This window comes from Pyrus communis, chromosome 17, assembly GCF_041283825.1.
Source record: "Pyrus communis isolate YQ-2024b chromosome 17, ASM4128382v1, whole genome shotgun sequence".
In the NCBI taxonomy this organism is placed as follows: Eukaryota; Viridiplantae; Streptophyta; class Magnoliopsida; order Rosales; family Rosaceae; genus Pyrus; species Pyrus communis.
In genome coordinates this window covers 3,526,375-3,598,463 of record NC_142581.1, presented here as the reverse complement: position 1 = coordinate 3,598,463, position 72,089 = coordinate 3,526,375, and the positions used below count along the sequence as shown (strand labels likewise).

General features: G+C 36.0%; 1 protein-coding gene, 1 long non-coding RNA gene and 2 pseudogenes across 2 annotated transcripts; 2 read left to right on the top strand and 2 right to left on the bottom strand.

Moving 5' to 3' along the window:
- The first annotated feature begins 17,420 nt into the window (after nucleotides 1-17,420).
- On the top strand, nucleotides 17,421-18,814 carry LOC148689271 (uncharacterized; annotated as a pseudogene).
- A 3,303-nt stretch (nucleotides 18,815-22,117) lies between these two features.
- Nucleotides 22,118-70,055, bottom strand: LOC148689269 (uncharacterized; annotated as a pseudogene).
- On the bottom strand, nucleotides 24,023-26,096 carry LOC137749213 (uncharacterized). Its single transcript, XR_015958612.1, has 3 exons — nucleotides 25,242-26,096; nucleotides 24,332-24,615; nucleotides 24,023-24,241 (listed from the first exon to the last, which is right to left on the bottom strand). It is a non-coding gene; the product is annotated as an uncharacterized LOC137749213 (long non-coding RNA).
- On the top strand, nucleotides 61,069-62,204 carry LOC148689270 (casein kinase 1-like protein 3). The gene is made up of 4 exons (XM_088689691.1): nucleotides 61,069-61,184; nucleotides 61,290-61,405; nucleotides 61,548-61,732; nucleotides 61,855-62,204. The coding sequence occupies exons 1-3, from the start codon at nucleotides 61,157-61,159 to the stop codon at nucleotides 61,722-61,724; spliced, it is 321 nt and encodes a 106-aa protein (XP_088545817.1). The 5' UTR covers nucleotides 61,069-61,156; the 3' UTR covers nucleotides 61,725-61,732; nucleotides 61,855-62,204.
- Nucleotides 70,056-72,089: the final 2,034 nt, after the last annotated feature.

Genomic DNA, 72,089 nt, shown 5'->3' with positions numbered 1-72,089 from the left:
GGCTCAGGAGAGGATCCAATTCCAATTGGATCAATACTAACTTTTTTTATTGCCTTGCTACATATACGTAATCTCAAAAGTCAAAAGATAGATAAACTGATAAGTGATACTTTGTAAACTCCATATGTAACATGATAGATGTCTGGCATAGTACGTAAGCGTAATTAGAGTTTTCATTCATGCATCGAGCTTAGGATTTTGTTTGAGAAGGGTTAGAAAAGTGAGATTACAATATATTTCGAACAAAAGAAAATGTTTAATTACAAAAGATATGTACAACTTTTCTTCTTTCACAAAAAATAAGTAGAAAGTTCCAAATTTTGAGGATTTTGCTTTATTCAGTTCATGTTCTTTAGAGATACAATGGAAGGAGCTCCGTGGAGAATGGAAGGAGGCTCTGTCGACTTTACGCGTCTTGAAATGCAAATTACTGAACCAGAAATATGATATTCTGAGCACCCAATATTACCAACAGTCCACGGACTGTGGGCCTACCATTTACAACACCGCTGACTAATATACAAAATCTTAAAATACAAAGTTAAAAAACGAGGGTATAGAATCGTTGTGGGAGAGAATAAATTTTTTATTGTGATCGGAGTACGAGTATATTTCGTATTTTTATATAAGTAATGGTAAATTTTATTTTTTAAGTTATTAATTTTTAACACATATATACTATTATTTGTATAATAACATATGATGTACCACTTTACGTACACATTGAAAATCTCGTGTGGGATAGAATAGTAGAAAATACGAGGATTTGGATCCCATCTGGATCCAAATTGTAAGGATATTAGGAATCCTCATATCCTAAGCGTTCATCATACATTATGCGGTTAAAAATTATTTTGAATTTTAAATATAAAATTAAACACAAATAGTACCTAATAAAAACTAGTCACACGATATATGATGAACAGTTAGAATGTAAGGATTCCTATAATCCTCACAAAAATGATCCAGAGAGGATCCTCATCCAAAATAATATATAACACTTGTCTTTAGACGATAATAAAAAAAACTTTCAAAGAGCATATGTGGTTTTGAAAAATGTAATTTAAGCGCCCATAGCGCCAATGATACATAAAGGTCTTTCGCACACACTCGGCTAGTCATAATAAAAATCATTCCTTGCAATTTCTCTAATCTTTCATCTCCTCCTCATTTTCTTTCACTCGTCTAGTGTCTACCCTCCTCATCCTTCTTCTTCCGTTCGTTTATCAGTTTTTTTTTCTTCTTTTTTGGGGTAAATCTCAGTTTACTACTCTCAAGTTTTGTGATTTTCAATATTTAGTACATGAAGTTTTTTTTTTGTCCTAAAGTCATACCTAAAGTGTTAATTTTGGGACAGTCTCATACATCTGTTAATCAGGCTGTTAACTTTCCCGTTAACTGATGACGTAGTGCCCATATGGACAATAACTGGGCACCACGTGTATGGACAATAATTGGGCACCACGTGTCATTAAGGAATCCACGTAGAAATTAAAAATTCTAAATAAAATTCTCGCCCAAATTTAAAATATTAAAATAATTTTTTTTTTAATAAATAAAATAATTAATTAAATAAAAGTATTAACAAAAAAAATAAAACCCGAAACCCCCTTCGTCTTCCCCACCGGACACCCCTCCACGGCTCCACCCCTCACCCACCGACACCCTTCCCCTTCCCTTGCCCCAAAACCCCAAAATTCCCCCCCCCCCCCCCCCCCCCCCCCCTTCTTTTCTCCCTCAAGTTTCGTGGGTTCGAGGGGGACCATTTGGTGGTGACAGAGGGCACCAGTTTCTTTCGGCTACTCTTCCCGGCTGACTAAGTCGTGAACCTTGCCGTGGACTCCGACCAGACCTTTAACTACACCCGCTCGTCCACTTATCCCACCCACATTAAGCCACCCAAAATGCTCTGCTTCGGAAACTACGACCAAACCCACGGAAACAGCGTGGAATTTGGGTTTTCGGAAACCGCCAAGAAATCAGCCGCCGCATGCAGCGAGTCCACATCCGTTTCTTCCACCAGCACCGCCAGCATCAACGCCTTGCTCAAGTCCAACAATGTCAGTCATTAATCCTCTTTTTTTTTTTTAATTTAATTCGAATTTTTTTTCCAAATTTTCTGATTTTCTGTTTTTTTTTTTTTTTTCGTTTATTGGCAGAAAAGGCAAAATGGTTCGGCTCTCAGCAGCACAACTACTCCTAAAACCCAGAGAGCCGCTAAAAAGACGAAATCCGAGAATCCCGCATCGGCCGGCAACGGAAAGGTCCGACCTTTCAACAAAAACAGAACTCCAAAAAGTCATCTGCGTCACTGCATGCCACACTCTCTCTCTCTCTCCCCCCCCCCCCTCCCTAAAACCCACTCTCTGCATGCTCTGCTCTCTCTCTCTCTCTCTCTTCCGTTTTTGCAAAGCAGAACAACTCCCTTTGTGATTTTACACATGGGTTATGATTTTCTACGACTTTGACGCAGAGGAGAGAAGGGAGGGAGGGAATTTTGGGGTTTTGGGGGAAGGGAAGGGGCTGGGTTTTTGGGGAAGGAGAAAAGGCTTGGTGGTAGGGGTGGGTATCAGGGAAGGGGAAAGGTGTCCGTGGGTGAAGGATGAAGGGGTGTCGGGTGGGGAAGACGAAGGGGATTCTAGAAGTTTTTTTTTGTTTTTTTAGGGTTAATTACAAAAAACTACTTCAACTATGGGTCAAATAACACTTTCATACCTCATCTTTTAAAATTGACAATGTTATACCTCATCTTACGAATTTGTGTCAATGTTATACCTTCCATTAGCTTGGCCGTTTATTTCTCAATTAAATGTTGACGTGGCTTGATCCGGGACCCATTTTTATTAAAAAATTATTAAAAACAAAAAAAATCATTTAATATTATTTAAATATTAAAATAATAATAATAAAGTACATAAAAAAAATAAAAAACATTAGCCATCATCTTCCTTCTCCTTTCGTGCATCTCCCCACTCTCTCTTCCCCATCATCTTCCTGCAACCCAGCAACCCAGAAAAGAAGAAGGAGAAAGAAGAAGAAGAAGAAGAAGAAGAGGAAAAAAAAAAATACCCAAACCAAACCAAACCTAGTTCATCCCCCCTCCCCCCACCACAAACCCAGCCCCCTGCAACCTAGAAAGGAGGAGGAAGAGGGAAGAAGAGGGAAGAAGAAGAAGAGAGAAGAAAAAAAAAAAAAAAAATAGCGCAACAAACACGTCCCCTCCCCACCCCAACCCCCCCCTAACCTAACCCGCAGAAGAAGAAGAAGAAGAAGAGGGAAGCAGAAGAAGAGAGAAGAAGAACAAGAAGAAGAGAAAAAAAAAAAAAAAAAAAAAGAAGAAGGAAAAAAAAAAAAAAAAAAAACAATGGGAAACCCAGTTCATCCCCCTGCAGAAGAAGAAGAAGAAGAAACCTAACCCGCAGAAGAAGAAGAAGAAGAAGAGGGAAGCAGAAGAAGAGAGAAGAAGAACAAGAAGAAGAGAAAAAAAAAAAAAAAAAAAAAGAAGAAGGAAAAAAAAAAAAAAAAAAAAAACAATGGGAAACCCAGTTCATCCCCCTGCAGAAGAAGAAGAAGAAGAAGAAGAGGGAAGAAGACGAAGACAGAAGGGAAAAAAAAAAAAAAACAACAGCAACCCAGTTCGCCCCCTCGCACCCACCCTCTCCCCTCCACACCCATTCCCCCACCACCACCCCCCCTGGGCGCCCCCGCCGCCCATTTTCTCCTCGCCCAGGAGAATGGGTTTTTTTTCTGGGTTTTTTTTTTTTCAGGGTTGTAGGTAATGGGTGCGAGGTTGGGTGCAGAGGGTGGGGTGCGAAGGTGGGGAGGTTGGGTGCGTGGGTGTGGGGAGAAGAGGGGGTGAGGAGCAGGGAAAACAAATTGGTTTTTTTTTTTTTTTTTCTCTTCTGTTTTTCTGGGTTGTAGTTGCAGAAAAGGGAAGAAGATGAAGATGGGGAGAAGGGAGAGAGGGGGGGGAAGAGACGAATTGACGTTGGTTTTTTTTTATTTTTTTTTTTTTTTAAATAACTTTTCTTTATTATTTTAATATTTAAATATTATTAAATGATTTTTTTTGTTTTTATTAATTTTTTATTAATTTTTTTTAATAAAAATGGGTGCTGGATCAAGCCACGTCAGCATTTAACTGAGAAATAAACGGCCAAGCTAACAGAAGGTATAACATTGACACAAATTCGTAAGATGAGGTATGACATTGTCAATTTTAAAAGATGAGGTATGAAAGTGTCATTTGACCCATAGTTGAGGTAGTTTTTTGTAATTAACTCTTTCACAAACGATATTATTATTCTATACTAGATTAATGAGAAGAATATAGTGAGAATTTAAAATGCAATGGATTGAAGAGAAATGTTCTAACCATCAGGGCAATCCTCAACTTGCTTTCTTATTTGTTATTAGTTAGAGGCTATTTTGATCCAGTCCAAAAATTTGAGCTGTTGTTGAATTTAATCCATTTTTTTCAATTTTAATTAAATTTTTTTATTTATGCATCTTTACTCAAAATTTTAATTTGAATATAAAAATCTAACCACTTTCATGGAAAATAGCTTAAAGAAAATTTATATGATAAATAAAATTAATCCACCTATCATCCATGAAAATAATTCAAAGAAATTTCATCTTCCACACATTTATAAATCCATACTAGTATTATATTGATATATATATATATATATATACATATATATATATATATGTAGTATCTACAACATAGATTAATTAACACAGTTAATTTGTGAGATAAAAGAAAAAATTGAGATACGAATTAGGAGCATGAAAAAGGAGAAACAATATTTAATTATTATATTTAATTCTAAAATTGAGTAAAAGATAAAATACAATAAGAAAAGCTAATGTGTATAATGGACCTAATCCAACAAATAGGACTAAATCCAACAAGGGAGTCTTAATAAAATGCTCTCGTTATTGTTCACTTTTAACGTTCAAAATATTTTTTGCCTAAAAAGTAACTCCTTGTACTATTCATTTAGTTTGACCCTTGATCTTCTTTTCACTTGGATAGCTGTTTTCTAGCTCAGCTTAGAAAAGCCGGAACAGTCAAAGGCTAAAAGTGTCCTCCCATAAAAGTCCATCAAATGGCTCGCTATTGAAATGACTGGAAGTGACGGTCCCGCACTTAAAGGTGACAGTCCAGGCCTTGAAGGTCACAGTCGCCCGTTGCTTTGCTATAGAAATGGTAGTGTGGACGGTCCTTCATTTGCCTTGCTATATACAAACGCTTCTAAGTAAATCTATTTGTCGGAAGAAAGGGTTTTGGCTTGAACATCACTATGAATATGATTCGTCAAGCAGCTAGAGCTGGCAAAATCACACAATAGCTTTGCAAAATAGAGGATTAGAAGAAGAAACGAATGCTGTTAATCGAGATGCGGAAGCGCCAGATCACGTCTTGGCGATGATACCATGTAAACATTAAGAAAGCTTCAATGAATATGTTCTTGAGAATTACACAGATTGTAGAGGAAGAAGAGAGAGAGAGAGATCGAAAGAGAGAGAAAAATGTATTGATTTCTTGATGATCTTGTTATGATTACAATTTCAGTATATATTCCCATTTTCCTTAGCTACTAATCTTCCACCTCCTTATCTCAACTATAATTCTACCAGCTTTTAACTACTTCTAATAGCTCACCTCTTTAATCTATTGACAAGTGTCATTTAGTTTGACCCTTGATCTTCTCTTCACTTGGATATAGCTGTTTTCTCAGCTCAGCTTAGAAAAGCCGGAACAGTCAAAGGCTAAAAGTGTCCTCCCATAAAAGTCCATCAAATGGCTCGCTATTGAAATGACTGGAAGTGACGGTCCCGCACTTGAAGGTGACAGTCAGGCCTTGAAGGTCACAGTCGCCCTTTGCTTTGCTATAGAAATGGTAGTGTGGACGGTCCTCCATTTGCCTTGCTATATACAAATGCTTCTAAGTAAATCTATTTGTCGGAAGAAAGGGTTTTGGCTTGAACATCACTATGAATATGATTCATCAAGCAGCTGGAGCTGGCAACAACCTTCCTGTGACAGGAAGCAGTAGTACCCCTTTATCTCCAACTCATCATCCGTAAGTACTTCCTATCTAGCTAGCTTCTTAGCTGCTCTTATATACTTTAAACTACTAATTTTGCTCATGAACAAGTATTTTTGCCCAAGATCACCCTTGTAGTAGTTGTTGTCGAAGAACGTAGCCACAAATCTATCTAGCTTCTTAGATGCTCTTATATACTTGAAACAACTGTTACTTTTGTTCATGAACAAGTATTTTTTTCCCAAGATCTTGTAGTTGTTGTTGTTGCAGAAAGTAGCCTTTGTGGCCATGAACTTTTCAGTAACATTAATTGGATCTGCGATTATTTTTATTACAAAAATACTTGTCCATTAGAAAAACACTTTAACATGTTTATTATTGTATATATTTCAAAATGAGTCAATTCATTTTTTTAATCATCATATAATGGTCATTTTTACAAAAAAATCAATCAAATTGGAAATCTTGAAATGATACATGTAAATGATAAAATTAGTTATTTATTTATTTTTGTATAGATGATCCTTAAATGATAATTAAAAAATAAACGATTTTAATTATAAAATTCTTGGTAAAAATATGTTAATCTCAAAAGATAGATAAGATGATGCATCACTCATACTTTGTAAACCCCACACATTAGATGTGTGGTAGAGTACATAGGCGTAACCAAGCTTTCACTCACACTTTATCACCGCATCGAGCTTAGATTTTTGTCTGAAAGGAGCTCGAAAAGTGGAATTACAAAATATTTTCAACAAAAGAAAATGTTTAATTATAAAGAATACATACAACTTTTTTTCTTTCTCGAAAATAAGTAGAAAGTTCCAAACTTTGAGCCATTTACTTTCTTCAGTCAATGTTGTTTTAACATAAAATGTTAACGCACAACTTAAGTACGTTCCCACGAATAATAATAGTATGACTTTACCTCTATTTTTGTACAAGGAAGGCTATCACTATATCTAAAGCTGCAGGCATGCTTTAATTATTAGTTGTTTCTATTATTTAAATTATTTGTGAAAGTCTCAAATTGGAAAAGATTTCATTTCTAATATCCCCAATGCCTATTATGATAAAACATAATACTTAATAATATGTGCTTAAGTTAGAATCATGTCGATGACATTAGTGGTGAACTATGTTGCGCCTAAAATGTACCTTGAAGGAAAATGCTTATAACACAATATAATTTTCTAACCATATATTTATAATATAGCACAAGCGAGGCTGGGGAAGATTATCGTCAAAGTTCTTCAAGGGCATTGCACAAGCGTATTATCTTTGCCATCCCTACGCTAGCCGGGTTTATCCAGCTTACGTACGGGGCTGGAGCTGCAGTATACCTGTTGTCCACGGAATACGACACGTTAGTGGCTTTGATTGTTGCTATTGTGGTTTACATCAGTTCATGGGCACTGGCAGTCAAGATATTCCCAGCTCGTGAAAATCCAGACTTGTCTGAGTTCATGGATAAGATTAGCCTCTCGTCGGGAACACTTGACATAACCTTAGAATTGTTGATCATCGTTCTAGCTTTGGGGTGGTTTGCCATCGCAGCATGGAGCATTTGCCTTGTGATTGCCATAACAAAGTAATTGCAGATGTTTTGAAAAGTTTGTATCAGACAGCACTTGAACAGCTTCTTCAGGTGTTTGACAAACTGAAAGGGTTGTTTATGAATATTGGTGCAAATGCAGGAATTGTTGCATCCGGAATGGTTGACAAACTGAAAGAGTTCTTCATGAATATTGGTGCAAGTGCAGAAGTTATTGCGTCCGGAATGTTTGACAAATTGAAAGAGTTGGTTATGGGATCCGATCAGCCGAATGGTGCAAGTGCAAGTGCAGGAGATGTTGAAATAACATCCGCAGCAGTCTAGGAGAAGATAAGTAGCTACCTTCGAAAATTGTCCACGTAGGGACCCACTTCTTAATAAAAATAAAAATAATAAATAGAAAATATTAGTGAAACCAATGTGGAAGACAAAATACTTTTCCTGTATTATCTCGTCAGACTTTTCTTTCTCATTTCATGTCAAATTTCAGTTTTCTTTACCAATTGAGGCCCTGATCTACTTTTGTAATATATGTACATGGAGTATCTACAACATAAATTAGTTAACATAGTTAATCTGTGATGACAGTAAAAGAAAAAATTGAAATACAAATTAGGAGCAGGAAAAAAGAGAAGTAATATTTAATTCTAAAATTGAGTAAAAGATACAAATATAATATAAAAGCTGATGTGGATAATGGACCTAGTCCAACAAACAGGTCTAAACCCAATAGTGACTCACAAAATGGAACTTATATCTAGTTTACTTTATTAAATGTTTTAGTGATTTTTTTTTTACTAAAATGAAAACTCAAACAATTATTTTGTAATTACGTTTCTACATGTTAGAATAGAGGGTCTATATTAACGTTTGAATCCATTAGGCAAAGGGGAAGAGGCGCTTTTTTCTTATACTACAAGTAATAATAAAGAGAGACAATTTTGGAATTCGATTATCTTCTAAAGAATTCTTTAGGGTGAAATAGGCATAAAAAGTTGTAACTGGACAACAAAACATAATCGGACTCACTTAAAAAGTAGCCACGATTTTGGACCTCTATCTAACACTCATTATTAATAAAAATGCTTCTCAGTTTTCCAAACAGGGTACAGAGGAAGGGGAGACTAGTGGGGGCAACCGCAATATGGTTTTTTTTTTTTTTTTTTTTTTTTTTAATAAACAGTGTGTTGGTGTCAAGTCATGGTTGGTGGAATTTTTCTCCTAAAAGTGGACGGATTCATTTCTGTTGTTTTTTTTTTTTTGAGTAAATTGTAGCAATGATACATCAACTTTAATTAAATTAGAGTAATGGTCTCTCAACTAAAAATCTATTATCATTGGTCACTCAACTCATCAAAATGTGTAGCTATTGTCATTTTTGTCAACTTCGTCGTAATTTTGTCAAAATAAGTTATGTTGGAAAGACTATTGCTATAATTTGAGTCCATCAACTCATCAAAACATGTAGCTACGGTCCTTTTCGTCAACTTCGTCAGAATTTTGTCAAATAAGCTATGTTGGAAGGACCATTGCTACAATTGGATTAAAGTTGAGGGATCATTGCTCCAATTGGGTTAAAGTTGAGGGATCATTTCTCTTGTTGGATTAAAGTTAAGGGACCAATGTTAATGTATTTTTAGTTGAGGGACTATAGCTGCACGTTTTGATGAGTTGAATGACCAATGGTAATTGATTGTTAATTGAGGGACTATTACTCGAATTAAGTTAAAGTTCAAAGACCATTGCTCAATTACTCTTTCTTTTTTGGTTTAATGTAAACGCTTGTTAATAGAATCTTGTTTGTCTAGAAAGGCTTTGTACCTTGTACAACACGATATATGAATATGATGATTCAACCAGTTGATAATCTTCCTGTAGCCATGAGCAGTACTACCCCTTCTTCTCCATCTCATCTCATGCGTAAATACATCCATATCTAGCTTCCTAGCTGTTCTTCTATTCTCGAAACTACTCTTGATTACAAGGGAAGAAACATAAAAGAATATCTACCATAATCACATCCTAATTACAAGCCCCTAAACGGGTAACTGAACTAATTACAAAAAGTCAACTATCTCCAACAACATGCTTCACCTGGAGGATGACTCCTAGCATGGAAAGGAGAAAGGATATACGTACATGTGTGTACTGCCAGTAGAGAATTGTATTGGCCACCCTCCTCCTTCCCGAGTGGTGCTATATTATAAACAACATATGGGATTAGGATGTGAAAATTACATGGAAATAAGTGGCATTGTGCTAATATTAATGAATAACAGCAATTCCTAAATTTTAAATTTCTTCCATATTTAGTTAATGACGTGTCATCAACCGTTAGAATATATGACCACAACCTGCTTGCTAATTAGGAATATAAGCTTATTCAAGACCCTTTCTTCACTCTTCTTCATTCATCAATTCTTATATTTTATCTATTTATTGCAAACAGATAATAAAAGAAATTGTTATTAGCACTCAAAAAATTTCATTTGGCACTCCAAACTTTCTATAATTAGAAAGAAAAATACACTTGTGAGGAGTGTAGAATGAGATTTTTTTTAGTGCTAATAACAATTTCCATAATAAAAACATAACTGTAATCATATAGGTACTAATTCAATTCCACAAAAACCTTTCTAGTCATGTTAAGATGTCAAAACAAGCCCACAATCCAAGATTTTAGGCTTATTTCGCCTATAGTTTTCTTGGACTCGCTCCAAAATTAACAACGGGTTCTAAGCATAACGCATAAACTTCTTTCCCAGCTGATTTTGAAAGAACAAAAATGAAAAGGAAAAAAGAGCTTTCCACAAAACTATCAAGAAATGTGAGAACAAAATCACAATATACATACATACATACATTCATACATACAAACATGGCGAAGTATATGAAACAGGAGTGAACGGCCGGGCAAAAGGAAAGAAAAGGAAAATGTACAAACAATTGTCACTCTGCCGCCTTTTTGTATGTCTAATTTGGTAACTTGAATTTTGATTTAAACTCTAATCTATTGCCACATGTATGGCAGAGATGAATTGTAATGTTGCCGTGCTATGGCAGAGAAGAAAGGAAACAGAGCAGCTGAAAATTTTCAACACGGTACATGTTGATAAGATAAACATGGAAGATGTTCTAATACCAACACGGTATTTCTTTTATGAAATGTTTCTTAAAGACTATCTTCAAACCTTAAAGTAAAACTTAAAATTTTTAGCTAAGAAAATTTAAGTTTGAACCCTGAAATATCTTTTCTACTCCAACTCTTCTGACCTAAAACGTAACTTACTTGGAAACAAGCGAAGGCGGGAATTGAAGAGTAGCACTTTCTGCCATAGAACAAATGTCTTGCTGCGAATCATCTTGTCATGGAATGCCTTTGACTTCTTTTTGTAAATCAACGCGTTCTCGTATGCTTCATGCCTTATCTCCTCAAGCTCGTTTAGTTGAAGCTTCCTATGGATTCCAGCGGCATCAATGTCCATGTTGAACGTTTTGACGACCCAATGTGCTTTGTGCTCCAATTCAACGGGAAGATGACATGGTTTCTCATAGATGAGCCGAAATGGGGACATTCCAATTGGTGTTTTGTAGGTTGTACGATATGCCCACAATGCATCATTCAAACGCACGCTCCAATCCTTCCGGTTTGGCCCAACGGTCTTCTCCAAAATTTGCTTGATTTCCCGATTAGAAACCTCGGCTTGCCCACTTGTTTGAGGATGATAAGGTGTTGCCACCTTATGTGTGACGTTATATCTCTTGAGCAAAGTTTCAATGGTTCGATTGCAAAAATGGGACCCTCCATCACTTATAAGCACTCTTGGCATTCCAAATCTAGCAAATATGTTAGTTTTGACAAAATCTGCAACCACTTTGGAATCATTAGTACGGATGGCTTTTGCTTCCACCCATTTTGATACATAATCAACCGCAAGTAAAATTTATTAAATAATGAATTAGGTTATTTTCTTTAAATTAACATTTTTTAAAAAACAAATTATGTACACTATTCTAAATTAATTTTAGGAACATTTTAACCTAAAAATATTTAAATTTCGATAACTATTGAAAAATCATTAAACCAACATCATGAAAATCATGAAACACAGTGGAAGAATATGAAACACATGGTAGATATGTACAAATAAATTTTAATTATTATTTTAGCCGTTGGAAAATTTGGATCGTTAGATCTTTTTTTTCTACGGTTGGATTTGGTCATATTAGATTTCAACAATTAGATTCCATGAATTTATAAATATAAAATTTAAAAATAAAATAAAAAGATGTTTGAATGTGGACGGTTGGATAAACCAACGGATTTGATCATGGTTCCAGCTTTGGCGTGGTTCGCCTTTGCAGCATGGAGCATTTGCCTTGTGATTGCACTAACTAAGTCGTACCATGAAATTGCAGTTGCTTTGAAATGGTTGTATCAAAGAGCATTCGAACAGCTTTTTCAGGTCTTTGACAAATTGAAAGAGTTCTTCATGAATATTGGTGAGAGCATCACTTTCTAATGCCTTTAACAGATTGAAAGAGTTCTTTGTTGATCAGGAATGTTGAAGAACCATTTGGCCACAGCAGAAGGGGCTTCCTTTATTAGTTATATGACTCCAACTACACACACTTGCCTCTTGACCTATAATTAATAGTTAATAATACGTACTATACCATACGTTTCGCGTTTTGCTAGCTCTGTGTGATGGTTTGCTCTTTTAGGGGCTTCCCTGTATGTCTACTTATAACTACTTATAATGTACGTGTGAGTGTAATGAACAAGTACTCTTGTAATCCTTTGAGATTGAATGCATGAAATTGTTTCGGAATGGAATTGTAGAATAAAGTCAACCCTCAAACTATATGGCCTTTCACCGGGGCCTAGCACCCCATATTAGTAACATTATGCAAGGTTCCAGCTCAGAAAGGGAGTTGTCGGCTCCGGCGAGAGGTGGATAGGTTGCCGCTGTGATGTGCTGTGCGCTGGTATAGTATATTAGTATGCCTGTGTTTGCTGGGTTAAAGAGATGAAAAACTTGGAACTTTTGAAATGTGAAGGCATAATGGGCGAATGAATTGTATGATTCCGCATCTAGAATCAGATTGCCTTGTCCTTCGAAGTATTAACCAAATAAACAGTTAGGATTGGTTGTAAGAAAGCTTATGAGTGTTGGGGTAGTTAGAAGATAAGAATTAGTTTAGAAGGGCAATATTGTAATTCAGCTCAATCTAGTCTCTATGTAACCATTGTTTTGGAGACCTGGATTTTTATTATGAAATCATTTTTCTGTTAGAACAACATACTTGAAAAGCTCCTCTCTCTCTCTCTCTCTCTCTCTCTCGTCACTCTCTCTTCAATTTCTTCAGTTTCTTCATTCATTAGAATTCATTGATCTTGTACTGTTAATACGAAGGAGTTCAATTCCTCCAAAACATTGAATTCTTTTTTTAACACGCCATATTCCACAGTAGTTTTCTTTATGAAGAGAAAGTCAGTACTATAGTTGTAATTACATTTTTACTATTTTACTTTTTTTCTCTGGTTGAAATTAGTCCATACTAGTATAGAGCAATCTCCATATCAGCAAACTAACAAGAAGTCTCGGAGTTTTGTTAATACCAAACAGATTGCTGTATAAATAAACGGATTTGAAAATTAGATTAGATTTATCCTTTTTTGGCAAACGAAAAGAGTTGACTTGCCCTGATTAAAAAGAAGTTTAATTAGGTCTTTTTTTTAAGAAGAAGATTACGATATTTCATTCATAGATAATAGAGCATTACAAATACATATCATGCAGAAATCGGCCCCAATATAGTCCAATTCATAAAAAAAAGGAAAAAAATAACAAGTAAAAGTATTACCCTAAACCTAAACCTGAACCATGGTAGAATTTACTTCAAGAAGCTCATCAGTTTGTTCTTCAGGTTCTGTTGCGAATCGTCGGATGATCATGTTCATATGCTCTTTCAATTTGCCAAATGTATGAACAACTGATGCAACTATACTTGTATACAACGCTTCAAGGTATTTGCAGGCATACTCAGCTACAACACTTGCAAACCAAACAACCCAAAAGAATAGTGCGGCTAGCCCTAAACCTGGCACAAGGATCACCACTTCTAAAATCAAAGTAAGAGTTCCAAAAAGGAGACTAATCTTATTGATGATTGATTTTGCCAAATCCGAATTAGGGCGAGCTTGGATGTGGAATATTTTAGAGCCAATTAATGATCCGCTATAAGCGATTAGCACAACGATTAGGGACACCATAGTCGGGTAGTCTGTGTCGAACAGAGACACATTGCCGGCTCCCTGCTTCAGTTGGATGAAGACGCCTAGCATGGTGATGAGGGAACACATATATTTATGCAAAACCTTCGTAGAACTTTCTTCGCTTGTGCTGTTATACATATATAGTTAGCAAGAAAATTAAATGGAATTGCACTAATGAATTATCTAGAATATATTTTGTACTCGTAACTAATAAGAAAATGTAAGAAAGACCACATTTTTGTACCTGTGATTTGAGAAATGATGTGTATATATCACGTGTGGTATAAGTATGTGGTCTCGCTAATATTAATCAAACTAATAAGAAGAATGGGAACGTATGTATGATATAATACAAAAATTAATCAAGCCAATATATCATCTTAAGTACGTAAGCAAGTTGTAAAAATAGCAGCTCCCTGTTACAACTAGCTGCTATTCTTTCGATGTTTGTTAAAAACGAATCGATCTTGACATTCGACGCTCGTAATTTATAAAAAAAAATTCCTAGACTTATCAAGAGCTGAGTTCAATAGATTAATCGCTAATTAATCAGTTCTTTCTAGTCTCCCTATCATTGTCCGAAAGAAAAAGAAAAGAAGGCAAGCAAAGCAAACACTTACCCTTCCAGTTCCGGATGTAGAGGAACGCTAATAGCAATGTCTGAGGCACGATCCATCTGCATAGACATGAAAATTCTGTACAGAGGAATACAAAAACGAAATTCAGATCAAAGACTCGTCACACCTTCATACACACACAGAGACACGCAAGAGCTCTGTTTTTTGTTTTTGAAATTCCGGCAAAAGAGAACACTCCAAAACAGAAATTCACGACGAAGAACAAGGCCAATAGCATCCGTGAAGCTTAAGACAGAACTTAAGTTGGGAAGCATATATTCAAACGGTACCGAGTGAAATGCGAGCTAAAAAACGCTGCCCTGTTACTTTGGAACTAGACTCACAAAATGAAGGCACAAAGAATTAAAGGGCACTTACTCTTGTGAGGAGACGAGGGTAGAAGATTGGAAGGAGCTCCGTAGAGTGTACGTCGGCTGCAAATGCAAATTACTGAACCAGAAATATGATCTTCTGAAAAAATGCAAGTGGTCGGTGCGGGGATATTGGGCAAGAAGAGAAGGCCTCTCTGATTATCTTTATATAGTGTAGGAATGAGAAGCAGCGTTTTATCAAAATGCCAACGCCCTTGATACGACACGCAGTATTACCGGATTGCCATTGCCAAAGTCCTAGATATGCAACTGCGGGACCCACGCCCTATGTACAGTACTTGAGCCTCGAATATCGAATCTGCAATTGCGGACAAAACTGTGCAGAAGTGCAATTGCGGACAAAACTGTATATCGAATCTGCAATTGCTGCCCGCATGCCGACGCCCTATATACAATTGCGGGATCCTCTGCCATGGGAACAAAATGCCAAACTTCCTAAGTTACCCTGGATACAGTCATAGGCTAAGGCGACACACTGGCCTACCATCTACAACACCTCTAGACTAGAGAACTTGACCAGTATTTAAAGAGAATTGTTACTTACACTATAAACATTTTAGAGTAAATCTTAGTTTACTACTTCCAAGTTTCGTGGTTTTCAACATTTGGTACATGAAATTTTTTTCGTCCCAGAGTCATACCTAAAGTGTTAATTTTGGAACAGTCTCATACATCCGTTAGTCTGCCTGTTAAGTCTCTCGTTAACTGATGATGTGGCGCTCATGTAGACAATGATTGAGCGCCACATGTCATTAAAGGGGTCCACATGGAAATTAAAAATTCAAAAAAAAAAAAAAAAAAAAAAAAACACCCGTCTTCTATCTTCCCCCAAATCCCCTCCCTCCCTTCTTTCCTATGCAACCCATACCCTCCATTCTCTCCTCTGCAACCCCCAACCAACAAGTTTTTGAAAACGAGGAAATGACCGACCAAGAACCCAATGAGCCGACTCCAACGGCGACGGGGATGATCATCAACGATACGTATGAGTTCTCGGCTCCACGCTTCTTCGACTTCATAAAAGACGAGAGCGAAGATGACAGGTGCAAGGTCGAGCTCTGGTTCGACTGCACTCTCGTCTATGCTCATTCACGTACGTACGTTTACTTCCCTAATGCTTATTTCTATCTTACTTTTCTTCTATTCCAGTTGTGCTTTATAGCTTTACACCTGTGTGTTTATCTCGTCTTCTTTGTTAGGGTTTCTCTCAGATCTGTCGATTCGGATTTTAGGGCTTTTTGCTTTTCTTCTCTCAATTGTTTAAAATTTCTATAAAATTATTGGATTTTGAGGGTTTTAATTTTGGTTCGTGGCCAATATTGTCACAATTCCAAACGTTTCTTGCAATTGAAATAGATTAGGAAGCGATACCGCAATCTGGATGCTTGCTCTGCTTTTTGAAGTTTGATTATCAAAAATTTTTACTACGTTGTGTTTGCTCGCAGAAGATTAAGGGTTGATATCTTTTTACTTTGTTTGTTGAGATAAAGAGAGAAGATTCTGAGAGAGACCAAGAAAGTTCTCAATTGGGAAACAATCTTAGGCATTTAAGGGAGGGTACGGGCAGAGGAAATAAGGGAGGGAGGGGGTTGTGGGAGGTAAAAGACGGGTGGGTTTTTTTTTTTTTTTTTTTTTTTGAATTTTTAATTTCCACGTGGACCCCCTTAATGACACGTGGCGTCTAGTCATTGTCCACATGAGTGCCACGTCATTAGTTAACGGAAGACTTAACAGCCACATTAACGAATGTATGAGACTGTCCCAAAATTAATATTTAGGTATGATTCTGAGACGAAAAAACCTTCATGTATTAAATGTTGAAAACCACGAAACTTGAAGGTAGTAAACTGATATTTACCCAAAATTTTATTTTGTATTTCAAATTTTCTATAATTAAAAGATTAATCATACAAGTTCATTCAGAATACCGGAAACAAAGTTAAGGATTGTGTACAATTACAACTCCACAGTTTAAAAAATCTGAGGGGAAGATCCATGCATGTTAGCTTTACTCCGATGCACTTCTGTTTCTATTGAAATTGACCGGGTATGAGCATGCAAATGTCTACTTAGGTCTATGTTGGAAGGTTGCTCAAGGCACATCACAACTCATCAATGTTCAAGTTGCAACTGTAACTCTAGCCCTCATTCTTAGGTAGAGTTACAGCTGCTACTAAACCGTCATTTTTTGTTACCAGCTATCCCTTAATTCTGGGGTTTATGTCTTCTAGTATCTCAGCTCTAGCTTTCTTGTAACTTGCAACTAGGGCTAGCCTTTTTATCTCTTGGTCTCTTTCTTCTTGCTATTTTTTTGTAATTGTTCAATGGATTTTTTACCCTGCTCGGTCTCTCTATAAGAGCCCTATCTTGTAATACCAATATACAATGAAAAATACAAACAGTTTTGTTAAACTGAATTTCAATATGATATCAGAGCAGGAACCATAGGGTCCTGTCTCTGCAATTCGATTCATTCAAAAAAAAAAACTTTGTTTCTTCTGTTCTTCATTCACCGTAATGGTAGAAGATCAAGCTTCAAGCCAAGAAGCTACAAGCTCTTCAAACACTCCACTTCCCAGTATAATTCATGGTGAGATCAATCCAAATCAGCGTCTGTGCTCTGTGTTTCTAAACAAGTTCAATTACCTACCTTGGTCATATGCCATTTCTCTTGCTCCAGGTGGAAGATCGAAGCTAGGGTATGTCAATGGAAACATTGAAACACCTCAACCATCCTCTGCATCATATGGTGCATGGCATGCAAATGATCAGCTTGTTATGTCCTGGATACTTAATTCAATGGAACCTAAGCTATCTGAGTTCTTTAACTACTCATAGTCCTCTCGTATTTTGTGGGAATCAATCAAAGAGATGTATGGTAGCCAAAACAATGCTGCTTGTATATTTCAACTCAAGAAGGACCTTGTTGGGCTAAGGCAAGGTGACCAATCCTTCGTGCAACACCTTGGAAGCATAAAGTCCATGTGGAATGAACTCGACATGTACCGACCACATACAACCGATTTCTCTACACTCCTTAAAAGAGCTAATGAAGACAAAGTGTTTCAACTCTTGGCAAGTCTAAGAGCTGAATATGAAGATCTACGAAGTCATTTGTTGATGGCGCCCGATATGCCCTCATTTAATAGTGTTTTTCAAGTTGTTCAAAGGGAGGAAACTCGAAGAAAAGTCATGCACATTGAGCCTAAGTCTAACTCTGAGGCTAGGGCTTTCACTAGCAATCATAAACACACTGGTGCAAAAAAATTTACTGGAAAGAAGGCAGATTGGAAATGTACTTACTGCAACATGAAAGGGCATCAAAGAGAAAAATGCACCCAGAGTTAAAACCAAGGTTTGATAAGGAAGGAAAAATGATCAAAGAAGGTAAAAGAACCACTCCAAAGGCTCTCCATTCAACGAGTTCTTCGATTGGTGGAATTGCAAACTTCACAGCAAATCCAATAGATTTGATAAATGAATTTGCAAGTTTTCTTCAAAGAAGAGGAGGCACCACTAAAGATGAGAAAGTGACCATTAAGAATCCTACTGCCATGCTCAGAAAATTCCCAGGTTTCTTGACTGAGACCACAACTCAAGACAATGTTTCAGGTATTATCATTGCCCTCTCCACTGCACTTAATGAAATTATACATGATTGTTGGATTATGGACTTAGGTGCCACCGACCATATAACAAACAAGTCTTCTTGCTTAGATAAGTTTCAAAATATGCCTAAATCTACACATGTGTCTGTAGCAAATAGGAAAGGAGTATCTATTCTAGGAAAGGGAAAACTTAAATTGTTAAGTGATGAGATCGAGTCAACAGCTTTGTATGTACCTTCATTCCCTTTCCAGCTTTTGTCCATAGGAAAAATCACAACCACTTTAGATTGTCTGGCGGAATAAAAAAAGAGGGGTCCGGTGGGGCTACTTGGGACGGCCCAGCTTCAGAGAAGGTGACCGCATTGGCGGGCGGCACAGTCCCTGATTCGATGGGCAGCGGTGGAGCTGAACCCCCTAGTGGATTCGACCCTTGCCATATTCTCTCCTCACAATGTTGTATTTTAGGATCGAGTTACTCGGAAAAAGATTGGTGAAGGGTTTCTCTTAAATGGACTCTATTATCTTTCAAAGAAGTTCAAGCATGTTAAACACCCTATTGCAAGCCTAAGTCTCCTTCAAGAATACTAACTTTGGCACCTTCGACTGGCCCATCCCTCAAAACCTGTGATGACCAAACTTTTTCCTAATTTTTGTAAACCACCAGATAAGTGTGATATATGTCAAATGTCAAAAGCAACTAGACTTCCTTTTGTTTCTTCCAAGTCTAGAACTAGTAAACTGTTTTAGGTTGTTCACTCAGATATCTAGGATCCTTCTCGTGTAGACTCATTTGATGGATATAAATACTATGTCACTTTTATTGCTGACTACTCTCAAGTCACCTGGGTTTATCTTTTAAAGTTCAAGAGTGAATTTTTTTATGCTTTCAAAGACTTTCATAAACTGATCACAAACCAATTCTCATCTAAGTTAAACATCTTACAATCGGACAATGGCATTGAGTATACATCCCATAACATGTTTAATTATTTGAGCAATCATGGGATTTTACATCAAACTAGCTGTGTTGGTACACCACAACAAAATGGTGTAGCTGAGAAAAAAAACCATGACTTATTGGAGAAAACAAGGTCCCTTATGTTTCAAATGCATGTTCCCAAAAGGATTTAGTCTCAGGCCATTCTCACTGCAGCTTACATCGTCAACAGATTACCTACTCGTGTTTTGAATTCAAAATCACATGTTGAAGTAATGAAGGGAAAAAATATTGACATCTCACACCTCAGAACCTTTGGGTGCACCTGTTATGTACATGTTCAAGCTGCACATTGAGATAAGCTCGAACCTAGAGCTGTCAAAAGTGTGTTTATGGGATACTTAAGCTATTAAAACGGATATAAATACTACAATCCTCATAATGGAAAGATTAGAGTCTCAAGAGATGTTTGATTTGATGAGCATACTCCATTTTTTCACAAAGGTTACAGTGAAGCACCTCATGGGGAAAGTCTTATAGACATATTTCCTTTGTTTACCCCAACACACCTAAATGAATGCAATCCTAAAAATGCTCCTCTCGAACATCACTCGGAGCAACATGATGGTGAAGAAACAGCTCATGATCAAGAAAACTCAGTCACTGCACCACAACATGTCTTGGCACCACGAAGAAATCCTACTCGAGACAAGCATCCTCCATTAAGGTTGCAAGAGTACATTACGTATAATGCAAGACATCCTATCTCCAAAGCTTTAACCTATTAAAAAATGTCCACATCCTATGCAGCATTTCTCAATCAATTGTCCACTAATGTTGAACCAAGGAACTTTAATGAAGTTTCTCACTTTTAAGTATGGCAGGAAGCAATGAAAGAAGAGCTCAAAGCACTGAATGACAACCAAACATGGAGTGTGGTTGATCTTCCAAAGGGAAAAATGGCAGTAGGGAGTAGATGGATATACAAGACAAAGTTTCATTCAAATGGCAGTATTGAAAGAGACAAGGCTCGATTAGTAGCCCGTGGTTTCACACAAACTTATGGCATTGACTAAAAGGAGACATTTACTCTTGTAGCCAAAATGAGCACGGTACGAGTGTTGTTGTCTGTCGCAGTTAATCATGATTGATCTCTATTTCAAATGGATGTGAAACATGCATTCCTCCATGGTGAGCTTGAAGAAGAGGTATACATGAAGCTTCCTCCCAGATATCCACAAGAGCATGAAACTAACAAAGTTTGCAAAATTCACAAAGCTATATATGGACTCAAGCAATCTCCCCGAGCCTGGTACTCGAAGTTAAGCTCAGTTCTTGAAGCTGCAGGGTTCAAGATGAGTTATGCCGATTAGTCATTGTTTGTTCGTAATGGTACAAATGGTAAGCTCATTGTCCTTATATATGTTGATGACCTTATTATAACAGGCGACAACATAGAAGAAATCAATGACCTTATTATAACAGGCGACAACATAGAAGAAATCAATGCCCTCAAATCCTTTCTTCATTAACAATTTGCTCTTAAGGATTTGGGAATCTTAAAGTACTTTCTTGGCATTGAAATGGCCATATCCTCCAAGGGTTTGTTCCTAAATCAAAGAAGATATTTACTTGATCTATTAGATGGAGCTCACATGTTAAACTGCAAGCCAGGACATACCCCTTTTGTGAGCAAACTTCAATTAGATGCTCAAAGTGAACCACTGTCAAACCCTAGTGTCTATCAACGTATGGTAGGAAAGCTGATCTACCTCACAATTACACGACCTAACATTGCTTATTCAGTAAGCCTTGTCAGCCAATTTATGCACTCTCCCACATTGATTCACTGGGAGATTGTCAAAAGGATACTTAAATACTTGAAGGGGTCAATTGGCAGAGACTTGTTCATGAATAAACATGGCTCAAATCACATTATGGCATACACAGATGCTGACTGGGCAGGTAATGCTCTCGATTGTAAGTCTACAACTGGTTTCCGTACATTTGTTGGTGGTAATCTTGTGACATAGAAGAGTAAAAAACAAACGGTGATTGCACGATCAAGTGCTGAGGCTGAGTATAGAGCCATGGCATCCATGACTTGTGAATTAATCTAGTTAAAGAGTGTCCTAGCTGACCTTGGCTACATCGACATGAAACCTATGTTTGTATTTTGTGACAACCAAGCTGCCATGCACATAGCTTCGAACCTAGTTTTTCACGAGAGGACAAAGCATATTGAGGTTGATTGTCATTACATTCGTGCTCAGGTCCAATCCAACGTCATCAACACAGTGTACACTCGAAGTTCCGATCAACTTGCTGACTTATTCACAAAAGCTCTCAACTCTGCTCATTTCCAAAGATTGTTGAGCAAGCTTGGATCAATTAATCCACTTGATCCAGCTTGAGGGGGAGTATTGAAACTAACCAGGTATGAGCATGCTAGTGTCTACTTGGGTCTATGTTGGAAGGTTGCTTAAGGCACATCACAACTCATCAATGTTCAAGTTGCAACTGCAACTCTAGCCCTCATTCTCGGGTAGAGTTGCAGCTGCTACTAAACCATCATTTTTTTGTTGCCAACTGTCCCTTAATTCTAGGGTTTATGTCTTTTAGTATCTCAGCTCTAGCTTTCTTGTAACTTACAACTAGGGCTAGCCTTTTTATCTCTTGGTCTCTTTCTTATTGCTGTTTTTTTATAATTGTTCAATGGGTTTTTTACTCAGCTCGGTCTCTCTATAAGAGCCCTCTCTTGTAATACCAATATACAATGAAAAATACAAACAGTTATGTTAAACTGAATTTCAATAGTTTCTCTACGGAAATGACCGCTCTCTATGTTTATTTTTTGAGGAACATGAGAATTATCAATTGGATATCTTTGCCGTGGTGGACGCCTTGTCCTCTTACCCCAACAGGTTAAATTTCTCTCCACAGGTCCCAGCAGCTCCTCGCATTTTGGTTGCTCAATCTGGGGCTGGCTAACTTCAGCCACATTAGTAGACGGACGCCATGTCCTCTTACGCCAACAGGTTAAATTTCTCTCCTCAGGTCCCTGCATTTCCTCGCATTTTGGTAGCTCAATCTGGGGCTGGCTAACTTCAGCCACATTAGTAGACGGATCGGAAGTGTCCATACGTTTCCTCAGAATTTCTTTCTGACAAACTTGATTGCCAACTCCCACCAGATTCCCTAATCAACCCTTCAATTATTTGAAGATCATCAGTCACCTCATTTTTTGACAAAGAAGCAAGACCAGGAAGTACATCTCTCTGGAAGTCCTTCCGTTGCCTCCCCCTCCTCGATTGGCCTCTTCGTGGCCGTTTTGACAATGTCGCTTCTTCTATGAGGCTGTCTGAATTTGGAGGCACATAGCATGGCTGCTCTTCTTTTGTTTCCAACAAATTTAATGTCATGTGCTCAAAATAATCCATGTCAACTGGAAAAGCCTCTTCGTCACAGGAACTTGGCTTAACCTCTGCTGCATTTCCGTTGTCAAAATTTCCATCAAGTGAAGAAATTAATTCCGCAAACCAAAGAAGGGAGTCGTTTAAGGTGAGTCAAGAGGTTCCTTACGTCTTCTTTCAGTGGAATCTTCCCCATATATATTTGTTTCAACTATCACCGGTGCCTCCAAATCTATCACAGTTCCTGTTCTCATAATTGGGGAAGCGGCAGTCGTTTCAGTTTCTTCTTCAGTTAAACATCTATTTAAATCTATTTGTTGTCTTGAACCAGAAATCTCATTTGAGAATCCCTTTTCTTGAACCGGACCGTCTGCTTTCAGTTGCTCTCTACACATGCATCCGCTTTCAATTTCTTTGAAAAATTTGCCATTGCGAAGTGGCACCGCTTCAAGCCAATGCAATCTTCCTTGGTTCCTCAGTCCATTGAGAGAGATTATATTTTCTTCACAAGCTACTCGATGCAGATATTTATTAGGAGGAACAACATTCACATCAATTGCAGGTTTGACATCCACCCGATGACCTGAACTTGAATGGTTCCCTTGGCAAGCAAGCCTTATTGAGGGGTGACAACCTATAATTCATTGGCCTCCAACTTAGCGCGGAAAAAAAAAACCGCATTGGTGTGACACTTTGTCCTTCAGACTAGGAGTTGACGGTATTGAATTACAGTCTAGAAGCAATCTTTCCCTGGTTACTTCATGGCTTTGTGGCATCATGACTGAACCCCTATCAGATTGTGTGGAGGTATTAACAGATGTGCTGACTTGAATTGATGTCAAGTTTCGGCTCAAGCTACTTGGAGGTACTGTCCAATTAGGAGATGACTCGGAAATTGCTGCATCAGGCTGCGAAGCCATAGCAGATGAACTTATATCTCTTTCAGAGATTTCTATACCAAAAAGTGTCCTCTTGATTCGTTTCTCCGTTGTATTCAGATCAGAAGTGAAAAGCTTAGGTGGAGGATCACATGATATCCTAGCTTCGTTTTCTGATGATTCACATGGCTTATTAAAATCTTGAATACTAAAACTTCCACCAGAAGAACTTCTTGTTTGCTCTGAATTAACGCATATCAATCTATTAGTCCAAAATGACGAGAACTGCAACCCTTTGCGTTCTACTCTTGAGCTTTATTTGCAGTAAAGTAAACGACGGAGGAAAAATTTCTACATAGTCATGTTATCCAACTCCAAAATAAGGTAAGAGAGTTTCTTCTCTAATAATGAATTCTACAGACATTAAGACATTTCAGAAAAACCTGTTTCACCCGCCCCTCCCTTTTTGTAGACATACCGACTAACATGCATATGAGGATGCCTGAAAATTGTAATTCAATCTTTTTATGATAAAATCTATGACCATTACTACACTCTAGAACTCAACAGATATAGGTTCTAGAATATACACCTGATGCCTGAAAATTGACTCATGCTTCAGAATAGTTTGCCTCAGTTGCTCATTATCGCATCCGTGAAATCCATCAATAACTGGCCTTGTCAAGAACACTTCGCATTGTTGCCCATTCTTCGAGTTTGTGTTCTCGTGGAGTAGGGACCAGCTCCCATGGCCAACATTGCTGCTTAGATTCCGTATGGAACAATATCCCGGGAAGTACATCTTCCCGCAATTAACCCGAAAAGCATTAGCAAAATTCAACTTAAATATAGTGAGAATTCAACTTAGCCTCAGTACTGTCAAAACAATAGTAGAACAACATCATCAGACTGCACACTAAAACCCGACACAGCTCACTAGTTCTGAAATTTTCAGTCGTATTTCACACCAGAAAACTAATTAACTAAGAAAGCAGAAATCTGTACTCAGAAGATAGAGTAAATCAGCAAGAACCCGCGACACTGCCTAGCTTTTAACACATAATTTCAAAACTGCCTTTCATTTGTTAGAGATTATCATCAATCCTAGCTCCACATTAGCACATTTCAACCGAATGTTCCTTTCCTGTGGATGATCCATCCAAGATTCCGGTCAAAAAACCGCGGCTGAATTTTCTCGAAAGGAAAGAAATTACTATCTTAAGCTATAAGCAACTCCAAGTTACCATTCAAAATTCGAATTAGGACTGTTCATCTTATATATTAAGAAATAAACACAGTCCAAAATCTAAGCCTAGATTCAAAAACAGCAGAACCAGAGCTATAAAATTATGTATACACACACATATATAATTATATATACAGTCAAATATACAAACAAATTTATAAAAGAAACAGATTACAGATAACTAAATTACAAATTAATCTGCAGAGTAAACTGAAAAATTGAAAATTAAAATGGAAAATTGAGAATTGAAAATTACCTCATATGGTTAATAACCTCCCGCGGAGCTTTATCAGGATATTCCTACAAATTCACCAATTTCCACCGACCCAGAAACCAACCCAACTCCATCAAAATTCGCAGCCGCGATACAAAACAGCAGCAACAAAAGTAGGTACTTATGCTCTGGACTAACATTAAACAATCAGAAAAAGAAAAGAAAAAACTGAGATTACCGTCTCCAGAGACAAGACAAGACACAGATTAAATCAGATCTGCTGCTGGACTAGAATCTGATGAGAAAATCAGAGAAAGATGTTTCCTTTTCAATTTCCCACATCCCAAACACAGAGATATCTTTCCTTTTTAATTTCCCCACACTCAGAGAACTCAAAAACCAACAAGAACAAATGACTTGTTTTCGACCTAAAAAACAAATGACTTGTTCAAGAACAACAGTGACTTTAAATTTGTCAACTTGTGGTTTTCACATTTATTCTAATATTATGCCCCCACTCTCTTCTTTTTCCATGGCTTTTGCTCCAATGATTTTTTCCCACATTTAATTATTACTTTTTTTCCTGGGTTTCTGAGGAAATGTGAGATAAAAGATATATATTCTTTCGGTCATTCGATGACCAACAAATACATGATTATTTATTTTTGTATTTGATATAAAGGGTAGAAATATTCATTTAAGTTTTTTAGCTAAATTGGCTTTTGAGATTAACATAGATTTAAAATTAATACGAGTAGTTTGAGATTGTCCATCGTCAGTCATTTTGGTCTTTCAATTAAGCGAGATTTTTCACAGAATGATTAAAATAATTGACGATGGACAATCTCATGATCAAAATAAAGAATTATGACAATCTTAAAAACAAAAACTTTAATAAAAAAATTTTAAATTTTTTAATCTCGAATTTTAATAATAAATTCTTCACCAGATGATCATCGTCGCTTATACCAAGTTATTGAGAGAACGAGACTCGCCAACGACATGATCATTTTTTTAATTATATTAATTTTTATGTGTTTTCAACATTTTCTAGATTCTCTCCACGTTCCATGCTTTTTTGGGTACAAATATATTTAGGGGTGTAATATCCATACACTTTTTTTTACTTATCTCACACCTTTTTAATTTTCGGTCGTCGAATCGGATGAATTGAAGAAGATCAAATGATATAAATTAGTAAATAATGTGAGAAAAGTAAAAAAGGGTGTGTGGATAGCACACCCCTATATTTATTTTCAGAAAGTACTAAAAAAGATGCAGACAACTGGGTTCACTGAAAAACTACCTAACGGTTTCCGAAAGTGGCTAATTCCACTTAGAATCATTCGATCTACCTCGACGTGTGATGTTTGAAGTGGTCGTGTGTCTTTTCCACTTGCGTTGAAAGGAGCGTGGCTCGATTGTCTTTTGATTCAGACTTGCCAAATATGAGAGAGAAAATTGAAAGTGCAGCCATTTTTGTATTAAATTTTTATTTGCATTTTTGCACACAATTTAAAATTTTGATTTTTTTTTTTTTTTTTGGATTTTGCTTTTGTTTTTTTGTCCAAATCTAATTGGTCAACTCAAAGACTCAAGACTCAAATGCTTTCGGAAAATTAATTCTAATTTCATTCTTAATATTCAAATATATTTGCATTTTGGTTTTTTTTTTTTTTTAATGTGCGCAATATTACTACAAATTGACATGTTAACTATCATGCTAATCCACATATTACAATGTTACATCAACTAAATTAGTCATTAATTCAAATTATTGACCATCATCGTGACGATCAAATCTTATGTACTCATTTTGTGTATGGCCTTTATGTGGCTCTATCATTGATTGACATGTGTTAAATTTATAACAATAAAGTTAAGAGGGTTAAGTTAATTAACATGTGTCAATTAATGATAAAATTCACAAAGAGACCACATACAAAATGAACGCAAAAAATTTCATCTCGTCATCATGAGTTCTTATCCATAAAAGATAGAACTTGTGGAGACGTAGAACTCAAACATTTGAAGTCTGTTGTAAATAAATTTTTTTAATAATGACCACAAACTAGCTTGTGGTCTTACCCATTCGCTTCCACGGTCGATTTCTCCGATTCCAAACTACTCATTTCTCTTTTGACAACCTCATTTCTCTCTTCAAAATGTCGCTCCCCCAACACCACTTTCTTCACCCTGTTTGCATACATTGTTCAAAGCCTTTTTTTTTTTTTTTTTTTTTAACATTTTATGCGCGTCTCAGGTGTTTGCTATGAGCTCAGAATCTATCAGGTAAAGGTTATTTGTCAGTTTTCTTTTAGTTTCTCTTGTTGGCGCTGATGTGGGAGCACGAGTCTTATTGTACCTGATATTTTCCTAATTATCATATTGATTACATACGAATGAAAGTGCATCTGTTTGTATCTGTTGATTTTGCACTATGTATATCTATTTAAGTCTTTATTGGTTTTTTTTTGGCACCATATGCTTATGTCTATGCAGATAGAGAGACGCAATAATTTTTTAGGCTCATGTTTTTTTGCATTGTGTATACCTGTATGATTACTGTTACGTTTTTTTGGTGTCATATGCTTATGTCTATCAGGTAAAAGTATTTTACTCTCAAAGTCCTTTGTTTGGAGGTGCTCAACGAAATGTGAAGTCTTCAAGTGACAATGTCCTTGTTATTAGGGGTCTATTTTGTAACATCCCACATCGCCCAGGGGAGTGGATCATGTAAGCCATATATGTGTATTCTCATCTCTACCTAGCGGGATGTCTTTTGGGAGCTCACTGGCTTCGTGTTCCATAGGAACTCCGAAGTTAAGCTAGTAGCGCGAGAGAGCACTCCTATGATGGGTGACCCACTGGGAAGTTCCCATGTGAGTTTCCAGAAACAAAACCGTGAGGGCATAGTCAGGGCCCAAAGCTGACAATATCGTGCTTCAGTAGTGGAGCGAGCCCGGGATGAGCCTAACCCTGGCCGCGTGTATGCCAACGAGGACGTCGGGCCCCTAAGGGGGTGGATTGTAACATCCCACATCGCCTAGGGGAGTGGATCCTGTAAGCCATATATGTATATTCCCATCTTTATCTAGCGCGAGGCCTTTTGGGAGCTCACTGGCTTCGGGTTCCATGGGAACTCCGAAATTAAGCGAGTAGCGTGCGAGGTCACTCCCATGATGGGTGACCCATTGGGAAGTTCTCGTGTGAGTTTCCAGAACCAAAACCGTGAGGGCGTAATCGGGGCCTGAAGTGGACAATATCGTGCCACGGTGGAGTTGGACCTGGGATGTAGTGGGGGCCCGGGCCGGGATGTGACATATTTGGTACTTTGTTGATGGTTTGGTATATAATTCAGTGGTTTTGTTGTTAAAGTGTACAGCTTGGAATATTTCAATCTGTAATTTTTCATGTAAATATCATATTGTGGTAAATGTGCAATATTTTTGTTTATTTTGTTATAAATATTTATATATATATATATTTCTTAAATTGTTTTTTTATTTGTGAAAAAAAATATAACGGGCATTGGTTGTGTTCAATTAGTAATTCACAACGGCATAGCATGTGGTGTTAGATCCTAATTTATCTCAGACACAATTAATGGTTATATCGCATTTGACAACGAGCATCGTCTGTGATAAAAACTGAGGTTTTTTTACCTAGTCAATATTTCTAACAGGCATAGTGCCCATGGTAAATGATCTTTTGTCTTGTAGTGTGCATAAGCAAATAAATCAACAATCAATATCACACAAGTGTTGTGGTTTGGCAAGTGGTTCTTTACAACAGTAGTGGAAATGTATTGAGACATTGCATGACGTCATGAGTTCAAATAGCTAATCTAACAAAAATTTATTGTTTGAAAAAAAAAAAAAAAAAAAAAAAGGTGTTGTGGTCTGCGACAAATGGAAACTCAAATCTCCAGTCGCACGCTTCAACCGTAGAACTCCTAGCATGGCGAGGAGAAAGGATCTACGTACCCTCCTCCCTTGTGCTGCTATTTTATAAACAACGTATAGGATTAGGATGTGAAAGTTGCATGGAAATAAGTGGCATTGTGCTAATATTAAATTATTAATGGATAAACAGGGGTTTCTAATTTTCAATTTCTACCGTATTTAGTTAATTCAGAATATGAGCTTATTCAAGACCCTTTCTTCGCTCTTCTTCATTCGTCATTTCTTTCATATATTTATATATTTCTTCTTTATTTATTGCATACAAATAATAAAAATGTAACAGTAATCATACATGTACTAATTGAATTCAACAAAAGCCTCTCTAATGAAGTTAAAATGTCAAAACAACCCACAATCCAAGATTTTAGGCTTATTTAGCCTTCAGTTTTCTTGGACTCACTCCAAAATTACAACGGGTTGTAAGCAGAACACATAAACTTCTTTTCCAATTGATAATGAAAGAACAAAAATAAAAAGGGAAAAAAGAGCTTTCCACAAAACTATCAAGAAATACGAAAACAAAATCACAACATACCACATACATAGATGGCGATGTATACGAATAAGGAGCAAACGGCCGGGCTAAAGGAAAGTAAAGGAAAATGTAGTAACGGTTGTTAAAGTTAATACTCTGCTTGTTTGTCCAGTAACCCGTTTGGTAAATTGAATTTTGATTTAAACTCTAATCTATTTCCATCTATTGCCACATGTACGGCAGAGATGAATTGTACTGTTGATGCGCTATTGCCACATGTGGGGAACAATAATCCAAAAGGAAATATTAGAAAGTCTCTTCATGAAAAACTTGAGCTGCTCTGTTTCATTTCATTTCTGCCACTGTTTGCTTTCTTTGAGATATTCTTCTTTTTATCATCTTTATGTTGGAAAATATTGACGATGTGGATGTTACTTGTATTACAATAAATCAAGTTAGATAAATATTAGTATATGATAATTTTTATTACCACAATTATTTAAATGTTATATAAAAATGGGACCCGCCCTAACAATTTTCTCTCTCTCATCTCTTCTGTCTTCGTCCTTCCCTTTCCTTCGCTTTCCTTCCTTCCTCCATTCTTCACCTTCATCCGCCAAATTTCACTACCCATTTCATCTTTTTCCCAGAAATTCAACTTTCCTTCCTTCCTCCATTCTTCACCTTCATCCGCCAAATTTCACTACCCATTTCATCTTTTTCCCAGAAATTCAAATTGGCAATTCAAAAATTCATCACAATTTAAAATCCAAAAAAATCTAGTCTATTGTTTTTCAAAATGTTCAGGCACCTACTTCCTACTCCGTACGATTAATTTCAGTACCCGAGAATCAATCCAATTCCAGTGCTCCAGAAACCGCCGGAATACCGAGACCTACATCAACTGGGCCGATCCGTACCCGGACCACCACCACGGAAACCCAATCTCCCCCATTCCTTCCCCCCAAAGCACAGCCGGAGGAGCAGCTGCTGCCGTGTCTTTTGCGCCTTCCTCCTCATCGTCATCATTCTCGTCGACCTCGCCAGCGGCATCTTCTACCTCTACCTCGACCCCCGGATCCCGGCCTCCTACCTCATCTCCTTCCAGATCCCCAAATTTGACCCCGTCCCCAAGCCCGACGGGACCCACCGAGGAAGGGATGGCGGAATCTGGGTTTGAAGATTGAGCGCATGAATGGAGGTCGTGAATGGAAGGTCGGTCTCCTGCCAAACACAAATCTGGGTTTTTTTCTTTCAAACTTTAATTTTTTTTTCTGGGAAAAAAAAAGAGAGTAGTGGACACTCTTGCGAGAGAGGGGGAGAGAGACAGGTGTAGGGGTGGGTTCTATATTTTTTAAATAAAAAGTTATATATGATTTTATTTTTTAATTTATTAATATTTTATTCAATTGGGTGGGAGAAGGGCGTTCCGTCTCAAGTCACGTTAGCATTTAACAGAAAAAATTGACAGACAAACTGATGGAGGTTTAACATTGCAATAAATTTGTAAAATAAAGTATGGCATTGTTATTTTTAAAACTTGAGATATAAGATTGTGGTTCGGCTTATAGTTGAGGTATTTTTGTGTTATTTACTCAAAAATTTAATACTTATTACATGACTTCTTCAACAGTACATGACACTTCTGAGCGAATCTTCTCAAGATCTCAAATATATAACGAGTTAGACAAACTAATGTAAGAATGTATACGATGAATTTATGCACTTTCTTCCAGATAGATGTTCACATATATATATGTATGAACTCATGATGTATATGCAGCTGTCCATGTGATTTTTAGTGTCCTTCAATTAGATGTTTCATCACATATGAAATCACGGCTATATATTGTTGTTGTCTAAGCACCCTCTTAGCTTTACCCCACATTTCCATGCATGTCAACACCTGCAAAAAGACTTTTCCATACAAGGGCTCTCCACCCCCACAATTTGGAAAGGTGTATAAGACCTGAAAAATTAGCACTAACATAGTTCTACCGGTGAGGTAGATAAAAAATCATACCTGATTTATTGTCATATGTATTGTACCTACTTCCACATATAGTGTAGTAATTTTTATCCCAGTCTTTTCTAAACTAATATGCAGGGCAAAACTTTACGCAATGAAGGTCAAATACGGTGGCTTGATTCATTAAATGAGGCTTCCTTGAGGTGTTGGTCATCACAAGCACCACACCACCGTTCGTAAGACCACACTTATTGTTGCAGCTTCACTATTGAAGACAAACACAATACGACTCTATAGATATTGCAGACAAGTCAGATATATAATTGACAAATAATAGTCCATTAGAATTTGGAGTGAATAATATGTCTTTCATAACTAATTAAGGAAACAACTCAAGACTGTATGTGTGTGTATTAACTTTATAATGCATATGTTTTCCAATTTGAGCTATTTGATTAAGAAGTGTACCACACAAGAAAAGACAACAAGTTATGCGAAAACTAGCACCATGAACCCCCATAAATTAAGGGAAATTTCAAGCAAATGTGGGACTTACAAACTTTAGACTGCAAGCTCATATCACGAGGTTGTCTTTAGCACATCACTGCTTTTCAGCATAAGCACGGCAAGATTGTGAGGTACATGACTGATATTATAATAGATTACTAATAAATTGACTATGCTTATTCTCACATAATAAATTACTAATAATTTTAAATTATAAAAGGAATAAATCGATAACTAATTAAAATAATGTGTCACTTATTTGTAAACTCCATGGAAATGGACTTCAACCCCTTTGGAACTCTCCATATAGCCGACGGCAAGCTAATAGCGTCACCCTTGCTACCAGTTTGTCTTATTTGTTTCTTCAACTCTCATTTGAATAAAAACTTTCCATGCTGACATAGTTGTTAGTCTTTTGAGAGAGCTCAACTCATGCACAATAAGAATCACTTGCTCTCACAACAGGAAAAACAAAAATATTCGTTCATTTATTTGCAGTTCTTCATATGACTGAAGTTGAATTTGAGAGAAGTAATTAACTGAAATAATCAATAATAAAATTAAGTAATATAATCTTGTACTCCTGAGTCGTCTGAGTAAGAGCTAGGAGACTCTTCGAGATAACTAACAAAATCTGGGATGTCATTCAAGTTATATAACTCACAATTACAGTGCAGAAGAAAACTCCACAAATTAGAATATTATAAAAAAGATATGCAATTATCTGATAACCTTAAACACGTTTAAGATTGGAATGTAATCTAGTAGGTTGGACAATTTAGACAAATATAACCATTGTTATTGAAAACTACATAAAAATTAAAACTGAATTAAATTGCATGCTAATATCACTTGGATCAAAACTGATGCCAAAAACATTCCTTATTCAAATCTCTACAAGAAACGGTCCAACTAAATTACATTGGTATACTGAAGGCAAGACAATATAGCGGCAACCAAAAAGTTAATATAAAGACCAACGGATGATAAAACATAAATTAATCGAATTATATATTGCTAACCAATGTGACATAGCCATCAGTAAAATTCAAAGAGAATAAGGTAACAAGATGGATCTTACTTGTCAAAGTTACTTTCCTTTCTATCATAATTTTTTGAAGTGTGTGTGAGAAAAGGTACCCCCATAAACTCGCATTTTCGCCAAGAGTTATATCCTTTCCTCTTGAAAGGATTAGAGGAAATGCTCAACCCCTTTCTTTGGTCCATAACAATTCCCAGTGCCTTATGTTACGAGATCATTTACATGATCAGTTACAGTTTCACCTTCTTCTACGAACATCGAAAGCTGACCACCATGAATATGTGATTGACGAATGGTGGAAGTAGCAACCAAAAAAATCTACTCTTAAGAATGCTGAAAAATATTGACGATGTGGATGCTACTTCTCCTACAATAAATCACATTAGATAAATATTAGTATATGATCATTTTCATTGTCACAATCAATTACATAAAATGAACAAAATAAGATAAAATACTTATCTTTGATAGGTAGAGAACACTCTTTGTCGATCCTTGATTAGAACAATATTTTAGGTTAAGGAGTGTAAGTTCACTATCCTTAAGAGTAGATTTCGCCCCTCTAAGACAATGTCTCAGTGTAACAGGTTATGACACCCTACTCTTCAAGATACAACAACCTATGATTCTTATAAGTGTACACTCGCAATACTTGGATTGAGTGAACAACTCGATTCTTCCATTGGTACAAAACAATTGAATAACACATCAACAATTGAAAGAATGAGGGATCCATAGACGAGAAAGGAGAATTGGAGAGAAAGAGAAATAGATGAAAACATAAAAGTGGTGTGCTCCAATTTGCCACAACGTAAAGGGAAGTTTATATAGGACAATGGGTGTTAAATATTAGACATATAATTACTAATTAAATGAGGAGAGTGTTACTATATAATTGCCCAATAATGGGTTAATCAAGATGGCAACTTCAAGGACAAAATGTGGATAAAACCCCAACATTATAACCCCTTTAATGCGTCAGTTTTGGTTTGCAGACAAAACTGCAATTAAGATTAAAAGAAATCATTAAGAATGATATTAACATGATCAAAGAGGAGTTGTATTTTGAAATACTCAATAAAAATTCCAACACTTTATATATTGATTTGATAAACATGGAAGATTTTCTAAAACCAACATGGTATTTCTTTTATAAGAGGTTTCCTCTAATTAAGCATTTGTTTATCTGCCCGTGACACGTGATATTTTAATCTACATCTACCATATCTTTGAATTTTTATTGGGTTTCATTTATGTCTTAGATTAAATGTATTTATGTGCTTGTATCATTTTTTTTAATCTACTTCTGTCACAAGTTGTTTTTGTGTTTGTCAACGTAATTTACCTCCCTCTATTACAAATTTTATTTTCTACCTATAGAGTAGGCAAAATTTGGGTTTTTTGTGCTTACCCTGTAACGTAGGTATATTAGGAGGAGGATTCTCTCCCCTCCTAATATCTCTCCTCTTCCCTCCCCTCCTACTTAAACAGTTACGAATAAGTCACGTCAACATATTATATTAATTTTTTTTCTTTATAGAGACAATAAGATGAAAAGTAAGGTGTGAGAGGAGGGGAGGGAAGTGGATGAGAATAGGAGGGGAGAGAATCATATTTTGGTATATTATACCTATTGTATTTTAACCCTAAATTAGAGGTATCATTATGCTTTCATCGTTTAAAACTATTTTATTTATTTAGGAAAAAAAAAAAAGAGGTAATTTCCTAGATAGGATGGAGAGACTAGTGGGGCCCAAACCCCTTTTTATCCTATATATGGTGGTTGGTGTTAGGTCATCTTCAACCGAAGGGTCCAGAGGGCAAGAGGGCCAAAAATAACCTAAAATTGTCTCCAACCGAGGGTTAGGCCAAAGGGCTCGTGGACCCCACGGGACAAAAAAGGGCTAAAGGGCCAACAGGAATGGTAGGCCACAATTTCATTATTTATGTTGGTTATATCCGACAGCATTGTAGGGTTTAGTGTCGTTGTGTTTCATTATTTATGTTGGTTATATCTGACAGCATTGTAGGGTTTAGTGTCGGTTATAACCAACAGGAATGGTAGGCCACAATTTCAAACACAACGGCTAGCTAACGTCAGCTAGCTGTTATTTTTTATTTTATTTTTTTACAGTTTTTTTTCTTTTTTTTTTTTTTTTTTTACAAAATTTTTAAATTTTGTTTTTTAAAATTATATTTTTTTTCCTATAACTTTGTAAGACATTAAACAACATTAAATTAAATTAAGTAACATGAAACAACATTAAATAACATTAACCAACATAAAAAAAAAACATTTAACAACATGAAACTTAAATAACATTTTTAAAAACATTTAACAACATAAAACTTAAACGCTTACTCCATGCTTCTTTTGGCCCAAAGATGTGCAACAAGATCCTGTTGTAGGTACTTGTTTGTGGCACGGGAATGTATCATCCTATAGCCTCATGTACTCATTTATAGAGATACTACCAATTCTTGGATTAAAGGGCAAATTAGGCCCATCATATATTTTTGCAAGAGCCCTTCTTGATCTATTTGGATCCTCTTGGTCGTCATCAGACTCTTCATCAATATACTCATCTCGCTCATCCTCCACAATCACGTTGTGTAATATGATGCAGGACATTATGATGGAGTCCAAATTTTCTCAACTCCACCCTCTTGCCAGTTCCTTGATGATCTTCCACCATACTTGTAGAACACCAAAAGCTCTCTCAATATCTTTCTGGTATGCCTCTTGGTGTAAGGTAAAACACTTTTCGACGTCATTTTTAGGGTTTGGAATTGCTTGGATAAGTGTCGCCCACTTTGGGTAGATGTCATCTGCCAAGTAATACCCCATATTGTATTGACAATAATTGATGTAGTAGTCAAGTTGAGGTGATTTACCTTCCGTCAGGTTATTGAAGAGGGGTGAATGCCTAAGAACTGAAATGTCATTTTGGGATCCAGGGACTCCAAAGAAAGCATGCCAGATCCATGTGTCATACGAGGCAACCGCCTCTAACACAATAGTTGGCTTTCTCGACCTTTCGCTAAAGCCTCATTGCCATTCGGTGGGACAATTCTTCCAATGCCAATGCATGCAGTCTAATGACCCTATCATGCTCGGAAACCCACGGTTTTCATCTTTGCGAATGAGCCAATCCAGATCTTCTTGATTTGACTTGCGAAGGTACTCGTCTTTGTAAAGTTGAACAATTGTGTCACAGAATTCAATAAAAGTATCAAGGCATGTAGACTCAGACATACCATGGGTTTCATCCATCGAATCAGTTAGGGAGCCATAGGCCATCATTCGGATTGCAATAGTAACCTTCTGATTAGGTGAGAAACCAGGGCAGCCTGCACTGTCCCGCTTCTGTCGAAAGTATGGATTGACCTGCTAGGCATCACTAAGTAAACGCTCGAAGACATGACGCCTTATCCGAAAGTTACGTTTGAAATCCTTTTTTGTGTACACCGAGTTGGGGTTGAAGTGGTTGTTTATCATATTGGCATGCGTCATCACTTTGTTTCGTGGTTTGTAAGAGCAACCAAAAACAGAGCCACCCCATTGAGGTTGTTCCTCAGTTGGCTGACACACCATGGCCACAGCCATTGTTGTCATATATTGTGTGTTGCATCATGCTTCATGTTCTTCATTAGACTCCTCATCTTCTCGTCTTATCTGCACCAATTTTTCTTCCAATTTGGAATTGGATGAGGACCCCCAATTGGAATTCGAAGAGAATCTAAAGTTGGAATTCATTCCAAACTTGAATTGAAATAGATTGAATTTAAAGGTGTGTGAATTATAGCCCAATATCCACCCTATTTATAACCCAAAAAAAATTCAAATCCAATGACTAGCTAATGTCAGCATGATTTCACTTAGTCGTTGGATTTGAATTTAAGTTGTAGTTTTTAAATAATAAATTATGTTTGGCCCTTGGTTGGAGATGGTTTTTTGTCACAATGCTATGTTTGGCCTATGGCCCTCTGGCCCCTCGGTTGGAGATGATAAGAAATATGGCATTGCACTGTTCATAAAAATATTAATTTCTTGGAGGGCCTCGGTTGGAGATGGTAAGAAATATGGCCTTGCATTGTTCATTAAAATATTAATTTCTTAGAGGGCCAGAGGGCTAAAACGAGCTCTCTGGCTAGTCTTTGGTTGGAGATGACCTTAAGAATGTGTAGAGGTGGTTCTTGGCATTTGCCTTCGTCAAACAAGGGATTTGTACATTGTATAGGGATTTGGATCTTCTCCGGACCTTAGTGTCCGGAGCCTTCTCATCCATAAATTTAGGCCGCTGATTAATGTGCAAGTCAAATCAAGGCCGTTGGTTGTGTGTGGTGCGCCAGGAAAATGAATTAATTGAGACCGTTGGATTCAATTTGTGCAACCTAGATTTATGAATGAGGAGACTGCGGACACTAAAGTCCAGAACGGATCCAAATCCCTTGTACAACACGATATATGAATATGATGTGAAAACCAGTTGAGAATCTCCCTTTTAACTATGAACAACACTACTGTCACATCCCAGATCGGCTTCGCCGTAACACGATATTGTCCGCTTTGGGCCACACCCTCACGGTTTTGTTTCTGAGAACTCACAAACAACTTCCCAATAGGTTACCCATCATGGGATTGCTCTCGCTCAAACTCTCTTAACTTCGGAATTCCTACGGAATCCGAACCCAGTGAACTCCCAAAAGGCCTCGCGTTATATGGAGGTGGACATGTACATATAAGGTAAATCACCCCCTCTCCGTTGATTGATGTGGGATATTACAATCCACCCCCTTAGGGGTCCGACGACCTCGTCGGCACACTCGCACCACAAGGCAAAATGGCTCTGATACCATTCTGTTGAAGGAATATTTTTGAAAAACAAGTTCATTTGAGCAACATCAACAACATGCAATTAACAATTAAAAGGCGGAATCATGTTTATATGCACTCAAAAACAAAACTTAACCCATGAACTTCAAAGCCTAGTAGATAGGTGAACCAAGACTCAACTCAAAACAAAGTGAGTTGAGAAATCAATACCTTTGTAGATTCCTCTTTGCATAAGCAAAGGCTAATCACCCAAAGAGAGGGCCTTCATTCCTTGCATCTTATATCCATGGATTTGGATGGATGAAAAGGCTTCTCCAAGTTCCCAAAATTGAGAACCTCTAAGTCTCCACACCAAGGTAAGATTGGAGAAGAAATGAGTGACCTTGAGGAAGTAAGATTGCTAGATGTTTTCCTCAAGGGTGGCCGGCCATTTCTAGAGAGAAAGGAGAGTTATTTCTCATCTTTACTCCTTAGAAAACCCTAAGGATGAAATGGCTATAAAGATGTCTTTATACCACCTCACAATGGAGTGGCAAACTTGCAATTAAGCCAAGTTCACTACCCTCCTCTAAATGGCCGAATTTAAGGGGATTTATTGGGCTATTTGGGCCTTTGTGAATCATTATTCATTAAGTTGTCATACAACTTAAGTCAATGGACTTGACGTTCGAAGCCCATTGGGCCTTAAGGTCCAAAACTATCCCGAGGTCTTTAACGAACTTATTCGTTTGATTAATTAACATATTAATTAATCCTTGCCATAAATAATTAAACCATTTAATTATTCTTACTCATCTCCGTTGAATCTTCAATCTTTACCTTACACGGTGTACGATCCATTAGGTTCCTTTTAGCGAGGCAGTGGGCGATTCAAACTCTTTCAAATCGATTGTGAATTGGAACTTACTTTCAATTCTCCCGTTAGTGATAATACACTTTTAGGGCTTCCACAAACCATGGTTGACGCCTAGCAGCATGTCATGGTTACCCAAGCTAATCAGAAGAGGTGGAGAACCTATTCAGTTTTAGGATTACAAATGCAATACGGTCTTTCTCTAATACAATACTCTTGACCACATTGTTTGGTTTGATAGTTTATTCATGTCTACTATCCAATGTGAGTCTTGTGCTTATATGATTACCTTGAATGTGATTTGGAACACATTCCAACATCTCATTCATATTCTGGCCAGAGATTCTAAATCATATCATAGAGTATTATCCCTCAAACAGTTTGAAGGTTAGAGATCCCTTGTTGCGCATTCACTTGCCTCCATGGCTAACTGGCTTAACCCCAACGATGCCGTGGACACCCTCCTGATGGAGTGACTTTGACATAATCAAAGATTAAGGACCTAACCACAAGACAACTGTGATGCCTCAGGTTAAAAGACTAATTTGCATTATCCCAACCATGAGTTCTCATGTGACATGAATATGAGAACTCTTCGTTGATCGTGTTCAGTGAACTCATTCTCTATTGAGCACCTACGTACTTGTCTTGATGTCACACACACCAATGACTCGAGACTAGTCACTCTCCCTGAGAGAAGACATAGCACGTACTGATCTTAACGGACTGTCAATGCCCAATTGACAATCCTATGATCAGGAACGTTTAGGATGTGTCAACGAAAGAATGGTCTCATGAATCTAACTTCTTTAGATCGCATTCTTCCAATCACATATTCCTTGGACTTATCGTTTAAGCATATAACATTTATATGAGACGGCTCAAACAATAATCTTTGCCCTTAATATTAAACTAGATTAGTTTAACATGTGAAATGTCCATAAAGTATCATCATATGATTGGTTTTAGGGCACATTTCCAACATCTGTCACATCCCAAATCGGTTTTGCCGTAGCACGATATTATTCGCTTTGTGTCACGCCCTCACGATTTTGTTTCTAGGAACTCACGAGCAACGTCCCAGTAGGTCACCCATAATAGGATTGCTCTCGCTCAAACTCGCTTAACTTTGGAGTTCCCACAAAATCCAAAGCCAGTGAGCTCCCAAAAGGCCTCGTGCTATATGGAGGTGGGCATGTACATATAAAGCACATCACCCCTTCTCCGTTGGTCGATGTGGGATGTTACAATCCACCCCCCTTAGGGGCCCGACGTCCTCGTCGGTACACTCACACCACACAACAAAAGTGGCTCTGATACCATTCTGTCACATCCCAGATCGGCTCCCCCATAGAACGATATTGTCCGCTTTGGGTCACGCCCTCACAGTTTTGTTTCTGGGAACTCACGAGCAACTTCCCAGTGGGTCATGCATCATGGGATTGCTCTCGCTCAAACTCGCTTAACTTTGGAGTTCCCACGGAATCTGAAGCCAGTGAGCTCCCAAAAGGCCTCATGCTATATGGAGGTGGGCATGTACATATAAGGCACATCACCCCCTCTCCGTTGGTCGATATAGGATGTTACAACTATCCCTTCTTCTTCATCTCATCATGCGTAAGTACATCCTATATCTAGCTTCCTAGCTGTTTTTTATACTTAAAGGTACTCTTACTTTTCGTTATGAGCAAGTACTTTTTAGGTTTACAGTTTTGATACTAGGCTTACTTTTCTAATCATATATTTATAACATATCACAAGCAGAGTTCAATATATTTTCTCTTTAAATTATTATTATTATGGAAAGGATGGAGAGTTTGAAACTATTATAATGATTTTGGGAAAGAGAGTTTCGAAATTATTACAATAATTTAGGAGAGGGGAGTTTCAAAACTATTACAGTAATTTAGGGGAGAGGGAGTTTGAAACTCGAGACGCATGGGTGAAAACCCAACAACCTATTCAATATAATCTAACTCAACAAAATAAGGAAAAAAAATAACGAGCAAAAATAATACCCCAAAACCTAAACCATGGCAGAAGTTACTTGGGGAAGCTCATTAGTTTGTTCTTTGGGTTCCGTAGCAAAACGTCGGATGATCATGCTCAGACAGTCTTTCAATTTACCAAATGTATGAACAACTGATGAAACTGCACTTTCATACAACGTTTTGAGGTATTTGCATGCATACTTAGCTACAACCTTCACAAACCAACCAACCCAAAAGAATAGGGCGACTTGCCCTAAACCTAGCACGAGGATCACTGCTTCTAAAATCAAGGCAAAAGCTCCAAAGAGGAGGCTAATCTTATTGATCATTGATTCTGCCAATTTCGAGTTAGAGTGAGCTTGGACGTGGAGTATTCTAGAGCCAATTAGTGATCCACCATAAGCGATTAACGTAATGATAAAGGACACCATAGCCGGATAGTCTATGTCGAACAGAGATTCCTTTCTAGGTCCTTGCTTCAGTTGGAGGAAACCGCCTAGCATGGCGCTGAGGGAACATAACACATTTGTATAACGTTGTTCAATTGTGTTGTTATATATATATATATATATATATATATATAGTCAATGAGAAAATTGAATGGAATTGCATTAATGAATTATCTACAATATATATTATAATCTTAACTAATAAGAAAATGCTAGGGAGCCCATATTTTTGTATCATATTTATGTACTAATATGATATGGCAAGTTTGTTTTAAAAAAAATGATATAGCAAGCAATGTGTACATACCATGTCAATTAATTAATTTATTTCATTAGATGTTTGGTTGTATACACCACATGCCAATATATCTATAAGGTAATCAAGTTAATATATCATCTAAAATCAACTAATTGAGAACGTATAATATATCTATAAATTAATCAATTCAATATATAATACTAATTGAGAACGTATAATATATCTATAAATTAATCAAGTTAATATATCATCTGAAATTAACTGATTCAATATGTAAGTTGTAACAGGGTAGGTACCTAGCTGCTTTTTTCTTCAATGTTTGTTAATAACGAATCGATCTAGAGTTCTAGACATTCGACGCTCTTAATTTCTCAAAAAAATGCCTAGACTTTAACAAGAGCTGAGTTGTATAGATTACTTGCTAATTAATCAGTTCTTTTTTGTCTCCCCATCATTTTCCCCAAGTGAAAGGCAAAATAAAAAAATGCAAGCAAAGTATACACTTACCCTTCCGGTTCTAAACGTTGAGGGACGCCAACAGCAATCTCTGCGACGCGATCCATCTGAGTATATATGACACTTTTGTACGCAGAAATACAAAAACAAAATTAAGATCAAGGACTCGTCACACCTTCACACACACAACCGCAAGAGCTCTGTTTTCTCTTTACGAAAAACAAGAGCTCTGTTTTTTGTATTTTTTTTGGATTTATTTTAAATCCGGCGAAAGAGAACTCCAAAACAGAAATCCACGACGAAGAATATGGCCAATGGCGGTCGTCAAGCTTAAGAGAGTACTTAAGATGGCAAGTAAATGGTACGGTAACCGGTGTGGCGGTTAGTGCGATTTGAGATACACTCACAAAATGAAAGCACAGAGAAAAAAGGGGCACTTACTTTTGTGAGCACAGAGGGTGGCGAGGGGGAAATGAATTGCCTAAAGTGAATAGTGTATATTACTAAGCTGAATTGCTCAGGTCAATAATCTATATTGCTACAGGAATAATTAATTATGAATAGTTTCAATACTGCTACAGGAATAGATAGAAGTCGTATTCAGAACGTGTATGAATAGTTTCTAATCAAGCTGAATGAATCGAAAGAAGTCGGACACTTCGTTAGAACAGCATTTTGCGCCAGTGGATCCCAACAGGGGATAATCTTGCTAAACGGAATTGCTCGAAATCCCACCACAGAAATGGAAGTGTCCCACCATAGATATGGAAGTGTCCGACATAAAGTCCTTCATGTCCCTTGCTATACACAAACGACACTTCCCACCATAGAAATGGAAGTGTCCCACATAAAGTCCTTCATGTCCCCTGCTAGACGTGTCCCACATAAAGTCCTACATGTCCCTTGCTATACAAACGCTTCTAAGGAATGGAAGTGTCCCGCCATAGAAATGGAAATGTCACACCATAGAAATGGAAGTATCCCACCATAGGAAGTGTCCCACATAAAGTCCTTCATGTGCCTTGCTATATACAAACGCTTCTAAGTGAATCTATTTGTCAGAAGAAAGGGTTTTGGCTTGAACAACACTATGAATATGATTCATCAAGCAGCCGGAGCTGGCAACCTTCCTGTGACAGGGAGGAGTAGTACTCCTTCATCTCCATCTCATCATCCGTAAGTACTTCCTATCTAGCTAGCTTCTTAGCTGCTCTTATGTAATTTAAACCACTCCTACTTTTGCTCATGAACAAGTATTTTTGCCCAAGACCACCCACATGTTGTAGTTGTTGTCGAAGAACGTAGCAACAAATCTATCCACATGTAGTAGTTGTTGTCGAAGAACGTAGCAACAAATCTATCTAGCTTCTTAGATGCTCTTATAGACTTGAAACTACTGTTACTTTTGTTCATGAACATGTATTTTTCCCAAGATCTTGTAGTTGTTGTTGTTGCAGAAAGTAGCCTTGTGGCCATGAACTTTTCAACAACATTAATTGGATCTGCGATTATTTTTATTACAAAAATACTTGTCCCTTAGAAAAACACTTTAACATATTTATTACTGTATAAATTTCAGAATCAGACAATTCATTTTTTTTAACCATCATATAATGATCATTTTTACAAAAAATCAATCAAATTAGAAATCTTGAAATGATGCATATAAATGATAAAACAATCTGCATATAAATGATAAAACAATCTCCAGTTTATTTATTTATTTATTTTTATATAGATGATCCGTAAATGATAATTAAAAAAATAAACGATTTTGATTATAAAATTCATGGCAAAAATATGTTAATCTCAAAAGATAGATACGATGATGCATCACTCATACTTTGTAAACCCCACACATTTGATGCGTGGTAGAGTACATAGATAGGCGTAACCAAACTTCCACTCACACTTTATCACCACATCAAGCTTAGATTTTTGTCTGAGAAGGGCTTGAAATGTGGAATTACAAAGTATTTTCAACAAAACAAAATGTTTAATTATAAAGAATAAGTACAACTTTTTTTCTTTCTCGAAAACAAGTGGAAAGTTCCAAACTTGTCATTTGCTTTCTTCAGTCAATGTTATTTTAACATACAATGTTAACGCACAACTTAAGTACGTTCCCACGTATAATAATAGTATGACTTTACCTCTATTTTTGTACAAGGAAGGCCATCACTATATCTAAGCTGCAGGCATGCTTTAATTATTAGTTGTTTCTATTATTTAAATTATTTGTCAAAGTCTCAAATTGGAAAAGATTTCATTTCTAATATCACAAATGCCTATTATGATAAAACATAATACTTAGTAATATATGCTTAAGTTAGAATCATGTCGATGACATTAATGGTGAACTATGTTGTGCCTAAAATGTTTATCACCTATATCTAGAAGGAAAATGCTTATAACCCAATATAATTTTCTAACCATATATTTGTAATATAGCACAAGCGAGGCTGGGGAACATTATCGTCAAAGTTCTTCAAAGGCATTGCACAAGCGTATTATCTTTGCCATCCCCACGCTAGCCGGGTTTATCCAGCTTAGGTACGGAGCTGGTGCTGCAGTATATCTGTTGTCCACGGAATACGACACGTTAGTGGCTTTGATTGTTGCTATTGTGGTTTACATCATTTCATGGGCACTGGCTGTCAAGATATTCCCAGCTCATGAAAATCCAGATTTGTCTGAGTTCATGGATAAGATTAGCCTCTCGTCTGGAACACTTGCCATAACCTTAGAATTGTTGATCATCGTTCCAGCTCTGGGGTGGTTCGCCATGGCAGCATGGAGCATTTGCCTTGTGATTGCAGTAACAAAGTCCTACCATGAAATTGCAGATGTTTTGAAAAGTTTGTATCAGACAGCACTTGACCAGCTTCTTCAGGTGTTTGAGAATCTGAAAGAGTTGTTCATGAATATTTGTGCAGGTGCAGGAATTGTTGCATCCGGAATGGTTGACAAACTGAAAGAGTTCTTCATGAATATTGGTGGAAGTGCAGAAGCTATTGCGTCCGGAATGTTCGACAAATTGAAAGAGTTGGTTATGGGATCCGACCAGCCGAATGGTGCAAGTGCAAGTGCAGGAGATGTTGAAATAACATCCGCAGCAGTCTAGGAGAAGATAAGTAAGCTACCTTCGAAAATTTTCCACGTAGGGACCCACTCCTTAATAAAAATAAAAATAATAAATAGGAAGTGTTCGTGAAACCAACATGGAAGACAAAATACTTTCCCCGTATTATCTCATCAAACTTTTCTTTCTCATTTCATGTCAAATTTCAGTTTTCTTTACCAATTGAGGCCCTCATCTACTATTGTAATATATGTATATGTAGTATCTACAACATAGATTACTTAACATAGTTAACCTGTGATGACGGTAAAAGAAAAAATTGAGATACAAATTAAGAGCAGAAGAAAAAGAAAAATAATAATTAATTATTATATTTAATTCTAAAACTGAGTAAAAGATAAAAATATAATATAAAAGCTGATGTGGATAATGGACCTAGTCCAACAAACCCCAGTGACTCACAAAATGTTACTTATGTCAAGTAAAACTTTATTAAATGTTTTAGTGTTTTTTTTACTAAAATGAAAACTCAAACAATTATTTTGTAATTACGTTTCTACATGTTAGAATAGAGGGTCCATATCAACATTTGAATCCATTAGGCAAAGGGGAAGAGACAACTTTTTTCTTGTACTACAAGTAATATAAAGAAAGACAATTTTGGAAATTCGATTATCTTCAAAAGAATTCTTTTGGGTGAAATAGAAATAAAAAGTTGTAACTAGACAACAAAACATAATTGGACTCACTTAAAAGGTAGTCACGAATTTGCACAGTGGGGGCCAAACATAATTGGACTCACTTTTCGGTTTTCCAAAACAAGGTAGAAAGGAAGGGGAGACTAGTGGGGGCCAAACCCCACTATGGTTTCTTTTTTTTTTTTTCCTTTTTTTATGAGCAGTGTGTTGGTGTCAAGTTATGATTGGTGGAATTTTTCTCCTAAAGGTGGACGGATTCATTTCTATTATTTTAAATTGTACTAATGATCTCTCAACTTTAATCAAATTAGAGTAATGGTATCTCAACTAAAAATCTATTACCATTGGTTCCTCAACTCATCAAAATGTGTAGCTTTGGTCATTTTCATCAACTTCATCAGAATTTTGTCAAAATGAGTTATGTTAGAATGATCATTGCTACAATTGGAATCCCTCAACTCATCAAAACGTGTAACCATGGTCATTTTCGTCAACTTCGTCAGAATTTTATCAAAATGAGTTATGTTGGAAGGACCATTGCTATAATTGAATTAAAATTAAGGGACCATTGCTCTAATTGGGTTAAAGTTGAGGGATTATTTCTCTTATTGGATTAAAGTTAAGGGACCAATGGTAATGTATTTTTAGTTGAGGGACCATAGTTGCACGTTTTGATGAGTTAAAGAACCATAGATGCACATTTTAATAAGTTGAATGACTAATGGTAATGAATTTTTAGTTGAGGGACTATTGCTCCAATTGAATTAAAATTAAGGGATCATTGCTACAATTACTCTTTCTTTTTTGGTTTGCATTGCAATGTAAATACTTGTTAATAGAATCTTGTTTGTCTGGAAGGGCTTTGTACCTTGTACAACACGATATATGAATACGATGATTCAACCAGTTAAGCATCTTCCTATAGCCATGAGTTGTACTACCCCTTTTCTCCATCTCATCATGCGTAAGTACATCCATATCTAGCTTCCTAGCTGCTCTTCTACAATTGAAACTACTCTTGATTACAAGGGAAGAAACATAAAAGAATATCTACCCTAATCATATCCTAATCACAAATCCCTAAACAGACAACTAAACTAATTACAAAACGTCAACTCTCTCCAACAACATGCATGCTTCACCTGGAGGACGACTACTAGCATGGAGAGGAGAAAGGATATACGTACATGTGTGTACTGCCAGTAGAGAATTGTACTGGCCACCCTCCTTCCCGAGTGGTGCTGTATTATAAACAACATATGGGATTAGGATGTGAAAATTACATGGAAATAAGTGGCACTGTGCTAATATTAATGAATAACAGTAGTTCCTAATTTTCAATTTCTTCCATATTTAGTTAATGACATGTGTCATCAACCGTTAGAATATCCGCCCACAACCTACTTGCTAATTAAGAATATGAGCTTATTCAAGACCCTTTCTTCACTCTTCTTCATTCATCATTTCTTATATTTTATCTAGTTATTGCAAACTGATAATAAAAAAAAATATTGTTATTAGCACTCCAAAAATTTCATTTGGCACTCCAAACTTTCTATAATTATAAAGAAAAATACACTTGTGAGAAGTGTAGAATAAGATTTTTAGAATCATAATAACAATTTCCATAATAAAAACGTAACAGTAATCATATGGGTACTAATTCAATTCCACAAAAGCCTTTCTAATCAAGTTAAAATGTCAAAACATGCCCACAATCCAAGATTTTAGGCTACTTCGCCTATAGTTTTCTTGGACTCACTCCAAAATTAACGGGTTCTAAGCATAATGCATAAACTTCTTTCCTAGCTGATATTGAAAGAACAAAAATGAAAAGGAAAAAAGAGCTTTCCACAAAACTATCAAGAAATGTGAGAGCAAAATCACAATATACATACATACGTGGCGAAGCATATGAAAAAGGAGTGAACGGCCGGGCAAAAGGAAAGAAAAGGAAAATGTACTAACAGTTGTTAGTACTCTGCTGCCTTTTTGTATGTCTAATTTGGTAACTTGAATTTTGATTTAAACTCTAATCTATTGCCACATGTATGGCAGAGATGAATTGTAATGTTGCCGTGCTATGGCAGAGAAGAAAGGAAACAGAGCATCTGAAGTTTTTCAACATGGTACATATTGATTTGATAAACATGGAAGATGTTCAAATACCAACACGGTATTTCTTTTATGAAATGTTTTTCTATCTTCAATCCTTAGAGTAAAACTTAAAATTTTTAACTTAGAAAATTTAGGTTTTAACCCAGAAACTTTGCTCCAACCTTTCTAGTCTAAAATTTTAGCTCAGATTATTAAATAATGAATTTAGGCTAATTTTTGTAAATTAACTTAAAAAAAATATTATGTACACTATCCTAAATTAATTTTATGAATATGTTAAACTAAAAATATTTAAATTCTGATAAATATTGAAAAAGTACTAAACCAATATCATGAAACTCATGAAACACAATGGAAGAATATGAAACACAAGATAGATATGTACAAATAATTTTTTATTATTATTTTAGCCGTTGGAGTTAAATTTGAATCGTTAGATCTTTTTTTCTACCGTTGAATTTGATCATATTAGATTTCAACCATTGGATTCCATGAATTTATAAATATAAAATATAAATAAATAAAAAAAAAGAAGTTTGAATAGGGACCGTTAGATCAACTAACGGTCCATTTAATCAAAGTTTTAGAGACCCAAAATCTCGAGAAATTTGGAAAGGGGTGTGCTATTCACTCACCTTTTTTTTACTTTATACACACCCTTTTAATTTGCAGCTGTCGGATCGACTGAATTAAAGAAGATCAAATGACAGAAATTAACAAATGCTGTGAGAAGTAAAAAGAGGTGTATGAATACCACACCCATTTGGAAATATAACCATTTTGAGAACCACCTAATGAAACATAGCCTATGTTTTTCATTTGTTATAAAATTAACCAAAATTGAAGTGAAAAAGACTTAATTACCTTATGTAAAACTCTCTCTCCTCCTATCTCTATTGTTTGTCTCCTACGCTCCAAGTTGAAGAAAGAGAAAGCATTCCTTTTTGCAGAAGAATCTCCCAAATCCAATCCAGCAGAACACTTTCTCATTTCCTTGTCCTAAATTGAATTCCTTAAAGGAGGAAGACAATAATATCAAATATTATATAATTTAGATTATGATAATCTATTAGTAATCAGTGCATTTAGTGTATCCAGCTCTGGATTATAGCATGTATTGCTCTTCCTCTCCGGATACAGGTAGGTACTGGATCATTCGATTTTCAAATTGTGACTGTAATCCTATCGTTTTCTTGCGTTTTCTCGGTAGCCAACCAGTCAACATTTCTTTTCCGTGCATGCAGATTCTCAGCAACCAACCGATTGAAGGTTTCAATTCGAAATCCATCGAGGGATTGAGATTGAGATTAGCATTGAGGAATCAGGTGTGTCAAAGACAATAGAAGAGGTGGAGAACGAGAGTTTAACTTGAGGGTAATTAAGTCATTTTCAATTCAATTTTGGTTAAATTTATAACAAATAGAAAACATAGGCTATATTTCATTAGGTGGTTTTCAAAATGGTTATATTTTCAAAATTCTCAAAATCTCTGAGCTTTGAAATTTTTAGAGAGAGAGAGAGAGAGAGAGAGAGAGAGAGAGAGAGAGGGCCACTCAAAATCTCTGAGCTCTGAGAGTTTTAGAAACCCAAAATCTCTTAGCTTTGAGAGTTTTAGAGAGAGAAATGGAGGAAGGAGAGAGAGAGAGAGTTTTCGAATTTTTTGTAGTGTGGAAATTTGGAGAGTAAACCACCCAAAATCTCTGACCTCTGAGAGTTTTAGAGAGAGAGAAAAGGAGGGAAGAAGTTTGCACTACAAGACAGCACCACATCAAACACGATTGATTTACCATGGCCATAAAAGGCATGTTGTAAATAAATTGTTTTAATAATGGCTACAAAATGGACCGTGGTCTTACCCATTCGCTTTCGCGGACGATTTCTCTGACCCCAAACTATTCATTTCTCTCTCCAAAATCTCGCTCCACCCTACAACTTCTTCGCCTTGTTTGCATACATTATTCGAAGCCTAATTTTTTTTTTTTATAAATTTTCTGGGCGTCTCCGGTATTCACTACGAGCTCGCGATCTATCAAGTAAAAGTTATCTGTCAGTTTTCGTTTAGTTTCTCTTGTTGATTTGTTGATATGGGAATACGAGTCTTATTTTGCTTGATACTTTCCTAATTAGCATATTGATTACTTTTTCAGTTTTTGTTGTTGATTTACTATAAATTGGTAAGAAAATAAATATTGTTTGTTTGATATAGGAATGATAGTGCATCTGTTTGTATCTGTTGATTTTTTTTTTTTTTTGAAACTTTTGTATCCGTTGATTTTGCGCTACTAATTTTGCACCGCATGCTCTTGTTGAGGTTAATTAATTTTCTATATCTATACAAGTCTTTATTCGTTATTGTTTTGATGTCATATGCTTGTCTATGCAGATAGAGAGAGACAACAATTTTTGAGGCTCACGCATTAGAGGCAATATTTCACTCTCAAAGTCCTTTCTTTGGAGGTGTTCAACGGAATGTGAAGTCTTCAAGTGACAATGTCCTTGTTATTGAAGGCCTATTTGATGCCTTATGGATAGTTTGGTATTTCTTTGTAAAACTAGGTGATTTTGTTGTTGAAGTGTACAACTTGTAATATTTCAACCTCTAATTTTTCATGTAAATATTATATTGTGGTAAATGTGTGTTTTTTTAATTATTATTTTGTATGTATATATATTTCTTAAATTGTTTTTTTTTATTTGTGGAAAAAAAAATTTATAACAAGCATTGGCTGTGTATGATGTATGTATATATTTTTCATGTAAATAATATATTGTGGTAAATGTGCAATTTTTTTGGTCATTAGTATATAAATATCTAAACATATATATAAGGGGTATTAGCTTTGTTCAATTAGTAATCCACAACGGTCATGGCATATGGTGTTAGATCCCAATTTTATCTTGGACATAATTTGTGATTACATCACAGCTAACAACGGGCATCATCCCTAATAAAATTGAGGTTTTTACTACGTCCATATTCCTAGCAGGCACAGTGCCTATGATAAATGAGCTTTTGTCTTATAGTGTGCCTAAGTGAATAAATCGACAATCAACATCATGCCAATGTTATGGTCTGTGACAAATGGAGACGGCAAATCTCCGGTCACATGTTTCAGTTGGAGGAGAACTACTAGTCTACTAGCATGGCGAGAAGAATTTTACCGACCACCTTCCTCCCACCCTAGTGTTGCTGTATTATAAACAACATATAGGATTATGATGTGAAAATTACATGGAAATAAGTGGCATTGTACTAATATTAATGAATAACAGGGGTTCCTAATTAAGAACCTGAGTCATCAACCGTTTGAATATCTTCCTACAACCTGCTAATTAATTAAGAACAGGAGCTTATCCAAGACCCTATTTCTTCGTTTTTCTTCATTCTTCATTTCTTTCATATATCTGCATATTTTTACTCTAATTATTACACACAAATATTAAAAATGAATAGTAATCAAACGGGCATAATTCAATTCCACAAAAGCCTATCTAATCAAGTAAAAATGTCAAAACACCCACAATCTAAGATTTTAGGCTTATTTTGCCTTCCGTTTACTTAGACTCGCTCCAAAATTAATGACGATTTCTAAACAAAGCGCAGAAACCTTTTTTTCCAGCTGATTTTGGAAGACAACAATGAAGAGGGAAAAAGAGCTTTCCACAAAGCTATCAAGAAATTATGAAAACATACATACATACATGGCGAAGAAGTATATGAAAAAGGAGCAAACGGCCGGGCAAAAGGAAAGAACACGAAAATGTAGTGACAACTGTTACTCTGCTGTCATTTTGTATGTCTAATTTGGTAATTTGAATTTGGATTTACTCTAATCTATTGCCATATGTATGGCAGAGATGAAGAGACATTCGACGCTCTTAATTTCCCAATAAAAGCCTAGAGTTATCAAGAGCTGAGTTGTACAGATTACTTTAGGGGTGAGTTCAAAAAATCGAAAATCGAAAAAAAGGGGACCAAACATCCGAAATCGAAAAATCAAAAAAAGAAAAAAAAAAGAACCAAAATAGAAAAAATCAAACCGAACCGAACCTTTATTTGTTCAGTTTCAATTATGGAGGTTCAAAAACTAAACCGAATCAAATCCCTTTACATTTTATGAGTGTAGGCCCATGATGTTTCTTTTGTGAAACTTTGTTGCCAAGTTTGAAACTAAGCCTAAGGCTTTTTCAAGGAGCATACTTGGTTCAATTAGGGAGGATATTCCATTGGTTATAGATGAAAGTTTTGGAAGGTTTTGAAACTTGGAAGAGTTTCTCTATTTGTTTGCTTTTTGAATGGATACGGTGATCATTTTTTCAATTGAGGTTGTTGATAGCATAGGATTGGTTTCTATGATCTTGTATATGTACAACTACCTTCCCACTTTCCTACTTTCTCCACTTTCTTATTATTAGTCTACCAATGTAAGCATCTTTTCTAAATTTCATATTAAAAAAAGATCAAGTTTTATAAATAAAATTAAAAAATTGAAACCATACTGAAACCGAATCGAATAAAACCAAACCAAAAAGAAATCGAACCGAAAAAACGAAAGAAAATCATACCGAACTTAATGAAACCGAACATACCCCTAGATTTGTTATTAGTTAGAGGCTATTTTGATCCAAGTCCAAAAATTTGAGCCGTTGTTGAATTTAGTCCAATTTTTTTTTTTCAATTAAGTTTTTAAATTTATGCATCTTTACTCGAAATTTTAATTTGAATATAAAATTTTGACCACTTTCATGGAAAATAGCTTAAAAAAAATTATATGATAAATTAATCCACCTACAACAAGATTAGTTAACAAAGTTAACCTATGATGGCAGTAGAAGAAAAAATTGAGATACGAATTAGCAGCAGGAAAAATGAGAAACAATATTTAATTCTAAAATTAAGTAAAAAATAAAAAATATAATTAAAAAAACTGATGTGGATAATGGACCTAGTCCAACAAACGGGACTAAACCCAATAATGACTCACAAAATTGGACTTATATCAAGTTTATTCTATTAAATGTTTTAGTGTTTTTTTCTAGTTTGCTAAACTGAAAATCCAAACAATTATTTTGTATTACGTTTCTACATGTTAGAATAGATCATCAATATAAACAGGATGAGGCACTTTTTTCTTATACTACAAGTAATATAAAGAGAGAGAGTTGATGAGAAGGTGCGTGTTGTAGAATACCAGCAAATGAGAAAATGCATGTTGCAGAATATCTCAAAAATGCTTTTATCTTTTACCTTTTATTGGAAAAAGAAAAATGCTTTTATATTTTACCTTTTATTGGAAAAAGAAAGGAGAGGCTTTGTACCTTGTACAACACGATATATGAATATAAAATGGTCGGTTTGCTTTGGATTTAAACCCTCGTTAATAGATTCTTATTCGTCCGGAGAAGCTTTTGCCGTTGTACAACACGATATATGAATAATTGAATATGACGATTCAACCAGTTGAGACTCTTCCTATAGCTATGAGCAGTAATACCCCCTCTTCACCTCATCATGCGTAAGTACATCCTATATATAGCTTCCTAGCTGCTCTTCTATACTTGAAACTACTCCTACTTTTAGTCATGAACAAGTACAAATTAGATAAAAAATTTACGAGTAAAAACAATACCCCAAGCCTATACCCAAATTTAAACCTTGGTAGAAGTTACTTGAGGAAGCTCATTAGTTTGTTCTTTGGGTTTCGTTGCGAAACGTCGGATAATCATGTTCAGATAGTCTCTTAATTTGCCAAATGAATGAACAACTGATGCAACTGCATTTTTATACAACGTTTTGAGGTATTCGTAGGTGTACTCAACTACAATCTTCACAAACCAAACAACCCAGAAGAATCCGACAACTAGCCCCAAACCTGGTACAAGGATCACCACTTCTAAAATCAAGGCAAGAGTTCCAAGGAGGAGGCTAATCTTATTGATGATTGATTCTGCCAAATCCGAATTAGGGCGAGCTTGCACATGAAGTATTATAGAGCCAATTAGTGATCCGATGTAAGCAATTAGCGTAACGATTAGGGACACCATAACCGGGTAGTCCGTATTGAACAAATACTCATTTCTGGCTCCCTGCTTCAGTTGGAGGAAACCACCTAGCATGGCGATGAGGGAACATATATATTTATGCACCTTTGTAGAACGTTCACTTGTGCTGTTTTAAAGACAATGAGAAAATTAAATGGAATTGCATTAATGAATCATCTACAATATATATTGTAATCTCAACTAATGCTAGGGTGACCATATTTTTGTATCACATACTAATATGATGTGACAGTGATGTGTACATACCACGTCAATTAATGAATTTATCTCATTTGATGTTTGTTGTACACATCACATGTCAATATATCTGTAAATTAATCAAGTCAATATATCATCTGAAATCAACTAATTGAGAGCGTATGATACATCTATAAATTAATCAAGTCAATATATCATCTTTAATCAACTAATTAAGAACGTATAATATATTATAATCTAATCAAGCCAATATATCATCTCAAATCAATTGATTAAGTAGGTAAGTTGTAACATGACACCTAATAAGCTGCCATTTTCTTCAATGTTAATAATGAATCGACCTAGTCATTTGACGCTCTTAATTTCTCAAAAAATTGCCTAGAGTTATCAAGAGCTGAGTTGTATAGATTAGTTGCTAATTAATCAGTTCTTTATGGTCTTCCCATCATTTTCCCACGTAAAAGTCTAAAAACAAAAAAAAAAAAAAAAAAAGGCAAGCAGAGTAAACACTTACCCTTCCAGTTCCGAACGTAGAGGGACGCTAACAGCAATCTCTGCGACACGATCCATATGTGTATATATGAAACTTCTGTACAGAGGAACACAAAAACAAAATTCAGATCAAACACTCGTCACACCTTCACACACACACACACACACACAGACGCAAGAGCTCTGTTTTCTCTTTTTGAAAGACGAGAGCTCTGTTTTTTTTTTTTGTTCTTTTTGTTTTTGAAATTCCGGCAAAGGAGAACACTCCAAAACAGAAATTGGCGACGAAGAATACGGCCAATAGCGGCCGTCAAGCTTAAGACAGTACTTAAGATGGCAAGCAGATATTCAAATGGTAACGAGTGAAATGCGAGCTAAAAAACGCTGTTACTTCAGAACTGCACACACAAAATGAAAGCACAAAGAACAAAGGGGACTCACTTTTGTGAACCAGAAATATGATCTTGTGAGTGAAGCAATGCAACTGGGTGCTGTGCGGCGGTGATGTTGGGCAGAAGAGAAGGCGGTCTGTCATTATATATAGACATGGTGGTGTATGAATGGGAAGTAGGACTACATCTTCGAAACATCATTTTCCCAGAGTGAATATTTTGAGCATTGTTTTAATATTGTTTTTCCATCGAACGCCCAGGCCAGAGTGAAATAATATTTAACATTGTTTTAATATTGTTTTTCCGTCAAATGTCCAGGTGAATATTTTTATTCTTCTTTTTTTTTTTTTTTAATATTGTTTTTCCGTCAAAAGGCCAGGCCAGAGTGAATATTATTTAACATTGTTTTAATATTGTTTTTCCGTCAAATGTTCAGGTGAATATTTTTATTCTTCCGTCAAATGTTCAGGTGACTATTTTTATTCTTTTTGTTTTTTTTTAATATTGTTTTTCCGTCAAATGTTCAGGTGAATATTTTTATTCTTCTTGTTTTTTTTAATATTGTTTTTCCGTCAAAAGTCCAGGCCAGAGTGAATATTATTTAACATTGTTTTAATATTGTTTTTCCGTCAAAAGTCCTTTCCGTCAAAAGTCCAGGCCAGAGTGAATATTATTTAACATTGTTTTAATATTGTCCGGGTGAATATTTTTATTCTTCTTTTTACGCCTATATGGGGCCGAGAATGTGGTCCCTACACCCCTGACAAATATACAAACCATCCGATATGACAGGAGTATCCGCCTAAAAGTGAAAATTGTGGTGTAGTGAAGCGAATAAAATATTGGACACGTTGGTAGAACGACATGATTACCCCCTCCAATAAGAAGATAGACCAATCCCAAGGAGGAGGATTATCTCCCCATTTTATTCTCATCTCCTTTCCTCATTTTCTTTTACATATTATTTTTTATCTTATTATCTCTATAAAAAAATTAATATAAAATATTAATATGGTTAAACCGTAACCCTTCAAATAAGAGGGGAGGGAAGGGAATAGAGATTAAGAGGAGAGAGAATCCTCCTTCCAAATCGCAAATGCACCTTCAGAGTTCAGAACACCTGATTTTAGTTGTGTAAAGTTTCCATAGAAAAAAATAATAATAAAAATCCGGTTGTTTGTCAATATTATTATTTTATACTGACTAATGAGAAAAATAGTGTGAATCCAAGACACAATAAAATTAAGGAGAGATTTTTCAATACAATCGAACACGGAGTGTTACATCACATGTTATTATCAAATAGTGGGTTATCTGTGCTAAAAAGTTAATAACTTAAAAATAAAATTTTCAACCACTTATATAAAAATACGTGGTGTACCATCCGTTTCAGTCACAATGAAAAATTTCTCGAATTTAAGAGGATTATCATAACTGTCACGGCAATCCTCGACTTGCTTTCTTATTTGTTAATAGTTAATGTTAAGAGTATTTTTTTTTCTAGTTTACTAAAATGAATACCCAAACAATTATTTTGTAATTACGTTTCTACATGTTAGAATGGAGAGGGCCAACACTAACACTTGCATCCATTACGCAAATGGGAAGAGGCACTTTTTTCTTGTACTAGAAGTAATATAAAGTGATAAGCAGCTTCAAACAATGAGAATGAGAATACGTCTTTGTGATAAGCAGCTTCAAAGAATGAGAATACTTCTTTTGCTCTTACTTTTTTCTCACTAGTTTTGAATCTTTTGATGATCGAGTTACAATGTCTTTTAAAATGACAATTGAAATGTCTTTTTCTCTTTATGAAAACAAGACTATATCTTAACAATTAATTTAAATTACTGGCGTTAGATAATAAGAGCAAAAGATGAGAACACGCAAAAACAGTAAGGAAGATGTTGTGGGTACAGTAAGATTAAAATTCATGGTACATCAGATGATGTTGTGGGTAAAAGGTAAGAATAAAATTCATGGTGTTTGAAAATTAACATCCGTGATTAAAAATACTATGATTTGGTAACGACACTATCACGTTACAAGTAGATTTTATGTTTTTGTGTGTAGATATTGTTCATCTTTTGTTTTGAATCAATGTATAAAAACTTATCATCATTATTTGATCATGTTAGTTTGAAAAAAAAAAAAATGTAACCTACGCCATACAATTAAAAGTTAACGTAATTTTCGTTTATACATTTATCAAACCCATTGGAAAAGGGCCCGCAGCCGTGATAAATAAAAGGTTAGTATAAAGAAAGAAATTGATGAGAAGCTTCGTGTTGTAGAATATCAGCAAATGAGACTGTGCATGTTGCAGAATATCAAAGACTTTGGACCTCTATCTAACAATCATTATTAATAATAAAAAAAAAAGGCTTTTCAGTTTTCTGCCACCTCATTCGGCTCCGTAAAACATTATTAATATAATAAAAATGCTTTTTGGTTTGCTTTGGATTTAAACGCTTGTTAATAGATTCTTATTCGTCTGGAAGAGCTTTTACCTTATACAACACGATATATGAATAATTGAATATGATGATACAACCAGTTGAGACTCTTCTTGTAGCTATGAGCAGTACTACCCCTTCTTCTTCATCTCATCATGCGTAAGTACATCCATATCTAGCTTCCTAGCTGCTCTTCTATACCTGAAACTACTCCTACTTTTGGTCGTGAACAAGTACAAATAAGATAAAAAATTAACGAGTAAAAAATAATAACCCAAACCTATACCCAAATCTAAACCGTGGCAGCAGTTATTTGAGGAAGCTCATCAGTTTCTTCTTTGGGTTTTGTTGTGAAATGTCGGATGATCATGTTCAAAAAGTCTTTCAATTTTCCAAATGTATGAAGAACTGATGCAACTGCATTTTCATCCAACGTTTTGAGGTATTCGCAAGCGTACTCAACAACAACCTTCACAAACCAAACAACCCAAAAGAATTCGGCGACTAGCCCTAACCCTGGCACAAGGATCACCACTTCTAAATCAAGACAAGAATTCCAAGGAGGAGGCTAATCTTATTGATGATTGATTCTGCCAAATATGAATTAGGGCGAGCTTGCACGTGGAGTATTCTAGAGCCAATTAGCGATCTGATATAAGCAGTTAGCGCAATGATTAGGGACACCATAGCCGGGAAGTTTGTGTTGAACAAAGACTCATTTTTGGCTCCCTGCTTCAATTGGAGGAAACCACCTAGCATGGCGATGAAGGAACATATATATTTATGCACCTTTGTAGAACGTTCTTCACTTGCGCTGTTATACATATATAGTTAATGAGAAAATTAAATAGAATTACATTAATTATTATATATTGTAGATAATTCATTTTTGGCTCCCTGCTTCAATTGGAGGAAACCGCCTAGCATGGCGATGAAGGAACATATATATTTATGCACCTTTGTAGAACGTTCTTCACTTGTACTGTTATACATATATAGTTAATGAGAAAATTAAATAGAATTACATTAATGAATTATCTACAATATATAATAATTTGATATGGCAAATGAGGTGTACATAGCACGTTAATTTATGAATTTATCTCTTTAGATATTGGTTGTATACATCACATACCAATATAGCTATAAATTAATCAAGTTAATATATCTTCTAAAATCAACCAAGTGAGATTTTGTGATATATATTTACATGCCCTTTAAGGGAAGGGATCCCCATTTTTCAAAAAAATTGGGGACACCCTCTTGACCATTAGATTTGACTTTAATGAAATTCTATGGTTGAGATTAAATCATAGGCCACAAAATCTCAACTACAATATTTCATTAAAGCCAAAGCTAACGGTCAAGAGGATGTCCCCATTTTTTTTGAAAAATGAGGATCCTTTCACTATATATATATATATATCTATATCTATAAATTAATCAAGCCAATATATCATCTGAAATCAACTAATTAAGTTGGTATGTTGTAACAGAGTACCTAGCTAGCTGCTATTTTCTTCAATGTATGTTAATAACGAATCGATCTAGAGTTCTAGACATTCCACGCTCTTAATTTCTCAAAAAAATGCTAGAGTTATCAAAAGTTGAGTTTTATAGATTAATTGCGAAGTAATCATTTCTTTTTGGTCTCCCCATCATTTTTGCCAAGTTAAGGGCAGGCAAAAAAAAAAAAAAAAAAAAAAAATTACAAGCAGAGTATACACTTACCCTTCCAGTTCGAAATCTAGAGGGACGCTAATGGCAATGTCTGGGACACGGTTCATCTGCGTATATATAACACTTCTGAGCAGAGGAATACAAAAACAAAATTCAAATCGAAGACTCGTCACGCCTTCACACACACAAACGCGAGAGCTCTGTTTTCTCTTTTCGAACACCGAGAGCTCTATTTTTTGTTTTGTTCTGTTTAAATTCTGGCAAAAGAGAAACTCCAGAACAGATTTGTGGCCAAGAATATGGCCAATCGGCGTATATAGAAGAGAAGACCGTCTCTGATTTATATTTATAGGCGTAGGAAGGATACAACTTGGCGGACATGGTCCCCTCCTTCTGCCATCCGCGATTGGTCAGCCCATCTTTGATTTATATTTATATTTATAGGCGTAGAAAGGGAGACAACTTGGTTGCTGCAGCAGAAGCTCCTTCTCCTAGGTGTTCATCTGTGATTGGTCAGCGCTGCTGATTTTTCAGCAAGCAAGGTCTGTTCACGTTGAAATAGGCGCGTTGCGGGGAACAGCGGCATCCGCACCATACAGCATCTTATTGTTAACTTTTACTTTTCATTAATTCCTTCAAATATTTGTTCTCAAGCAAGATTATTGACAGGGAGATTATAATTACACATTCTAAATTATTTTTACTATATTTTTTTAAGTTTTTAATATTTTTTTATCAAGTGTTATTGATGTGTAGAAAATATTAAAAAATTAAAAGAGTATGAGGAAGTAATTTGGAGTGTGTGAATATAATCTTTCTTATTGAAATTAAAGCTCAAAGTGTATTATTGAGATTGAAAGACATTTTCCACAATGGATCCCTCTTTCTTCTATCCTATTGATTAAAACTTTATTTCTTTGCAATTTTTTGTTAAGATCTTTAAGTTTTAATGAACGTTATTATTTTAATAATAATTTTTTTTCAAGATCCTCAGGTTTTAATGGGAATGGTGTATGAATAGGAAGTAGGACTACTTCTTCGAAACTCCTGGCTAGACTACGGGCCTGTTTGGGATTGAGGTGATTAAAAAAAAAGCTACTATGATAAAAAGCTATGAAAATTTTTGGTGTTTGGTAAACTTTGAAAAACAGCTTTGTTTCAAAGTTGAGGGTGAAAAAAAACCCAAAACCAGGAGATGACAAGAAGCTGCAATTTGCAACTTCCAAAAGCAGCTTATTTTCACCCACACACGGGTGAACAGTGTACACGTTTAATGAAATATGAATAACCCAAAACTGCCCTCCCTTTCCCTTCACCTACGCTCTAACCTTTCCAGAGCTCACTCGCACGCTCTTCACCTCAGAGCTCTCTCGCATAACCCGAACCAGAGCGATCTCTCTCGTTCTCTCGTTCTCTCGTTCCAAAAACTAGCGAACTCGTTCTCTCGTTCTCCAGGTTTCTCCAGGTAAGCTTCTCATTTATTTGTTTGAATTTTTCAAATTAGGGATGGGGAGATTAGGGAAAGAGGGGTGGGAAGAGCAAAGGGATAAGGGTATGGGTGTCGGGAAAACAATTGGGGATGGAGGGTGGGGAAAAATTAATTGGGGAAGGTGATATGGTTTGTGGAAAAAATTAATTGGGAAAAAATTAATTGGGGAAAAAATTAGGGTTTGTGGAGGAAACAAAAAAAAATTGAGAGAGAAGTTTGATTACTTGTGATATTTGATTATTTGTGATATTTGATTTGTGATATTTGATTATTTGTGATATTTGATTCTTTGGCGGAGATTGTAAGACATGTGTTAATTATTTGTGATATTTGATTTGTTTCTGTCCATTGTTCCATGATTGCTTGGTTTCTGGTTTTTCTCAGTGTGTTCTGGTTGTATGACTCTAAGAATGTTGGGTTACTGCTGCGCTTCTAATTTGAGTCCCACATGTTCAGCCGGTTCCTGGAGGAAGCAACAGTCATGCAATGCCAATGCGGGTAGATAATCATCAAGGTTAGATCTTCGTGATGGACTTTTGCATATCTTAAATAACTGACTTCTCTAGTACAGCAGAGTGAGCATTTTCCTTTAGTGAAAACTTTTGCCCATCTTACCCAGCTGAGGTCACAGATCGAATTAGATCAAGCAATCCCACTGGTCCTGGTGTCCGCATGCAATTTAAATCTCCAACAACGGGCAGGAATTTAAGTTATGACAACCCTCTTGAAAAGAATGTAAGTCATATTACCGTCCAGTAACTACTGTGATGAAAAGAAATTTTTTCTTCTCGCTCCTTTTATGCAGTATCTTTACTCTGTTACATTGTTCAAAATTTAGTTCCGAATATAACTTACGGATAAAAATTTCCCTTTTTAGATTGCGAATGAAGCATACCTTCCTCCGTCTACTTCATTTTCCGGCACCTCAAGAAGGAACCCCACAAAACCTCTTTTGCCCACTGAAGCTACAAACACTGGTCATGGACATGGCAATAAAGTAGGTCCTTCGAGTAGCTGGATTCAATCACTGCAGCGCATCTCTTCAGCCAAGTGACCTTTATGGTAATTCATTTTATTCATACTTGGGGTCATCATTTGGTTCGCTGCTTTTGTAATTGCGGCTAATGCTCTCGTCTATCTTCTTAAGCATTATTGTTGACCGGGTGCTTTCCGCTGTGTTTTAGCAACAAGTTTGCTCTATAAGATTCGAGCACATCTTTGAAGCTGCAGATGTACGGCGATTTAATTGTCAAATATGCAATGTGTCTATTCAGGAAGATCTTACGGATGCATCTTCGTAGACATTGAGTTAGTTCCTTGGTTTGTGCTAGTTTTTTTTCCATAAGGTGACTAGAAATGTGTTGGTTACAAGATACAGAAAACCCAAAGCTTGGATTCTGTGCTGTACATAGTTCTCATAAGTGACACAGCCGTGTCTTGTATTTAAGTTTTTCTCGTAACACAAATGATGTGTGATGCTATTTTTTTTCATTGTTGTTATATAATACGGAGTCTCCATGCCATTTGATGTTTATTTACAGTCGCTTTATTTTAAGATTCCTAAAATTCGTCTGAAATAAATTTGTTTTTCGAATGAAGCAGCTTCAGGAGCTGATTGGCTTATGATGGACCTGCTTTTTTCTTTTTGTGTGTGTAACGAAGTTATTGGAACCAGACATTTCTATTTGACATTAACAATATTGTACTAATGAATCCTAGTTATTCACTCTAAAATATTTCTATTAAAGTAGTTTGTCATACTAATTAATATTTAAGATAAAGTTTATAAATATTTTTCTTCTAAAAATAAAATATATTTAGTAATTCACTTTTATTTGTTAAGAAAATTAAATTAATAGCACATCTAGTAATATATCATTTTTGGTCATTTCACACAGTCACAGCTGTTTTACAAAAAAGTTTACCAAACACTATGATACTGCTTTTTTTTTTCCAAAAGCACTTTTACAAAAAAGTTTACCAAACACTTTGCTGGCTTTATTTCACAGCCGCTTATTGTCACAGCACGGCCGCTTATTCTCACAGCAGTTTTTTTTCAAAGCACAGCAATACCAAACCAAGCCTACAAACCATCCCAAATGACACGCGTATCCACTAAAAGTGAAAATTGTGGCTACAATGCAGTGAATATTGGACATTGCATTTTATTTGTGTAAAGTTTCCATTAAATTTAAAAAAATATAAAAAAAAATTCAGACAAATTTTCATTTTTATGACATTGTGGTTGTTGTTTAAATATTTTTTAATTTCTTGTTTGTTTTTTTTTTTTTTTTTTGAAATAAGTACAATATTCCATTAATGAGAAAGAAATCATACAAGCAAAGAGGATAGGGTGCTAGTAATGAGCATCGATAAAAACCTTGTCGGGATTTTCAAACCGGTTCAAGGGAAAAAGCGTCACGCACCTCTAAATTAAATAATACTACTATTCTCAAAAAGTAAATAAAAAATTACATCAGATGGCTCTTCAAACCATGCAATTTGATCATCCAAAGATAAGCCCAATCTCGCAAGCCGATGTGCCACCTTGTTTGTCTCACGTCCACCAAAAGTGGCCTTCCAACTCTGTAGAGACTTCAACATTTGTCTTGCATCATTCAAAACATTACCAAATGTACCATTGCATCATTTGTCTTGTTTGTTTTTATTACAAACAATTATTATTTTATACTAAACGAGAAAAATAATGTGAATCCGAGATGCAATGAATTTAAGAGGAATATCCTCGACTTCCTTTCTTATTTGTTATTAGTTAATGTTAGAGTGTTTTTTTTTTCCTAGTACACTAAAATGGAAACCCGAACAATTCTTTTGTAATTACATTTCTAAATGTTAAACCCGAACAATTCTTTTGTAATTACATTTCTAAATGTTGGAATAGAGGATGAATAGATTAACTTTTGCATCCATTATGCATATGGGAAGAGGCATTTTTTTCTTGTACTACAAGTAATATAAAGAGAGAGAGTTGAGGAGGTGGTGTGCAGAGCCGGCCCTAAGGGTAGCCGGAGTAGGCACCTGCCTAGGGTCCCCACTTCAAAAGGGCCCCCAATTTTTAGGCGGAGTTAGGTGGGTCTGGACGAGGATGGACAGGAGCTATGCAGGCTTATATATAAAAGCCGGAATTTGGAAATCTTTTGTTGCAGGGTCGACCTCGTGTGAGGAAGAAGACAACCCTATTTCCAACATCATTTTAATTGCACGATTTTACTTAAGATGGTCCCACCATCTTTTTTTTATATCTGCACGTTTTATCCCCCTTAAATAGTCCCCACCATCTTATTTTTACTTTTTTTCTTCTCTCTTAAATATCACTTTTATGTTTATTTTTATGGGGTTTTATTACCCTATTTTAAGATCACACCACATATATCATTATTATGTATCTAAAGGGCTAAAACTCTCACCTTTTTGAAAAATTACATTATTAAATGTTCAAATTAATTAGTTTATATAATATATAATAAATTATTCAATTCCGTTTCGTCCACCTAGGCGCGTATACAAAAATTACTATCCTCTTCACACTAGTATTTTTCCTAGTTGTAAGATGTTGTCTATGTAATCCAACCATTAATTCATTTATTGAATGTAATAAGTCACATTGTAACAGTAGAAAAATGATTGGAATTTGGTGTACCGGGTAGGGACTTCTCTTTCGGTTTGAATTGGTTGAAAAATTAGATTATGTAAACTTAATAAGTGCATTTGCATCTAAAAATGCGAGACGGGTAATATACTAATATTTGAGTAATGTTTGTATATCTTTTTTCTTTTGATATTAATTTTTAATGATATTTGATGTAGAAATAGACTTTTCATGTATTTAGTGAATTATTTTTTACACATGTCAATGTACAAAGAATCGAGAGTTAGAGAACTCTAGGGCCCCATTTCAAAGGCTCGCCTAGGGCCCCCAAATTCTCAGGGCCAGCCCCGGTGGTGTGTGGTTATGGCTGGAAACAAAACTGCTTTGATCCATAACTTGGACCTGGAATTTGAAAACCAAAAGAAAGTTACTGTGTATGTTTGTCTTATACTTTACAATCTGCTTGTGACGAAATGAAGAGGAGAGTAGATGCAACATTCTCTGTATGAGTTCAGACTTTCACCGAACTGAGATGCCGGTGACGTGCGTGAATGAAAGAGTTTCAGAGAAATGGATGCAAAATCAACATTAGGTACTGGACTTCTTCCTAACTTTGTGGTTAAGCGCACCAGTATGGATACCCATTGTTCTGGGCTCGAAGGCTCATGCAGTTTATGTTACACTCTCTCAGTTCAACAAATTCTTATGTAAACTTATTTTGATTAATCATACAAGTTCACTCAGAATACCGGAAACCAAATTAAGGATGACTCAATTTGGCATAACTTGTGTACAATTACAACTCCACGGCTTAAAAAATCCGAGGGAAGATCCATGCACGTTAGCTCTACTCCCATGCACTTCTATATCTCTATGGAAAGGACCGCTCTCCATGTTTAGTTTTGAGGAACAGGAGAATTATCAATCGGATATCTTTGCCGTCGTGGACACCTTGTCCTCGTACCCCAACAGGTTAAGTTTCTCTCCTCAGGTCCCTGCCGCTCCTAGGCCACATTAGTAGATGGAATTTCCCAAACGCTTCCTCCCCCTTCCCCTACTACCCTTACCGGAATTTCTTTGGGACAAACCTGACTGCCAACTCCCACCAGATTGAACAATCTTCTTCTAGGCTTCTTCACTCTGGAATCCGAAGATTCGTGGTCCTTCATCCCTACTCTACTTTGGCTGGGGACCCCGCTGTTTTGCAGGGTTTTTCCAATAGAATCGCAAGGAGAGTGGCTGATACAAGTACTCGATGTAGATTGTCTACCATAAATGGACCAACTCTTTCTGTCGTCTCCAGTTGGAAAGCCGGATGATGAGAAAGTGGATTATGACCCTGCTACCTTTTGATGTTTGAGCAGCTCTATGCTTTTGATGTCGTTCATCAGGTCCTTTTGCCTTTCGTAAAGACGATGGAGTTCATTGAGCTGAATAAGAAAATCACAGACAAAGGCAAAGGCATTATACTACTGGCTAACGAATTTGAGCACTCAAAGTTAAACACTTTTTTACCAATATAAAACCGTTATTCAATCTTTCTAAATACTACCATAAGATCTATGACCATTACTACACTTTAGAACTCAATAGATGTTGGTTCTAGAATATACACCTGATGCCTGAAAATTGTCTCATGCTTCAGAATAGTTTACATCAGTTGCTCCTTATCGCGTCCGTGAAATCCATCAATAACTGGCCTTGTCAAGAACACTTCGTATTGCTGCCCATTCTTAAAGTTTGTGTTCTCGTGGAGTAGGGACCAGCTCCCATGGCTGACATTGCTGCTTAGATTCTGTATGGAACAATATCCCAGGAAATACATCTTCGACTGCACTTCAGTTCCCATTCCTGCAATTAACCCGAGAAGCATTAGCAAAATTCAACGTAGATATAGTGAGAATTCAACTTAGCTTCAGTACTGTCAACACAACCAGCAGAACCACATCATCAGATTGCACACTGAAACTCGACGCAACTCACTAGTTCCAAAATCTTTACTCACCAGATAGAGTAAATCAGAAAGAATCCGCGAAATGCCTAGCTTTTAACACATAATTTCAAAGTTGCATTTCATTTTCTAGTGATTATCATTAATCCTGGCTCCACTTTAGCACATCTCAACCTACTGTTCCTTTCCCGTCCATGATCCATCCAAGATTCTCGTCAAATAACGCGGCTGAATTTTCTCGGAAGGAAAGAATTTACTATCTTAAGATACAAGCAACTCCAAGTTACCATTTGAAATTTGCGTTATGACTGTTCATCTTACAGATTAAGAAATAAACAGTGTCCAAAATCTAAGCCTTGATTGAAAAACAGCAGAACCAAAGATATAAAATTATATATACATACATACATATAATTATATATAAAGTCAAATATACAAAGAAATTTATAAAAGAAACAGATTACAAATAACTAAATTTAAAATTTGAAAAATTGAAAATTAAAACAGAAAATTGACAATTGAAAATTACCTCATATGGTTAATAATCTTCCACAAGGCTTTCTCAGGATTGCCCTACAAATTCACCAAAATTTCCAACGACCCACAAACTAATCCAACTCCATCAAAATTCACAGCCGCAATACAAAACAGCTGCAACAAAAGTTGGTCCTTCTGTTAAACAATCAGAGGAAAAAAAAACTGAGATTACCCCAAACACAGAAAGATCTTTCCTTTTTAATTCCCTCACACTCAGAGAACCCATAAACCAACAACAACAAATGACTTGTTCAAGAACAACAGTGACTATAATTTGTCAACTTGTGGTCTGCACATTTAATCTAATATTATGCCCCCCACTCTCTTTCTTCTTCTATGGCTTTTGCTCCAATGATTTTTTCCCACTTATAACATTACTTTTTTTTATGGGTTTTTGAGGAAATGTGAGATAAAGAAATATATTCTCTCGGTCACTCGATGACCAACGAATACATGATTATTCATTTTTGTATCTGATATAAAGGGTAGAAATATTCATTTAAGCTTTTTATTTAAATTGGTTTTTGAGATTGTCATAAATTTAAGATTAATAAGAGTAGTCTGAGATTGTTCACCGTCAATTATTTTGGTCTTTCAATTTAAGCGAGATTTTCTATGGAAGAATCAAAATGATTGACGATAAACAATCTAATAGACTACTTCTATCAATTTTAAATTTCAATGACTAAAGTAAGGAGTTCTGACAATCTTAAAAACTATTTTAGTTGAAAAACTTAAATAATATATTTTTAAAATTTTTAATCTTAATTTTTAATATTAAATTCTTCGTCAGATGATTATACATCTTTGGTTAGATCAAGTTACTGAGAGAACGAGACTCCTCAAAGACAAAATCATTTTTTAACTATATTAACTTTTGTTTTTTCAACATTTTCTAGATTCTCTCCACCTTCCATGCTTTTTGGGTGCAAGTATATTTATATTCAGAAAGTACTTAAAAAGATGGAGACAACTGGGTTCACTGAAGCAACAACCTAACAGTTTCCGAAAGTGGCTGATTCCATACAATCATTCGATCTGCGTCGGAGTGTGTTTCCACGCGAGTGATCGTGTTCCGCCACGTAACCCAAACGTGACGTTTGATGTCTGACGTGATCGTGTGTCTGTTCCACTTGCGTTGAAAGGAGCGTGGCTCCATTGTCTTTTGCTTCAGACTTACCGAATATGAGAGAGAAATTTGAAAAGTGCAGCCATTTTTGTATTAAATTTTTGTTTGCATTTTTGCACCCAATTTAAAATTTTGATTGCTTTTTTGGATTTTGCTTTTGTTTTTGTCCAAATCTTATCGGTCAACTCAAAGACTCAAATTCTTTTGGAAAGTTAATTTTAATTTCATTCTTAATATTCAAATATATTTGCATTTTGTTTTTTTTTCTGTGCATAATATTACTACAAATTGATATGTTAACTATCATGCTAATCAACAAATTACAATTTTTTTTAGTACAACGACGCATTTTACACTAAGAGAATGAGGATTTCGGCTAAACCACACAATGGGCAACCTAATTTAGTATCGAATTCGTCATCCACGAGATTCGAACCTAAGATCTCTCACTTACAAGTGAAGAGAAATATAACTATACCATCATACTAAGTGGCAACAAATCACAATGTTACATGTACTAAATTAGTCATTAATTCAAATTATTGACCATCATTGTGGCAAACAAATCTTATATACTCATTTTGTGTGTCGTCTTTCTGTGGCCTCTATTATTGATTGACACGTGTTAAGTTTATGATAATAAAGTTAAGAGGGTTAAGTTTATTACATGTGTCAATTAATGATAGAAATCATAGAGATACCACATACAAATGAGTGCAAAAGATTCCATCTCATCATCGTGCATCCGATAAGAGTCGTATGTGCAGGCAAGAGTTTGAAAGTAATGAACTTGTAATGCGGTAAGATTGAACAATTATGGAATTTAGAGCTTAAATACAAAGTCCAAATTACCAATGGAAATAAATACGAAATAAGATAACTAGACCCTTACCATCTCTGAGAGCATTTGTTGACCACTCTTTTTGGATTTCATTCTTTGAATGCAGATCACCAACTCTTCCATCCTTCCCCGTTTGCGGGTTTTCAGGGAATTTCTTTGCAAAAGGCCACACATCTTTGTACGCATTTGCAGATAAAACCTGCCTTTTTATCTCCTCTTTGGAGCTTGGGTGATTGCCAGACGTAACGACAGAAGTTGAAGCAGACACTTTATCTATCTGAACAGGTTCATTCAGATCAGCCAAACCATTGCTTCTTACTAAATGCAAACCAGAACTTGACACACTATTGTTACAACCAGATTTGTCTGTTCCCAACCCCCAACCTCCTTCTGGTTCTTCTTCATCACTGAGGTATTCATCGGCTGGGAGTTCAAGATTGAACAATCTCCTTTGAGGCTTCTTCCCTCTGGAATCCAAAGATTCGTGGTCCTTCATCCCTACTCTACTTTGGCTGGGGACACTGCTGTTTTGCATGGTTTTTCCAAAAGAATCACAAGGAGAGTGGCTGATACAAGTACTCGATGTAGATTGTTTACCATAAATAGACCAACTCTTTCTGTCGTCTCCAGTTGGAAAGCCAGATGATGAAAAAGTTAATTGTGACCCTGCTACCTTTTGATGTTTGAGCAGCTCTTTGCTTTTAATGTCGTTCATCAGGTCCTTTTGCCTTTCGTAAAGACGATGGAGTTCATTGAGCTGAATAAGAAAATCACAGACAAAGGCAAATGCATTATACTATTGGCTAGCGAATTTGAGCACTCGAAGTTCGACACATTCTTACCAATATAAAACCGTTATTCAATCTTTCTAAGTACTACGACAAGATCTGTGACCATTACTACACTTTAGAAGTCAATAGATATAGGTTATAGAATATACAGGTTTATGTTCTCGTGGAGTAGGAACCAGCTCCCATGGCCGACATGTTGAGAATCAATGTCAATTGTAGGTGAAGTAGGTGGATGTTGTAGGTGAAGTAAGTGTGTGGTGTAGCTTTCATTTGGTTTGCTATAAATACCCAAGTCCTCAAGCATTGTATATCATCCAAGGAAAAACAAAGCCTAGAGCTAAATAAGAAAAGCTTTGCTAATTAGTTTGTTTTGTGAGCTTTCTTTAAGAGTGTGCTCTATTTTCTTCTTCTTGGGATCATTAGAGTTATCTTGGATACTCTTCTTATTCAACACGACATTGCTGCTTAGATTTTGTATGGAACAATATCCCGGGAAATACATCTTCGACTGCACTTCAGTTCCCATTCCTGCAATTAACCCGAGAAGCATTAGAAATATTCAACTTAGATATAGTGAGAATTCTACTTAGCCTCAGTACTGTCAACACAATCAAAAATTTTCTAACCGTACATTTATGATATAGCACAAGCGAGGCTGAGGAACATTATCGTCAAAGTTCTTTAAAGGAATTGCACTGGTGTATTGTCTCTGGCATGACCGTTCTAACCCTGCCTATCCAGCTCAGGAACAGTAGAGTTGGAGCTCCAGTATATCTTTTTATATGGAATACGTCACGATGGTGGCGTTTCTGGTTCTTATGGTTTACCTCGGTTCATTGGCAGTAAAGATACTCCAAGCTCGTAAAAATCCAGATTTTTCTGATTTCATGGATAAGATTAGCCTCTCGTCTGGAACACTTGCCATAACCTTATAATTTTTCATCTTCGTTCCAGCTTTGGGGTGGTTCACCTTCGCAGGATGGAGCATTTGCCTTGTGATTGCAGTAACAAAGTCATACCGCGAAATTGCAGATGTTTTGAAAAGTTAGTATCAGAAAGCACTTGAACAGATTCTTCAGGTGTTTGACAAATTGAAAGAGTTGTTCATGAATATTGGTACAAGTGCAGGAGTTGTTGCAACCGGAATGTTTGACAAATTGAAAGAGTTTTTCATGAATATTGGTGCAAGTGCACGAGTTATTGCATCCGGAATGTTTGACAGATTGGAAGAGTTGGTTATGGGATCCGATCATCCGAATGGTGCAAGTGCAGGAGATGTTGAAATAACACCCGCACCAGTCTAGAAGAAGATAAGTAAACTACCTTCGCATACCTTCCATGTAGGGACCACTCCTTAAAAAAAAAAAAAAAATTGTTATTGGCACTCAAAAATTCTTATTTAACACTCCAAACTTTCTATATTTAGAAAGAAAAATACAATTGTGAGGAGTGTCAAATGAGATTTTTAGAATGCTAATAACAGTTTCCAAAAAATAAATAGAAAATGTTCGTGAAACAAACATGGAAGACAAAATATTTTCCTTATCCATAAATAAATCACAAGGGCAGACATTACCAAACGTATGTGGGTATTTTATCTACTAGACCACGTATCCAGGCAAAGACACGAATGTTTAGCACAACGAAGATCCAATTACTGGGCACAACAAATTCAACGCTCAAGCATAGTGTCATTTGAAGGTGACACCGATCAAGTTCAATGCCCTAACATAGTGCAATTTGGTGAAGACAGTAGCAATCATGTTTAACGCCTCAACATAGTCCCATTTGGAGAAGGCAATAGTAAAGTTCCAAGAACAATGCGCTTAACTCATATAAGGCAACTTGCTCGGTCGAATCGGACACACCGGATTGTGAATTGTCAAACAGTTAAGTAACATATGAAAGTGATGTTAATAATAAAAATTCATGCGGAATATTTCATACAGTACCATTTATGTGTACGTTCTGAGTTACAAATATTTTCCTTTTGTTTGGTCAATTTATTTGGCAAAGAGTGAATATTAGATATCCATGCTTTTGTTGCACTTGGAGGCAACTTTGAGTAACAGGGGTTTAGGACTCCCAGCATACGGCATATAGTGTTTTTCCCATTCATATTTGTGTATGCATAACAATATTTTTACTACGAAACACTTTGTTGAAATGGAAGACAAACACTTCGTACATGTTCAGGTCTAAGACTTCTATATTATTGTCTAAGTGGGAAAGTGCTTTTTTGTGAGGGTAACTGAACCATACTAATGTAGGATGAAAATTGAAAGCCATTAGCCATAAAGGATTGGTTAGGATTTTTAATGGAAAAGACATTTAGCTAAATTTCACGTACACTTTCTCAAGAACAATGCCCTTTGCCAATGAAGATCCATAAATATAAATGAAACCTCAAATGTTGAAATCTAGAACGAAGTTACCTTTACATTGTCAATGATTGATGACCAAACAAAAATCCCAAACTTTGGTCTTTAGAAAATTCATTATCTCCCTACTATGGACTGCAAGTTCGGAAATTGAACACACAGATTGTGGGGTTTCAAAT

Coding starts and splice junctions, on each gene's coding strand:
- LOC148689270 (XM_088689691.1), top strand. CDS start 61,157: ATGCCAATGCGGGTAGATAATCATCAAG. Junction 61,185..61,289: donor GCGGGTAGATAATCATCAAG/GTTAGATCTTCG, acceptor CATCTTACCCAG/CTGAGGTCACAGATCGAATT. Junction 61,406..61,547: donor ACAACCCTCTTGAAAAGAAT/GTAAGTCATATT, acceptor TTCCCTTTTTAG/ATTGCGAATGAAGCATACCT.